Consider the following 72,089-nt stretch of genomic DNA (forward strand, 5'->3'; position numbering starts at 1 on the left):
GTACACAATTTGGTACCGAGGCCACAATATACTTAAAAAATTGGGCATCAACTGTCACCGTTGTTTAATATCTGATACACCTAAATATGGACTGCACAGTGGAGTGGCTCCGGTAGTAAATTTGGTGCCGGGGCCACAATACCTCCTCCAACTTCCAAGTGTAGTGTTTATAAAGACAGACAGCGTCGAAGTGTTATTAGTTGACTTTCTTAACCCTAAAATTGTCCCTGTTGCAAATATTCGTGCAATGGACAGTTACTTTTCTATTGAAAGACTCAAGCTTTCAAGTGTAGTGTTTATAAAATATAAACAACAATACAGTAGTTTTAGAGCACGTCAATACCTCTTGTTTTAAATTATGACACGGCATTTTACTTTTGGTTTAATTTCTTGAATTTTTTTACATTTGGTTTTACTTTTTGAACATGGCAAACGACTGTTGATTGGTCATATAATGCAAAAAAAAAAGTTCCAAGATGGAATTGTCCTTGGGCCCTCACACCCACCCTTATGTTGTTGAAATAGGACATGCACACTTTAACAAACCAATCATTTCAGCGACAGGGCCTACCAAACAACTTTGGCTGAAATGATTGGTTTTTTTGGGCCCCCACACCAAAAAAACTATTCATCTCTCCCTGTACAGACTAAACAGGCTCTACTGAGGCAAGATGTCGTCCTCATCCTCAACCTCTGATTCCTCTCCCCCTACAGTGTGTACTTCCTCCTCATCACACATTATCAATTCGTCCCCGCTGGACTCCACAACCACAGGTCCCTCTGTAGTATCTGGAGGGCAGTGCTGTACTTCATTGAGGAATTGATTATTCATTTTTATAAACATCATTTTTTCAACGTTATGAGGAAGCAACCTCCTTCGCCGCTCACTGACCAGGTTCCCCGCTGCACTAAAAACTCTTTCCGAGTACACACTGGAGGGGGGACAACTCAGGTAAAATAGAGCCAGTTTGTACAGGGGCTTCCAAACTGCCTTTTTTTCCTGCCAGTAACAATATGGACTGTCTGACATGTCTACTTGGATGGTGTCAGCAAAGTAATCATCCACAATTTTTTCTATTGTGACAGCATCCAATGCAGCGTGAGTAGACATGTCTGCAATGGTTGGCAGGTCCTTCAGTCCGGACCAGATGTTATCAGCATCCCCGCCAGTGCCTCTTTTGGGAAAACTGAGCTTTTTCCTCGCAGCCATAGATGTGGAAGAAAATGAGGGTGGAGCTGTTGGCATGTCACGGTCCTCTTCAGAGGACAATCTTCTGACCAGCAGGTCTTTGCACCGCTGTAGACTTGTGTCCGCCGGAAACAGAGACACAACATACGCTTTAAACCGAGGATCGAGCACGGTGGCCAGAATGTATTCCTCTGACTTTAAAAGAGTGACCACCCTCGGATCCTGGCAAAGCGTACGAAGGGCTACATCCACAAGAGCTACATGCTTGGTGTAATCGCAATGGCTTACCAGCTCCTCCCTCACTTTCTCCAGCTGCTTCTGCAACAGCCTGATCAGGGGAATGACCTGACTCAAGCTGGCAGTGTCGGAACTGACTTCTCGTGTGGCAAGTTCAAATGGCTGCAGAACCTTGCACAACACGGAAATCAGTCTCCACTGCGCTTGACTGAGGCGCATCCCCACTCCTTTGCCTATGTCGTAGGTGGCTGTGTAGGCCTGAATGGCCTTTTGCTGCTCCTCCATCCTCTGCAGCATATAGAGGGTGGAGTTCCAGCGCGTCACAACCTCTTGTTTGAGGTGATGGCAGGGCAGGTTCATGCTTTTTTGATGTGCCTCTAGTCTGCGGTAGGCACTGGCTGAATGCCGAAAGTGTCCAGCAATTTTGCGCGCCACCGCAAGCATCTCCTGCACACCCCTGTCACTCTTGAGGTAATGCTGCACCACCAAATTAATGGTGTGGGCAAAACATGGGACGTGCTGGAAATTGCCCATATTTAATGCCCGCACAATGTTACTGGCATTGTCTGACACCACAAATCCCCATGAGAGTCTAAGTGGGGTAAGCCACTGGGAGATAATTTCCCTCATTTTCTCTAATATGTTGTCAGCGTTGTGCCTCTTATTAAAGCCTGTAATGCACAATGTTGCCTGCCTTTGCATGAGCAGCCATTTTGTAGATGCTGCTACTGATGCAGCTGTTGCTGTTGCTGCGGAAGGGGATGCATCTACCCAGTGGGCTGTCACAGTCATATAGTCCTTCGTTTGCCCAGAACCACTTGTCCACATGTCCGTGGTTAAGTGGACAGTGGGTACAACCGCATTTTTAAGAGCACTGAGGACACTTGATCGTACTTCTCTGTACATTTTTGGTATCGCCTGCCTAGTGAAGTGGAATCTCGAGGGGATTTGGTACCGGGGACACAATACCTCCATCAACCCTCTAAATCCCACTCCACTGATGGCGGACACCGGGCGCACGTCTAACACCAACATTGCAGTTACAGCCGCAGTTATACGCTTTGCAATAGGGTGACTACTATCGTATTTTGTGGTCATGGCAAACGACTGTTGGACGGTCAATTGTTTTGTGAAAGACTTAGCGGTCTTACGACTTCCCCTCTGGGAAGATGACCGACTAACAGCAGCAACAGCAGCAGTGGCAGTAGTAGGCGTACCGCTGCAGGATTCCTCGGATGAATCCCGTATTGAGGAGGACTCAGTCTGGCTGCTGACTTGGGCTGCAGGACTGAATCTGATGGAGATTGTGGAGGAAGTTGACGAGGAGGGTGTTGCTGGTGTGTATCCAACTGGACCACGGGATTTAGGTGTCCCTGTACCGATGAGGGTCCTAGCCCCAGTTCCTGAACTAACCACTGAACTATGAAGGTTATTCAGGTGACGTATAAGGGAGGATGTTCCTAGGTGGGCAAGATCCTTACCCCTGCTTATTTGAGCTTTACATAAGCTACATATGGCCATACATTGGTTGTCTGGATTTGGATAAAAATAACTCCAGACCGAAGAGGTGCATTTTTTGGTCTTCTGACCAGGCATGACGATGGGCTTTTTCATCCCATGGACATCAGCTGTTTCCCCCCCTGGTGCCTCATTTACAATAACCACATCACCATCCTCATCATCAAGTTCCTCCACAGCGCCAGCTACATCATCAATAGCCTCCTCCCGAGCCACCTCTTCCCGTACAGTGATGGGAAGGTCAGGCTTGACAACCACCAACACCCTTGGACTCGCCTTGGGGATTTGTGATAATTTCTCTTTAGAAGGCAGAGTTGTTTGCTGTTTTGTTGCTGACAGCATAACTCTCTTCAATTTTTTGTAGGGGGGGGGAGGAGGAGGAGGGCTAAGATCCGTGGGTGAAGCTGAACCACTAGTCATGAACACGGGCCAGGGCCTAAGCCGTTCCTTGCCACTCCGTGTCGTAAATGGCATATTGGCAACTTTACGTTTCTCCTCAGATGATTTAAAGTTTCTCTTTTTGCTACTTTTTCTTAACTTGGGCTTTTTGGATTTTACATGCCCGGTACTACGAGATTGGGCATCGGGCTTGGAAGACGACGTTGATGGAATTTCATCGTCTATGTCATGACTAGTGGCAGCAGCTTCAGCATTAGGAGGAAGTGGGTCTTGATCTTTCCCTACTTTATCCTCCAAATTTTTGGTCTCCATTATATGTAGCACAAGATACTGCAGAATGTGTGAACTTGGTAATATTGCAGTACCAATGGACTTATACTGCTGGATTGGTTTTGCAAATTTGGTTATAATTATTATATATTTTTTTTTTTTTTTTAAATTTTTTATTTTTTTTTACTTTTTTTTAATTTTTAAAAAACTTGGGAATAGTGGGGAAATAACTATGCCCTTAGAAGCACAGAGCACAGGACACAGCACCACTGGACTGAACAGGACACGGCACAGGACCCAGCAGCACTACGGAACTCAGCAGGACAGAGCACAGGACACAGCACCACTGGACTGATACTGCAGAATGTGTGAACTTGGTAATATTGCAGTACCAATGGACTTATACTGCTGGATTGGTTTTGCACATTTGGTTATAATTATTATATTTTTTTTTTTTTTTTAAATTTTTTATTTTTTTTTACTTTTTTTTTATTTTTTAAAAACTTGGGAATAATGGGGAAATAACTATGCCCTTAGAAGCACAGAGCACAGGACACAGCACCACTGGACTGAACAGGACACGGCACAGGACCCAGCAGCACTACGGAACTCAGCAGGACAGAGCACAGGACACAGCACCACTGGACTGATACTGCAGAATGTGTGAACTTGGTAATATTGCAGTACCAATGGACTTATACTGCTGGATTGGTTTTGCACATTTGGTTATAATTATATATATTTTTTTTAATTTCTAATTTTTTATTTTTTTTTACTTTTTTTTTATTTTTTAAAAACTTGGGAATAATGGGGAAATAACTATGCCCTTAGAAGCACAGAGCACAGGACACAGCACCACTGGACTGAACAGGACACAGCACAGGACCCAGCAGCACCACTGACCTCAGAAGGACAGAGCACAGCACACAGCACCACTGGACTGATACTGCAGAGCACAGCACAGCACAGCACAGCACAGCACAGCACAGCACAGAACTAAACAGCACAGAACTAAACAGCACAGAACTAAACAGCACAGAACTAAACAGCACAGAACTAAACAGCACAGAGGACCACCTAACACACCCTCCCTCTACCCTGATCAATGCCCGAGTGAAGATGGCGGCGACTAGCGGAGAATTTGTAGGATCCGAGTATCACGAGATCCGACAACGGGATTATGAGTCAGAGCCTCAGTTTCACTTTTGAATTTGGCGCCAATACCCGGATCTGTCTCGGATCCGACTCGGATCCGCAACGTTCGGGTGGGCTCGGATTTCATAAATCCGAGTGCGCTCATCCCTAATTTTATGCAATAAAAATGCGATTGCATCTAATTGTATAAGAACCCAAAATGTCTAATTTCAGCACCTGCGTGTAAGCAGCCTACATTTATTTTAAAGAAAGAACTTATATATTAGGAATTGTCTTTCTTGGTATATTATAGTGAAAGTCTTTCCTGTTGTCTTCAGGATTAATAAAAGCCTTGCATATAGTATGGATGACATTGAATTTATGGCCAGGTAAATAGCATTTTAAAAAATGTCTTCATTTGTTTTCATAAAGTTTCTTATTTGTGCTGCAAATAATCAGCCCTGTAGACAAAGGATTCTGTATATTGCAAAAATATCTAGAATAATTGGTAATAAAGAAGTATGCTAACGCAGATTTATAAATAATTGATAGCAGTTTGAAAATTTGAGAGAAAGCTATTATTGGAATTAAAGTGAATAGTGGGAGGAAAAATTATTTTAATTTATTCGCACGGTAACAACAGAAATAATTTAAGGTTTCCAAAATTCTGCTACAAGTTGCCTGTTTAGATATAGATATCTTCAGTAGAGAGGACTGTCTACTCTACAAAACACATTTCAACCTTACAGAAACAGTAGGAATAATGTTATTTTACCCTTCCAAAAATAAATGGTTATGAAATATCCCATACGGACCCCTGAGGAGAGTAAAGAAAAATTATAACAGTGGAGATTGATTAAAAAAAGACTAATATGCTCGCTCATTAATTGATTTATTAAATGAATTGATTTAAAACTAAGAATTATGGGGAGTATATTCATTTAAATTAAAAGTTGATCATTTAAATAAAATTGTGACACTGAAGTGAATGTTTTATTTTCACTTAAAACTAGGCTTGGCTATACAGTCATGAAATATTAACACAGAGAAGGAATGATAATGGACATGGAGGTAATTATTAAAGAGAGAAATTGTTTACTTAGCTTCAATTACACGTTATCAAACAGGTACAAGTTCCCAGAACCTTTGCAAGAATCCCAAATATGTTCCTTATTCCTTCCTGTCATTGGGAAAATGGGTATAATAGGTGGACTTGGAGCTAGGGCACTCTAATTCTTAAACTGTTCAGTGGAGAGCTTCCAGTCTTATACCCCTTCCAGCTGAAGCTAACCTCAGCTTTTTTTTAGTGCCTCTTTTCTATAGCACTGACCTCCTGTGCAATTTAACTTTTTTTTTTTTTTTGGGCATAGCTAAATGATGCCTCTCAAGGAGTAGATAGCCTGTGGGCATCTTCCACTCTGGGTCCTTCAGGTGAGGTGAGCAGTCTTCTGGCTTACATCATCTTAGTCGGTGCTGCCATCCTCTTCTCCCTGTTTCAGAACACCATGCATTCATAGATGTGGCACTAGAGTTAGAAGAGCATGTGAGCGCATGTAGCAACAACTCCTCCATTGAACAGTTCTTCATTTGAATAGTACAACTCACAGGGGAGATGCAGCCTCAGCAGATGTCAGTGATGGAGAGAACAGCTTAGACTGATGGAGCACAGAGTACTGGTGCCTGTTAGGGAGGAACACAAAGTACATAGGTACATCCTGGAAAGTGCTATCGGGGTAGGAGAGTTTAGTCTGTGGCCATGCTCCTCCTCCCTTGTTATTTGATGGACTTTCTCTGTGGAAGCGCCATCTTCCATGCTCCAAAAAGGCTTGCTGCTCTCATCTGCCATTTGTATAGGAAAAATATAGGCTGTAACACTTTATTTATTTTCTGTTTTCGCACCGTCCTGGTTGCATTTTTTCAAAAAGTTCATTACTTAAAAAAAAAAATTAAAATTACCTGTCTGTCTGTATTATATACTGCACTCAGTATTTACTGTAATAAATTTGGGTTAGGTACGATCTGTCAGTGCTGAAGTTGTCAACAGTCACAATCACCCTATCGTCAGGGATAAAATGTTGACACCCGGACTGTTGACAGGTAGTAAAGTCGACAGTCACAATGTCGACATTCAAACAGTAATGTCAGTGACCAATGTCAGACTGGGGCATGAAAGACTCACTGGGGGAATGCAATGGTAGGGGCCCATTAAAGGGTGTGTGCATGCCGCCACTGAAGAGGCATGCACCCACTTAGGCAGAAACCTAAGCAGGTATTATACTTTTATGCATAATAACTTGCCCACGAATTACAGAGCTGCCACTTGCCACTTCTGAGACCTCCATCCTCTGATGCTCAACCTCACTAGAACCTGTTTGTTATACTATTCTAAGATGGCTGGCCAGTACATCCAGGTATAACCAAGCGAAGAATCTGACCGGACCTGCTGATTGCCGGAGTCACGCTCATACCGAGAAGGTAAATCCTTTGTGTATGTTACTAAAAACGCCACACGCTGATGATAAGTTCTATCAAGTCACTGAAGAGCGTTACTGGACCTGCTGTTTGCTGGAGCCATGTTTATACCTAGAAGGTAAATCCTTTATGTATACTATGATCACCGCTATACGCTGACGCTAAGTTCTATCTAGCGATTTCTGGAGCCATACATTGCTGCGTACACCATTGGCAGAAGTGTGCAATGCCCGCTCGCCGGAGCGTGACATATCTCCCAGCAGTCCTTACTTTCAGGACAGCTGGACATTATCCTAAAAGCAGCATTTTTAGTGGAAGTAATTTCAATTATTTAATGTTTTTGGCAAATATTTGTTTTTTGCTGTAACTAAATCTTGTAGAAGATCCTGCTGTTGTATTACTATTATCTGTATTTGTAAGTTTGTCATACTTCCAAGTGAAATTACAATACTAATGTCTTGGACCTTGCATAAATCATTTAAAGGAGAGCTCCACTCTCCCCTAAAGAAGTTCCTACCCAGAATATAGGATTCAAATACCATGTACATCACACTGCGTCCCTTCATTACTGTCCCTCTCATCACACTGTGCTCTGCTTTATCATTACACTGCATCACACTGCGGCCCCTGCAGTTAAAAAAATAATGACCATGAACCCCATATTTTGTCAAAGGATCTAGCAGAATTCGAGCAGAATTAAAATATCAAGTCCAGTACAGGACCATAGAGAGTGAATAGGGTAAGACCCCTTCTGTCTCCATTGGATTGCTGTTGTTTATTTAAATGGTAAAATCATACTTTCTGAACGCTTCCTTCCTCAGACAAAAGAGTTATAATCACTTTAAGCAGCATTGCTGCGTTCAGGGCATGTACTTTTGTTTCAACTACGTGTTTGTATTACCATTGATTCCCAATAAAACGGCAAAATACACACACTAATTTTGTGCATACATCAATCCCATTCTATTTTAACCACTCTGGGCAGTAGTACTGCAGTCAGAGTATTTACTTTATTCGTACCATTGGTTTACACTATTTCTAACACATTACCTAGCACATTACTCTCACACATTAAATTTATGTATATATCATTCAATATTTTATTTATTTTCCTACTTACTATTCATGTAATTTATTTTTAAATTTTTATTATATTTTTTTATTTCACTATTTAAATTTAATTAATTATGCCATTTGTTTATAGTACACATTCAGGTTATTTTGCATATATTCTTTTTTGCGCTCTTTTTATTGTGGTCTTGAACAAGGGAATATCATAACCCTGACCCAAAGTCTCACACTGTGCCCTCCATAATTTATCATAGTGTACCATTGTTAGTTTACTTACATTTCTTTTGCTTTCATCTGTTCTGTATTCTTTCTTTCCCGTCATGCACGCTGTTCCTCTCCGCTCCCCAGTGAGTTTTCACTGAAAATGCCGTCTTGCCCCACCACCACACCCCCCCCCCCCCCAACCCGTGTCTTGCTGCTGGGCCCCCTGGGAACCACTGGGCCCTAGACAGGTGCATAGGTTGCCTAGCAGTAAATCCGGCCCTGGATGAGGTGCTCATATGCTGCTCTGATACGATTGCGCCAACATGTTTTGTAATACTTAAACATATTAAACAAAGTAAGATATGTTTCTATGAAGAGAATATTGGGAGGATGTGTTAGTAGGCAACTAAACAAGTTTGAGCACAGAGGCATAAACCAGTCGTGAATTATGCAAAAGGATTTGTGTATTTTTATAACACAGGACTGGCAGCCTTTTCCTGCATTGCTTTAGAAATGACTCACTGTGTATTAAGTCATCACATCTAAGTTTTCCTAAATCTAACTATAAGCAAGTTCCAGTAGTCCTAAATCCCGCCTACGTTTGTATTGGTCCCACCTCCAGTTCATTTGATCCCGCCCACATGAGGCCACTTACAAGAATTTTTCCAGGGCCACTTATAAGTTCACAATCAGTTGCTGCCCCTAGGCAAACGTAACATTGCTATACAGGTGTAATTGTTCTAAATTATGGCTATGCATATCAAGGACAAAATATATTGCACACAGTTTTCAATTAGTATACAGTAGTACAGTATTTCGAATTAGTTAACAGTATAATGAAATATCATTGGGATATTGTAATCACATAGCATATTAAATAAGCCACATATTGCATGTTAATATAAAAAAGTAGCAATATATTACAAACATATGACACTAAATGCACTTACTTATAGTTTCAGGCAATTAATAACAGTTCTATGTATCTGCTCTCAGGGATGGCAGCATGTTTATTGTTGATTACAATGAGCAGCATCTTAATATAATAACATAGCACTACATCTGTTTACTCACATAATCCAGTTGAAGTTTGAAATTAGTAGTAGCTGCTCTCAGTAATGTTACAATGTGATAAATGGGATTGTGTAATATGCACACCTGACGTCTGTGTCTGTGTTCCACAGAGTAAGGAAGTCTGCATGGACCAAACAACACCAAGTCCTACCTATAAACAATTATAATGTGTTATGTGAGCTTGTGTATGTTGAGCTCCGATCGTAGAAGCTCAGCACATGTAGTTAGTGAATGCCAGCACAGAGCCTGTACTGCCCCAGAGACACAGATGATGGCGCAGGGTTCGGCGGTGGGTTGTGTGGCCCGAGTGGTAGTTCCCCCTACCCCACAGTAAGGAGTGAAGCACGCTGGTGGTAGGACCCACCAGGGTATCGATGAAATCCAGTCTGACCCTGTCAGTAACAGTCGGCGGACCTGCTGCCAAAATTACTGTCAAATTAAATATTTGTACATTAACACATAGATAACAATAAAAAACACAGATGCCCCCCCCCCCCCCTCAATTTTGCTGGTACAAACACTAGGCTGTGCTTCCAGGGCTGTTGGCACTATTGCAGGGGAACCCATAGCATGGAGTCTCCATGCCATAATGACAATCAAACCCAGGCTAGTCATCACAGGGCTGGATTCCTTAGGGAGATGGGGTCAAACAAAAAAGTTGACCTCCGTCCTCTAGAGTTACCCAGCCCCGTGCTGATAGCACTAAGCCTCTTCCCAAACCCCTGGCCAGTGGGTGTGGGGTAAGCTGGGTCTATTTATAACATGGCGCTTTCCCATGCTATCAGAGGTGAGTCGTTATAAATAGGCCTAGCAGCTGTAATTCTTTTATTATGCTCTGGGAGCTCTTGCTGCAAGAGCTAGTTTGTGCCGTTTTTAAAGGGTTTATTATCTTTCCGAACATGTTCCTGTTGATTGTTTGGCATTTTTATTAAGCTGCAGGTCCAGAAATTTATGTTTTTTTTCTTTTAATAGACATGGCTTTTCTTTTATGTGCAAGCTGCTAGATCAAGGGTTATTGTTTTATTTTAGGAACAAGCATGGAACACAAATGAAGATGTTGGTGAGTAATACTGGATTATTTTTTTTAATTTCAAATAAAGATAATTTTCAAACAAAGTGTGTGGCTTATTTACATTTTAAATGGGTGCCAGGGCATTCTGGCATTTGTGCTACTACAAGCACCAGCATGCCTAAATTGTTCTTTCAGCATGGGGCTTGGTATCCCTTAGGGGTGGCTTTTTTTTTTTTTTTTTTTTGAGGAACCATTTCACTAAGAAATCCAACCCTGTACTGACCAGCCTGGGGTTGGTTTTCATTATGGCAGGGGGACACCACAATGCGAGTTCTTCTGTTATAGTGCCACCAGTCCTGACACAATAGTAAAGGCTTCTTCCCTACCCTTTAATCTCATTTAAATAATTTCATCCTGGAAAATTAAATCTCATTCTCATATGTTTCAAGTTTAGAGCAACTCCCTCTCCTATATATTACCACTATACCATTAATAATTTGGGGTAAATCTAGTATATTCGAGAAAATAATAACTAGAATTTGATTGATTGTTATGGGCAATACCTCCAATTTTCTTTTTTTTAAAATATTAGGAAATAGCTGAGCACACAATTAACGTAATGACAGGAGAACATTGCAAAAGCCTGAAATTCCAGAGACCAAATGACCAGGCAGAGATATGTCAGTGCCTCATATGTGCGTCCCAAGAAACAGACAGTCCTCTGGTGGGCTCAGGAGACAAGGGAGCGAAGCCTCAATAATACGGCCATTTGAAGTAAGCTAAGGCCCAAATGGAAGGGAAGGCAGATCAAGCCATCTGGAAGTCATAAAGAAGGGGTCTGCAGGAAAGGATGAGGATGTAGATCAAGTTTTGCTGTCTTGATCAATCACTCCGGAAATGGACACGAGGTTTAGTGGTAGTGGGTGCTGAAAGGAGATTTCATTCCTTCAGAAGTTTAATACCATTTTCCACTGTAGAGATTACATGCAATTAATTAATCTTTTGGATTAGAAGCTTGACTGGGAAGCCCCAATGGTACATGATGTCATTCTCACTGAGAACTCTCGTAACAGGCTGAAAGAATGGTCTCTTAGCCACAGTACCTGGAGAAATGTCAGGGAATAATTGGAGGTCCATGAGGGTCTCCAAGTTTTCAGTCTCCTTGGCTGCCTGCAGAATCTATTCCTTAATGTGAAAGAAGTGTAGCCTCATAAGCTTGTCTCTAGGAGAGGTGTCAAGACTAGACCGCAGCCTGGGAAGTCTATGAATATGGTCAATAAGCAATTCTTGATCTGTGACCACAGGCAGAAGCTTAAGGAATAAGTCAGTTACAAAGCAGAGGTTGTCCACATTGGAAACTTGTCCTGTGATCCCCTGGATCTTGATATTATTTTGCCGGGTCTATCTCCAGGTCCGCAAGCTTATCTTTCAATAACCCCACTTCGGATTGCAGCTGGCTATGCGCTGTAATGTGGTCATTATGAGATGATACCAGCTCCTCCATTTCGTACTCGATATGCCCAATTCTGTAACCCAAATCAGCCATTTACACTTGCATTTCTTTGCATGAAGAATGCATATCAAAGAGCAAATCTGTTTTTAGAGTAGAGAGTAGCTGTTTTAACATTGACCGGAACATTAAGGTCCAAGGCTGCATGAGAGTCCGTAGAAGAGGAGGGCACCTATTAATCTAAGGATAAAGCAGATTGGACCTCCATAGGTGAGGCACGTCTCTTGTGGTTTAAGGAATTGAACCTGTTTAGTGTGCTTGTTTGATTTAGGCTTCTTAGGACCCATTGTTGGAATGACAAACTGTATAAACTTGACAAGACAAAGAGCAACAGAGGGGCTGAGCTCCGCAGGGAGAGATTGATGAAAAGTAATAGTCATTTATCTTAACAAAATGTCCGAGTCATCACGAATCTCACATGGCAAAGTACAGTAGTACAGCAGGCATGATGTCAATACATGGGTGGTGGACAAGGCAAGAGACTCCGTATTGAATCATTGTCTGCGAACGGGATGTTGTTTGCTCCTTCAAACGGGCACTTAAAACTCACCTCTTCTTTAAAGCCTACTAGTCATCTACCTAACCCTCTCTCTCCATGCTCATCTCTTCCGCTCTCTCTACATAGCCCCTTACTTGCTCCTACTGCACTTGATCCCCTGACCCCCCCCCCCCCCCCTTTGTGCCTGCTGACTGTTTTCCGGCCCTTTAGGATGTAAGCTCTCACGAGTAGGGCCGTCTTCCTTCCTGTCTCTTTACCATTTCTTCTGTTCCAACTCCACTATAATTGCTATGCCTGAAGTCTCCTGAGTCTTGGTATAACTCGTTTATTGTTCTGTACTGTTTACCCTGTATGGTCCATTGTTTGAATGGTGTACGGTGCCACAGAAACCTTGCAGTGCCTTATAAATAATAATAATAATAATAATTGTGATGCCAGTCTAGAGGGCGTTTCAAGCACAGGGAGGTTTAAAGCACTCAATACGGAGTAAGGGACCTCCCATGATATACAGGAAAAACAGTCAAATGTTGCCACCCAAAAGAGCAAGTGCGAGGTGGAAAAGGCTAATTGTGGGTGTAGATTTTAAGTGACACTAATAGTATAATAATATATAGGACTAAATATCACACCACTTGGAAGAACCTCATGAGCTGTCAGGCTGTGTCAACCCTACAGGGGAACTGGTTACAAGATATGCATTCTTGACAAAGTCACACTAAGGATTTCAGGTGTTGCAGATCCAGAATCACTGCCACCGATGTGTATGTTGGCATGGGATATGGGCTGGTATCGACGCATGAGTTGAGGTCACCACCCATTAGTAGTTTAGAAAAGTAGGTCTTCCCCCACTGCAGAAAGGGTCCCAAACTATGAAGACTGCTGGACAGGTACAGTATGAAAGTGCAGGAATAACTGGCTTGTTGCTGGGAATGCTCCACCACCAGGCAGATAGCGGTGCTCACCAGCACAACTACTGGGGAGCAGGGCTGCCATCAGAAATCGTGGGGCCCAGTACAATAAAGCAGGCAGGGCCCCCCTTTGCATTCCAAAAGCCGAACTTCCTGTTAGTGGAACGCACTTACGTTCCACTGCGGAAGTTAAGGCTGAAGGTACAATCACGGCTCTGCCCGCTGTCCTTCAGTTCCGGCGTCTACGCTGCTGTGTTCAGCCTGGCTGTCACAGTGAGAGCCAGGCTGAGAATAGCGGGCCCCCTGGTAAGTGTGTGCCGCTGGGCCCCCTGGTGAGCCCGGGCCCGGTACAAATGTGCCCCCTGGTGAGCCCGGGCCCGGTACAAATGTGCCCCCTGTACCCCCCTGATGGCGGCCCTGCTGGGGAGTACTGATGTGGGGAGGGAGGCAGTCTGAGCCTGCACCACAAACCACACTCAATGGACAAAGGCAAGCTATTCTGGACCCACTTTTCCTTTTTAGAAATATGAAAAATCTACCCCTTTGAGTTATTCACAAGATAAGTGCAGAAGCCTCAATCACCATGGTTTCCAAAGCCAGGAAGAATGTCAGTCAAGCCTTTCCCAGGAGGGAAAACTTGCTACCTTGAGAATCTCTGTTTTACAAAGATACTAAGATTCTGATAACTGTATGGAAACTGAAAGAAGATTTGTTTTCACATACTCCAAATACTTCTCCATAGCAGAAAGGTTTCAATATATGTTAAAATCTGGAAAATTGTGCCAGATAATGCAAACTTGTTTTGAGACATGAGCAGCAAATATGCTTAATTTTGTCCAAGATTTGCACAAGTCATGTGCTCTTCTGCTCCACGGGAGGTTTATGTCCTCCGTGAGCATGCCTTAGGTGCACCTAAAAAAGTGCATAAGGAACCTGTGGGCTAACTTAGTGCTTCCCTTGGCTAATGATATATTATATCATATATAGTATGAAAAACAGACATTGTGATTGCTGACAGTGAAAATGCAGACAGTCACAATGCTGGCATTAAAACAGCAATACCAGCAGGTCCAGCAGCTATACAGGCGCTAGTCCCGCTCACAGTAAACAGTGCAGGGAAAGAAAAAAAGCATTGCGCTGCATTCCCTAGGGAGTTGGGGTCCACACAAAAATGCGAGACCTCTCCCTAGCAGTACCCAGCCCTGTGATGACAACCCCAGGGCTTTTCCTACACCCCTGAGCAGTGGGTGTGGGGCAAGAAAAAAAAATGAATGATGCACTATTTTACATTGGTGAACTACAGGTCTCAGCAAGCCTGGGCTGCCATGAACAGTCTGGGTATTCTGGTGTAGTACTACAAGCACCAGCATACACATGGCGTCTAGGGCATTGACATCAACCTGTCTGGCTGCAAGGCAAATTATGCAAATTTATCAAAAACTTTGCATGAAAAATCCAAAGAGTCACCAAGAACAACTTTAGCATGAACACCTATATAGTTAGGAAAACAGGCAGAACAGTAAAAACAATGATAGCAACATGAAAAGCAGCAACAATAACAACAAAGGGTGTCCGCAGGTCTAGACCATCAGGGAGGGTCTCACCATAGAGGGTGAAAGTGGAGTCCAACCAACGTCCCCAAATATTTTCTGCTAGTATATTCAAAATGTTTGTGTCCCAATGTAGTATTGTCTAGTATGTTAATTCAGTCATGGATATGGGGGCCAGTGGGAGCCATCCATAATCTAGCTATACAGACCTTTGCCAGCATAAACACATTAACAATATCTTGTCTCATCACATTTACCATATCCTGCAAATTCAAGCCAAATAGACAAGTGCCCAGAGAATATCATGGGACTGTTACCCCAGTTTTATTGAGTAGATACAGAGTAGAACTAGGATGTCTAAGCCGCCATACATCCATGAGGCCCAATTCAATGATTAAACTTTTAAAGGCCGATGTACCAGTTGCTACAGTGGTTCAACACTCCCACCAGTTGTCGAGAGCTGTGTCCAATGTATTATTGAAGTCACCAATACAAATAATGGGGAAGTTGGGAAAGACTGCCCTAAATTCCCCACGTTTCAAGACCTACTATAAGGTGGTCGGTATATACACCGCTAAAAATGAAAGCGGGACAGAATTAACGGTAGCCTTTCAGAGTACAAATCTCCCCTGAGGGTCAATTTGGACCTTGTCTAATACAAAAGGGAGTTGTTTATTAATTAGAACAGATACACCTCTGGAATTGGATGTATGAGTAGCATGATAGGCCTGGCCAATCCAGGGCTTTTTAAGTGAGAGACCCTTACTTTCCTCCACATGTGTTTCCAGAAAACATACAATAGCAGGATCATAATATTTAAAACAACCTAAACACCAAAGAGTGCTTTATTTTATTGTTTGACCCCTAACATTCCACAAAACGACCCAAAGGTCTCTGGTTACATTTTGTGCAAATCCAAGCTGAGCAGAAAAAAAACACACAAAGATATAGGAGCACAGTGAGCAGCTCCCACAAAATGACCTATAAGAAGATGGAGCTGGCTTAGAACTGGTGCGGACCAGGTGAATCCGACTGTTTAACTGTTTAACACTGTGACACAATAATAATGCAAAGAAATGTTATGCACTAACATACAGAAAAAACTTAAACATCTAAACCATCCCACCCCCATGCTGTACACACAAACCCAACTGTGGCATACCTGGATCCCAAACATTCCAACAGAGCACCTTCCCAAAAGGACACTTTAGTGGCCAGAGTCAATACAAAAAAGCAACCAGAAACAAGGGAACTAGAAAAGAGTAATTCACGGATCAACGGTGTAGTGGGACCCTCAGGGCCTGCTTGGCTTGCTATCTACAGGGAGGCAGAGAGTCTATCCGAACAGAAGGTGTTCACCAGTGACAACTGCAAGGAAGTGTGGGCTTAGCGGCTTCTGTCCGCAGGTCGCAGTTCTGCAGGCAATATGCGGGGCCCTGTGGAGCGTGCCTACTAAATGGATTTCAAATAGGTAGTACTAATCGGAAGGCAGGAATTCTGGAGTCCAAGTACACCAGGCAGCAGAATGTCTGAATAGACGGAGAGGTGAATGTGAAGATAGCAATGCACAATGGTCCAGGTAATGCTGGGAAACACGATAGCTGGAACTGGAAGGTGCAGAGTTCTGCAACAAGGATACACAGAGGTCCAGGTTTTCTGGGCAGCAGGGTGGTTGGATCAATGGTGATGTGAGAGATAGCAGCAAAGATACATGGTGGTCCAGGTGATGCTAGGAAGCACAGTAACGGGAAAGGATAAGTGTAAATTTCTGCAACAAGGATTCACACCAGGTCCAGGGAAGCTTGGCAGAAGGATGGCAGGATCAGCAACGAAGGTAAGGAGCCAGGTGTAGACTCAACCTTTCAGGCAGAGAGACTTAAAAATCTGGCACAGGATGAATGATCCAGGTGCTTTAAGTAGTCTGGCTATTAGAGGGCAGTGTCCAATGGGCAGCAAGAGAACTCTTTAAAAAATGGGTCTGCACATGAGCAGATCTGATTTTAAACATGATGCCTTCCAGAGGCAACAGCTGAATTCCCCCACCAAGGAGGAGTGGAGGAGGGAGCCGCAGGTAAGGGATCTGAAGCCCGACCAAGCGATCGGTGGGTCCTGTATGAGATAGAGAAGTAGTAGGCTCTGACAAAATGGTCCACCGGGTCAAATGGAAAAAACAGAGAAGTGAAAAATTATTTGAAGTGCTGTGTTGTCCCCACCAGGGTGAGGCAGCTGACAGCAGACAGTATACACCAACAGGTAGACTCAGAGAAAATCAGGTACATGAGAAACATAATAAGAGAAATTCCCATATGTTCAAGCATGAAACATGAAACAAGAGCATATAATACCACTAACGTCCAGCTGTATAAAGAGCAGAGATTAAATATCCATATACAGTAGAGTTGAGAGTTGATATTACAGTCCCGAAAAGGATCAGCGAGAAGTGTTACGATCCAACCAGACACCAGCTTTCAGAGAATCAAAAAAGTGAATGTCATCCAACACCAACTACAGCTGGTCCGGAAAAAGAGAATGGTATAGGGTAATTTAAGTTCCCATAATAGTCTCTTGACTTGTAGGAATTGAGCTCTATTCTTCTAAACATCAATATAGTAATCCAGAAAAGACAGACACCCTTTGGTTTTGGTACAACAGTGGACCCTTGGCCCGGGCAAGATGGAAAACAGTATCCGTTCCTTGAAATTAATAATTTTTGCAATAAAGTTTCACGGCGAAGCACCTGGCGGTGGTCTCTGATTAGAAATGCAATGAACTCTTTCAATAGCAATCTGAGTAGTGAAGCCATTTCTCCCAAATAATTGGATTAGCCAATCCTCCAGGAAGGTCTCCGGGTGATTGCCCTCCACCCCTTCAGGAAAGCCTACAAACCTAACATTATTCAGGTGGAAGCGCCCTTCAATGTCTGACGTTTATTGTTTACAGCTAACTATTTGCACCTCCAAATTGGCAAGTTGCTGCTTCATAGGTACAGTAGTATCATCCAGGGTGAAAATGCGAGCCTCTGCTACACCCACTCATTCCTGTACTTATTTGCATATATTGGTGCACTTAGAATAAGTCGACTTGTACTTCCCCTATTTTGTCCGTCACCCTCTTTTCAGAGGAATTAATGGCAAGCAGCACCTCTTCAAAGGTAATTGCAGTAGTATCAAAAGACGAAGGCTACGCCACAGATTGATGCCACTGAGGGGCAGGTTGCAGCAGAAGTAGAAACAGTAGACTACCTGGGAAATCAATCCAACCTGCTAGAGGCAATATTATTGGAATTCTTTCCCATATTGCTGTTATGGCCACCAGTGCGGTATAAACTCATAGAACAGGTAGAAGAGGTCTTCTTCACCTTTAGCAGCCACCTTTCCCGTAGAGACTGGTTGTGCTCACAGGTACTCAGATGCCCCGAGGTCTTATGCTCACAGTAGTATGAGTTTATGCTTACACAGTAGCGCACAGATATAGGAGGTTGCACACGGAGTAGCGGCAGTCCAGATGTCAGCGGACTGGGCAGGGCACCAGAGGATATGTCAGGTATAGGCAGAAAGGTCAAGGTCACAGGTTCAGGATCCAGGGACAGGCGTAAGATCCAGGTCACTAGCAGAGGTTCAGAATGTGCGGGTTCAGGCAATAGATCAGGGTCAGAAGCACAGGTTCAGAAACCAGGAACAGGCAAGGGTCATACACGGGTAATCAATCACAGGTTTTCAACACCAAAGATAGGAACAGGAGCAGGCAGCAGTACTGGAACAGAACGCTATAACCGGCAGTGAAGCTCAGTCCTCACTGCCTTAAATAGTACAAAGGGCCAATCAGAACAGAGCCCAAAAAGCCTCCACAGGAGTAGCCTAATTGATTAGGTTAAACTAAAGGTGCCCAGCAGTAGTAATCAGCCCAGTGGCTGCATAATAAATTACTGGCATACAGACAGTAAAGGTCACAAGCTCCCCCTAAATCAGCCACTATTGGCTGAGCTCTTCCAAACCCTGTGCGCACGCGTCCAGGTATCTGACAGCTGACCGGTTGCTGCGACAGGTGACTGCAGGGGTCCCGGTTGTTGCCTAGGCAACCGGGACCGGAAGTGACGTCCCAGTCGTCATAGAAACGGCTGGGACGCTCACCAGGGATAGGTAGGAGTCGCAGCGGTGCCCGCTGTGGCTAACAATTGTGTGCTGGTCACAGAAAGCGTCAGGAACAAGAGGTGAAGGTTAACGCACTTGTAACTGGTAAGACTTAGGGGAGGGGAGGTACTGTGGGTATGGAGACCAGTTGGCGTAGTGCACAGGCATTATATTAAATGAACTGGTGCACTCAGAGATAAGAGGGAAGGTGGGAACTATACAGTCTATATCAGGCAGCTGTAAATCTCCCCACATGCAACAGTAGACTGCCACTGGAAAACCTGATTAATGTAGCATTCAGCAATCAGTGCTGCCTGGACTAAAAAGAGAGAGTTGAGGGCGCACTCACAAGTGGGTCTATGAGGCGGACAGAGATAGTCTCCGCTGAGTACTCCAGGATCGCAACCGGGACCTCCAAAGATAGGAAGGAGACCCGCAGAGCCCAAGGCCAATGTCCAAACAATGGATTTAGCAATCTATTATCGCCTCCCCTTGAAGGGTGACAGCAAATAAATTGTGCCAGCAACTGGAGACAGTCCACCTTTGAGTCGGCAAGAGAGGAAGTGGAGCCCACAAGACCTTCAGAGCCAAGGGAGACATGCCGCATACAGAGATCCGCCAGGGAGAGACATTGCAGGGGTACGTAAGGTGCTAGCAGAAGACCCACACAGCACAACTGAATAAGTTCAGGTGAGTAATTCAGTTTCAGGAGGTAAAAATGGATATCTAAACCGGAGAGAAAGTAGCTGTACGTGCTTCGCCATGAGCTCCCAGTCCACAACCTTCCCACAAGTACTTACATAGTTATTGCAATGTCATAATTTGTTGTAAAATGTAAGTAATTAGTCCTTTTAACTATATTGAAAAAAATGCACTTGGGCTACTATATATATCTCAGAATTATTTGATGATATGTAATAGCAACTTGATGATGGCATACATGTCAGCTATCATTGTTGATCTCAACTGGACCAGATCTCCAATGCTCCAATATGACCACTCATCACTGGGGTAATTTCCAGCAAGATCAAAGACAACTAGGTTTAGTGGCAGCAGTGGAAGCGGGGTGCATTGTTGCCTCACAGTGCTGGGGCTGTTAGTTTGATTTCAAGCAGGACACTATGTGTATGGAGTTTGTATGTTCTCCCAACTGTTTGTCTTTGGAGTGTGGGAGGGAACCTTAGTATACTGGTAGGTTAATTGGCTTCTGATGAAGTTAACCCACATGTGTGGTAGGGAAAATGGATTATATGCTCCACTGAAGCAGGGTTTGATATCAAAGATAAAAAAATATTCTCTGTAAACCACTGCGTAATATAAGGCCCTATATAAAGGATATTATGTATTTGTCCACACCTTCCCTTGTTTTCACACTTAATAGAAGCATCATTAGTTGCAATTATACCGGATTAGTAGATCGTCTTGATTGGACTGAGGTCTTGGCTTTGACTGGACCACTCCAGATTTCACACAAGTTTTTTCAACTATAAATTTATCTATTTTTTGCAATCCTCCCATAAAGCACATATTTGTTTAGTTACTTCCATACCAGCCATGAAAGATTGAAATGGTCAGAGATGTCATAGACTGCATAGATTTGCAAACTTTTTTTTTTTTTTTTTAGAGTTTTAGACAAGTAGACAGTTGTGCTATATTTTATTATAATGAACTTGGCAGTGGTCTGGTAGATACTAAACAAAATTTAAGCTTATAGCCTTTCCATAATTGGTGCTTTTTTTTGATAACTTTTTCTCGGCTTTGCTTTGAATCATCTTTGATGTTTATAGTGAAGCTCTTGTTCGGAAATGCGCTAAACCAAGAACTTCTCAGGCAGGTGTATTTTACTTTAAATCTATTGCAACGCTTGTATTGACTGGAGTCCACCTTTGTACAATTAATTTGTGACCTATACCTATGAAAACAAATAAATGATCCAAGGCGTATTTAGGTGCATCTTCACAAAAGTAGTAAATATCATGTAATCAGTATGTATGGAATATATATATATATATATATATATATATATATATATATATATATATATATATATATATATATATATATATATATACACACATATATACACATATATATATATACACACACACATATATATATATATACACACACACACACACACACAAAGTTAACCCGTGCATGATACTCATGCATTTTTTTGTCAAATAATGTCAGTATACCAAATTTCAGGTCATTCGGATGAGCCCTTTCTGAGAAAATAGTTTTTTCCACAGACACACACACACACACTAACACACGCCGCTAAACATGCAGGGGCAGATCTAGAAAATGTTTGTTCCCTGGGGCGATGTTAGGGCGGGGCGATTTAGGCCCCACCCCCTTTCCGACTTCTGAGGCTGCCGGGGGCTGCCTCAGCAGTGACAGGCAGGGACAGTGTGCTGCCCGGCTGCTCTGATTGTGTTTAAAACACAATCAGAGCAGCCGGGCAGCACACTGTCACTGCCAAACGGCAGTAAACCCCTGTTGGGGGGGGGGGGCGCGATTGCCCCATTCGCACCCCACTGGATCCGCCACTGTACACATGTGTGTTCATGAGGTAAAATTACCTCACGAAAATGAGTTTGACCCATCAACTCGTCAATAATGTCAGTATACCAAATTTCAGCCCTTTTTGAGGGTTTTTTTTCCACACACACTAAGAATTTAGTAGGTCAGTTAACCCGTGCATGATACTCATGCATTCTAGTCAAATCAAGCTACTTAAGGTGTTAAAAACTCCCCACTGTCACCCCCGGCAACCACCAACCACTCCCAACTGTCACTTCTCCTACAAGAAATATATAGGTCAGTGTATAACTCCGCCCAGCAGGTGGCGATGCAGCTTGTTTTTTTTTTTTCCACACACGCCACTAGGCATTTATATAGTAGATATATATATACACACACACACACACACACACATACAAACAAACACGGCAATCAGTCACAACCTTAAAACCACTAACAAGTGAAGTGAATAACATTGATAACATTGAATGTGTTGGAAACAAGAAAAATGGGGATCGGAGCGAAATTGTGATGTCTAGGTTGAAACATCTCGAAAACCACAGATCTTGTGGGGGGTGTTCCCAGTCTACAGTGGTTAGTACCTACAAAAAGTGGCACAAGGAAGGACAACTAGTGAACCAGCTACTGGGACATGGGCGACAAGGTCATTGATGCACGCGGGGAGTGAAGGCTAGGCCGTCTGGTTCAATCCCACAGAAGAACTAGAAACTTGTGGTTTAAGCTCGGTGGCTAAGTGTTTAGCACTTCTGCCTCAAAGCGCTGGGGTCATGAGTTCAATTCCCGACCATGGCCTTTATTTGTGTGGAGTTTGTATGTTCTCCCCGTGCTCCGGTTTCCTCCCACACTCCAAAAACATACTAGTAGGTTAATTGTCTGCCATCAAAATTGACCCGTGTGTGTGTGTGTGTGTATATATATGTTAGGGAATTTTGACTGTAAGCTCCAATGGGGCAGGGACTGATGTGAATGAGTTCTCTGTACAGCGCTGCGGAATCAGTGGCGCTATATAAATAAATGGTGAGGATGATGGTGATGAAGCTAGGTTGATTGGAGGAGAATCGGAAACCCATGCAAAATGTAGATATTACTTATCTCCACTGGTAAATGTGTTGGAACGCCATCTGGCCTAGAAGTCTTATCAATAAATTATTGTTTCCTTTTTTTTAATTCTAAACCTTTAAAAATAAATTGTTCACACACCCTGGAGGTCTACAATTGAAAGTTTATTTGTTCAAATACACCATAAGAGCTGCAAGCACTTTCTTGACAAATATACAGAAAAAGGTACATTAATGTTATGGCAAACACTTAAGTCAAATTTATCCAATGTATCTGTACTTTGAAAAAAAAAAAAAAAAAAAATATACAGTGGATGGTTAGCTTATGTTTTTTCTTAAAAATTACTCCAAATGGGAACTGTCATGCCAGCTGATCACTACAACTAAAATTTACAAAGTAAGTGCAAAGGGAGATAAAGGCCTTGCAAGTTACCTTTTACTGATTGAGCAGTTCAGTAGGAAACATGACTTACAAATACAGCAGGCAAACTGACTAATGGACTGGCTATGTGTTTCAAATTCTGAACCGCAGTCTCAAATTGTGCTAAATGCTTCATCAACAGTATGGCACATTTTGGTCCGTGATGGTTTCTTAGCCTATTTGGGAATATAAATTGGGGAAATGAAAAGAATATTTCAGGAACAGACAATACAGGGTGATGTAAAAGCAGATTCCAATTTTTAAATTAATTTGTTTTGGTTTTCTTTTGTTGTTTTGCATGTCTATATATAGACACATGTTTATGTCATTGTTTAAATGCCAAGTATAATTGCACAGATGAAGGCAATATGTAAAGGTTGCTTATAGGAAATAGTCAGGAGTGCGTCGGGTAACATGCGGCTCTCCACGGCGAGGAGCAGGGTCAAATTGAAGGCTGCAAATAAATAAAGAGATTGTGATTTAACATAAAATGAAAATGTAATAGTTTTTCCATAATATTTTTATACGAAGTATAGTTTTAGAATGTCTTACTCAAGTGTTACTTATGGCAGGGTCTCTTTTTTTTTTTTTAGGCCATACGTTCAACACTGACAACACAAAATGTTGCTTACCTTGAAATTCCCTAATTCCTTAATTTTACAGAAGCAGTACACTTGAGCAATAGCTCTGCTCAACTAGAATCAGAATGAATCCCCCACCCCACACAAACAATTGAAATAAAATATACTAGGTGACCAAGGTATCAGTTTAAATAAAAAGACAAACTGAAATAAATGCTCCGCATATCTGGTCTACCGAAGCCCCTAATATCTCCCTAAATCTAGCAATGTGGTGCAAAATCTACTACTTTGAAGATTGTGCTTCTAGAACCCTACAACGCAACAATCATCTTGCACGAAAATCTTGGAAACTGACTTGTTCATGCCCACAAGCAGTACAATTTTGTAAATTCTGATACTGTTACGACCTCTCAATGTACATTAGTAAAGCTCATGAAAGCCAATTGCATGAAGCCTCTGCCTTCCATTCTTGGCAAAAGTTTGGTAACAAAATTTGAGTGATGACAGAAATGTAATACTGGAAAGGCTTTCTTGGAACTGCCATGTCATACTAAACCATGATAACTTTGGATTACTCCAATTCTCCTAGACAATATCACTGCAAGGAAGAACGCCATCTTCAAGGATAAGAACTTTGCAGAGAAATTCCCACAATGCTGCAATACAGACTTGGACTGTACTATGGCCCTTTGTTAATATTTCTAGTAGACAATTTAACTTTTGATGCTAGGAATAAGTGGCGACACATTTCTCACTTTACACCATTTAAAGAAAGGTATATGGAGTGAATGGAAAGACCAATATATAGAATCACAATGGCATTGTGCCACCATGTACTAACAATACTACCTACATGCACCATGTCATTGAGTCTACCAATATCTGGAATTGTAGGAGGGATGCAGCACCATTCTTCAAGAAGACAGTCAGTCAATAGTTGGTTTATGGTAGTAGAAAATACCATCTGAAACACCTGTTTCAGATGGTGTTCCAGAATATCTCATAACTGGACGATTGGGTTCAGATCTGGTAACTGAGAAGGCCATCACATGTGGATAATAGTGACATGTGCATTACATGTGCTCTTAAATAAGGGCATTGTCATCCTGAAAAATACCCCTACCATAAAGAAAGAAATTTTGCAACATGAAGATTATCGTTAGGTACCATTAAGCAGTGATTAGCATTGACCTTGCCTTTTCAGGTGATGACTGCCCCCAAACTAAATCAGGAAAATGCTCACCACAACATTGCAGAACCACCAGAGGCATTAATTGTTGGGAACAAGCACGGCTACGGAGTTCTGGAGATTGGCCCCCTTGAGTGCATTTGTCAGTTTGTCTAGAACATGGTGAAGGATGATTCATCTGACCATATTAGCTTCCTTCACTGTATTGTTTGTCCATTGCCAGATGTGAGGGCATGCTTGCCTGGGGGTCCTGCCGCATAGTTTTTGATTAAACTACTGCATGCACCACAGGTTAAAGTTTGTAGTCAATTGATTTACAGTTGCTTGCCTTGGACTTTGCATTATTGCACAGACATCATAATCATGAAGTGTGCTTTCTCTCACTGTTGCCCTTTGTAGATTATATTTCTCCATGCTAACATTAGCTTAGAAACAATTGCTTTTGAAACATTACCAAAGCTGGGCTGTCTTGGTCACTAAAGCTTCGGTCATACGCTCTTCGACAACAGTCATTGAGGTCTGCTCTTTCAGCTAGGCTAGCCATAATTATAGGTAACCAGGGCAGCCTCAGAATCTCCCCCTCAAAAATAGGAGAGATGCTATGTCTCAGTCCAATGCAGTAGCCCCTTTCTCTGAGGCAACACCATAGAATCCTGGGAAGATTTGCCTACCAGGCCCACTTGTGCCAAAAAGAGCAATCAGAATTGCTCCTATTTTCTCACAACATATCACCTTCTATAACACTGGAAGAGGCAGAAATATATGTGCTAAAGGTAAGTCCCACATCTAGCATCAGCGGCTGACCTCTGAGGGAGAGGTTGGTGGGACAGCCTCTTTTAGATTGGTTTTTTACTCCATCAAGTTCTTGGTCTGCACATTTTGTTTTCTCTGATTTTTTTTTTTTTTTAAGAGATCCAGAAGCTGCTACGCTGCATAAAAGTGAGCTGTGATAGATTCAGTTAACTTGGCCACCATTTGTTGTTCAATCACATCAACAGTGGAATGGTCACAATGAATACAAACATACCATCCTTTAATGTCATGTTAAAAAAGCAATGCCACCCATGTTGTCTTTAGTTTAAAAAAAAAAAGTAGAATAGACTTTGACCATTATCTCTTACAAACATTGGGAAAAAGAAGTGGGATGGAATACCCACAGTCCTCTTGTGATGCAAGTTTTTCTTTTTTTCTCTTTTCAATAGCTTTCAGTGAGAATCGGGTTGAAACTTGATTATAACCCTGCTGCTTCCAGAGAGGGTTCTAGATAAGGTACAATAGCGTATCCTCTGACTCAGACTTGCCTATAGAACGCTCATAACTTTTGAAAAATGATACTGAAGCAGAGCTTAGTCCACAAAGTATTGTCTATAATTACACGTTTACCCCATGGGGCATGTTTATTGATGCTCTCAAAAATGTTCTACTCTGAAGCATAGGCACATGTAGCTATGGCTCCTTTAGGAGGTAATGTTATCATGGAAACACTTGGTGGTCTTAAACTCCATTTTTAAACAGACTGACATAATTTGTCAATTCTGTAAAACAATCATCAGTATGCGTTCTATGGACGTTTTTTGAACAGCATAAAATGTTTTCCCTGGCCCTAAAGCTCTTCTGGTACAACTTCAAATACTTGCTAAACCAGAAATGTTTCAATTTTTTCCTGCAGAGCAAAGTGCTTTCGGACTTGAAGGCTGCAGTGCATTTTTAATACCTGGGAGAGAGGTAAACAGCATTTTGTAACACTACTTGATCATATCTAGCAACAGTCTGTGGTCCAACTCTTCCACTATGTGAAAATGTTTCTTAGTCTTCCTCCTACTTTCTAGCTCTCCTGCATACTTGCTATTTGCTGGACTGCCCATAGATCTGGTTTTACTTAGTGAAGAAGCTTTTTTGCTAAGCAATTTTTTTTAGCTAATAGAGTTCTGGTTCAAACAATGAAAAGTCCTCAAAATGTATAGTCCATATGTCAGGACATAGCCTAATCTCTTAACAAAACTCATTTACACGCATGGTCCTGTAGATGAAGAAAGAACATAAATTCGGTATGGGTGCTGTATCCTTTTGGTGAAATCTTTTCAGGTGCTTGTGCTGATTACACCTAACTGGGCAAAGCCATCTCTTGGGTGTCCCGTTGAAGGAGAAATAAAGGAGAAACAAAGCAACAAATCCGTGTGTAGTTTAAGAAAACCGCTAGATTCAAGAAAATAAATTCTGCCTTTTCCACATTCACAAAGGAGAATTTCTTGAGTATGTACACAAATCTGAGAGAACATATGCATATGGGGATGTTCAAGTGTTTTAATGACCCATCTGTTGATAGATAAAATAAGCTTTCCCTCTAATACAATGTAAGCTAGCTGCAGAATTATACCAATTTCCAAAATATTTGGTTTCACAGAGTCTTTTCTTTCCAGTTTGCAAGATACTTACAAGGAGTATTTTAGGGTGTCATCCAGTTCCATTATAGCTGCCTGATTTCCACAACGATAACAATAATTAGGTGCACTGAAAATGGTAACCACATTCCTGTCATGACACCAGTTGTAACCCTACAGTTGAAAGGAAAATGAGAAAAGTTAAACTGAAATTTATAATTGATGCCACATGCATGTTCTCATAAAAATTAAGCCAGAACATAACTAGATGATACTAACCAAAGCACTTATTAGATTTACAGCCAATCAGGATCTAGCATGTTCCCACAAAAACTACACATAATAATTTGTCCTAGGAAGGCATGTCAAGCTTGATTCTTTTCTACTCCATATTATCCCCCCTCCCCTAAATTGTTTTGCAAGGAGTTTCTTGTCTACTGAAACCATCTGACTGCTGAGGCTCAGGGTGATAAGTACCTCTTCCCCAGAGCAAAATCTCACATCACTAAGTTTAGGTAAAAGGCATGTGGCTTTTTTTTGTAATCCATCTGTTCTCCATTCCCGTTTCTGACCAATGAACTGAGAGATACTGAGAACACTGATCTCTATGGAGAGACAGAAATGCAGTGCTTACGGGTACAAAAGCGTATAACGGGGTGGAGGAAGGTAGAGCATATTCTATATTTGATTCTTGATCTCTGCACAGTCATTCCATCGCTCTACAGGAAGCAGTATCTGCTATGCAAGACGACATGTCAAAAACTGGGGTGGGGAGAAAGACTTTTGTAGAAATGGATGTGTGAACATGGCCTTAGGCTTTTTAGGTTATCAGTAAATGGTCTATTGAAAGATTAGTCTAATGTGGACTTGATTGAGAGAAAACACTTAGGGAACAGGCATAGGAAAGTAAGGACAGGACTTCCTCTAACCTCTACAAGATGCCCAATAGTCAGTCAGGTGGCTCTTGTGAGTTAAAACTCCTGAAAGATGCTTTTAGGAATAATTAAAAACACACACCTTGGCAGAGGAAGGAAACAAACACTATATGCCTTGGCAAGGTAAAATATTTAAATATTTCAGGTGAGCAAGGTATATTATAAGAGCTTCTGGATTATGACTGCCTTTACATTGTTCTTACTCCTTTGTGGTCTGTCATTCTCCAGTTGAAGGGAAATCAATTATAATTACATGGTGTGCTTTGACAAACCATAAGAATTTAGACACTAAGGGGCATATTCAATTTTCGGCGGAAACGCCGAAAATCTCGCGCTCCGCGCACTATTATCGTTGTTACGAGCCGCAAGCTGAAATCCAGCTAACGGTAGTAGTTTTAACGCGACAATTGAATATGTCCCAATGTATAGTTTTCATACCACTGCATTGTTTGCAAATTGGCATTTATTTTAAGAGTTTTTTTTCTATTCCTCCTTAATATTCATTGTTTATAAGCCAGATCTAAAATCATAGAACAGTGAATACATGTTTATCATGTAGGGTAGCCTCAAGCTTGACAGCCCATTGCTACTTGTGAGTCAGTTCTAGTATAACCTCCAAATAGGCTAGGGTTCATTGCAGCATAAGCATTATAATACCAGTGTTCTTATGTACACTATATTTTCCACATGCTAATGTCAAGCTCACAGAGGAGAGGCACTGACAAATGGTACTGGTCGGAAACAAGCTCACAGAGGAGAGGCACTGACAAATGGTACTGGTCGGAAACAAGCTCACAGAGGAGAGGCACTGACAAATGGTACTGGTCGGAAACAAGCTCACAGAGGAGAGGCACTGACAAATGGTACTGGTCGGAAACAGACAAGAGGCAACATCATGAAGGATAGCATTGCCAGACTTGTAAGTGGCATCAGATACACTGGTCTGGTGGAATGCTACACCCGAGTAATAACATGTGCAGTTTATTTTAAATCCACCAAACAAAATAATTATTGTGGATGGAGTTCTTTTTTTAAGATCTCAAATAACTTGTGACAAATAACTTTTCTCTAAATACCTTTCATCCTGTATAGTGCAAGTTAATTTTATTCCGCAACTCACCTCCATTACCAGCTGATGAGCACGTGACACCAAAGTGAGTCCATTGGCATGGTTGAAAGTTTCTGAAATATCTTGTCCAAAAGTGTAACCAGCACCTCGTGGGGAAATACCCCAACCACCACGATCATCTGGATCAGACCACAAAAGGTCACACATTGGCCCCTAGAATAAAAAAAAAAAAATATCTAAAAAGGTTCTAATTTCTCCATAATTTATTTTGTGGAAGTAAAAGACAGTAAAACCATGGAGAACATCAATTGGTAAGGATTTCATGGGCCATTAATGAACTGTTTCAAACTTATGTTTCCCAAATTTAAAATAAAAAATAAAAACACAAACATAAGAAACTTAATCCAAAATATGGTATTCTTGTTAACAGTTAGACTCCCATTATAATCAAGAGCAAACATTACTTAATACACATCCAGATACCTCATGGGGAACTTCCTGTAGGCGATCCAAAGCACGGATGTGATCCAGCGTATCGATAGATGGTGAGAGACCCCCATGAAGACAGAAAATCTAAAAGACAACAAAAATGCCATTTAACTTTGTGGTGCATATTTTAACTTAAAACACAAAAAACTATAAAAGCAGAGTTAGACAAAATAATGTAGAATTCAGCAGTCTATCAGTCAAATCAAGGAGCTAGGGAAGATGTGCATCCATTGGCATCAATAGAAATGACACTCAAAAGTTAGATAGCAACATTGGCCAGCAAGTCAGATGGCATATTATATTCCTTGATTTATATAGCAGCAACATGTTACACAGCACGCAAACAAAGAATGTTAAAATGATTCACATAAGCTCCTGCCCCAGTGGAGCTTACAATTTAAATTCCATACAATTCAAAACACAAGTTAATTATCTCAGAAGACAATTAACCTGTTTGTTTTTAGACTATTGGAAGAAACCCACACAAACAAGAGTTAGCACACACAAACCACTACACAGATAAAGTGCTTTTTTAGAGGGATGGTATCCATTGCTAGCAGACGCTACTTTTTGTCAGCAATGCTAAAGTTAACTAGCTAGGTGCCAACTCCCGAGCTCCCCTCCACAACCCCATGGTAAGCAGTGTCCCCCAGACGGAATCAGAGAAACGGATTTAACGCAAGTACAAAAATCCGCTCTACAATCCCCCTGCCCTTTCCTCTTCCTGTCAGTTAATTAAAAATCCCCAAGGAGAAAAGGCCAATCAACCAAAAGCACACAGAAGAAAAGCAGAAGGGAGGGATCGCAGTGTCCCCCAGACGGAATCAGAGAAACGGATTTAACGTAAGTACAAAAATCCTCTTTTCTCTTTCATTCAGTCTGGGGGACACTGCTTACCATGGAGACGTTTTAAAGCAGCCCCCTAAGGGTGGGACCACTCTGAAAGCCCGGCCCGTAGGGCAGTACGGACAAAATTTGCATCGAAGACGCATAGACATTAAACTGATAGAATCTGTTAAAGAATGGACAGAAGACCAAGTGGCTCTGTACACAGTTGGTCCGCAGAAGCCCCACTTCTCACTGCCCAAGACGCCCCCACCACCCGGGTGGAATGGGCCTTAATCTCTCTGACACAGGATGGTTAGCCTTGATGTAACCGGAGTAATTGTTGCCCTAAACCTTCTCGCAATTCACTGCTTAGAGGCTGGCCAGTCCCTATGAGAATCAATAAGGACAAACAGAAACACGTTACACCGAATTTGAGAAGCTCTCTAACATATAAGCGGAGAGCCCTAACCACATATAATATATTCGTATACACCTGATCAGACAGGTGTATACAGAAGCTGTCCGAAATACCGGAACCACAGTTTTCTGGCTCAAAAGAAAAGCTGAAACACCCTTCGGAACAAAGGAAGGGAGAGTTCTGAATACTGCTCTGTCCTCATGTAGCATCAATTATGTTGTCGACAGGACAGAGTTCCCAAATCTGAACTTTTACAAGCAGAAGCAAAGGCTAAGAGTAAACATAACCTTGCAGGCTAGAGATCTAATCTGCCGAAGGAAGGATATGAAGCACCAGGAAAAGATCCAATAGTGCTGTAAGAGAAGTGAAAGGAGGCTAGATATGCAAGTCCTCCTGAAGAAACGTTCTGATGTCTGGCATATCTACTAACTTCAGGTGAGAGAAACTGAAAGGCAGAAACCTATACCTTTAAAGAGCCTAAGCAGAGATATGCCTCAAGACAATCCTGAAGAAAAGGCCAGAATTCTGATAAGACGAATAGAGGACGAATGACAAGACCTATTGTCACACCCTGTGACATAGGCTCGCCCAATGCGACGATATATGTGAGCCGAACAGGCTTACAAGCTCATAGCAGAGTGTTCACTACACTGGGAGAAAAACCTCTGGCCTTCCAAAGCCTGGCTACTACAGCCATGCGGTTAAATTTAGCCAAGGTAAATCCTGGTGATGAAAAGGACCCCGAAGGAGAAGATCTTGTCAGTGCGGAAGACGAAGTTCTTGCCCTACTGCCATAAAGATTATGTACGCGTACCACACTCGCCACGGCCGTGCAGGTGCTATCAGAATTACTGACAGACCGCCTTGCCTCACTCGTCTGAATACTCAAGGAAATATGGACGTTGCGCAAAACCTGGGAAACTTCCTGATGAGTATGGATAAAGGCCATGATCTCTATATCCGGTAGCCCCAACCTCTGAACCAGAGACTGAAAAGCTTCCGGATGGAGGGACTACTCCCCTGGCATCATCGCATTGCGACTGAAAAATCGGCCTCCCAGTTCTTTATTTCTGAAATGCACACAGCCGAGATTGCTGGAACACATTGTTCCGCCTAACCGAATATCTGAGCCGATACCCGCATTGCCGTTGCTCTTCTCGTTCCTCCTTGTCTGTTGACCTATGTCACAGCCCTGGCATGACAGACTGAACTCTGAGAAGATGACCCTGGAGAAAGGTTCGGGCCCCCGAAGGGCCAAACGGATTGCCTTCAACTCTAATAAGTTGATGGATAGAGAGGACTCCTAGATTGATCCTGGAGCCGGAGATGAAGGCATACCGCCCCAACCCTTCAGGCTGGTGTCTGTGAATTTCTCGCATCCGGAGACAGAGAACTTCTTGCGCTCCAATTGTAGGTGGGATCCCGAACCTCCTGTGAAGAGGTCCCACTACAAGCACCGGGAATAAGCACGACCGAAGGGGACCGTTTCGAAGGAGACCAACATCTTCCCTTGGAGACGCATGCACAAGTGTATTGAAGGACTGGGAGAGGACAGGACCTGCTATGTTCTCCTCTGAACCGACCCGATCTCTTCTGGCAGAAACACTTTCTGCTGTTTGGTGTCCATGCCGAGTCCCAGGAAGATCCTGCGTTGGCGCGGAATCACCTGGGATTTCCTTGAGTGTATTAAACACCCATGGCTCTTGAGGAAAGCTATGTGAAGGACATGTGCTGTTGCAAGCAAAACTCTGAGGCTGATCTTATGAGAAGATCGTCTAAGTAAGGCACGCCCTGAACTCCCCTTGAATGAAGACAAGCTGCCATTACCGACATTCTCGTTCCTCCTTGTGAAAAACCCCTGGAGCCAATGAGAGGCCGAAGGGAAGAGCCCTAAACTGATAGTGAAAGGCCCCCACTCTGAATCTCAGGAGAGATTGGGGACCGTTCCATACAGGAGTGTGGAGGTATGCGTTCTTTATGTCTATGGAGGCCATAAACTGATTCCTTTCCAATCCGTTTATTACTGACCTCAGGGACTCCTTCCGAATTTTACCCACTTTTAAGTGGATATTTAGGTTCTTTAGATTTAAAATGGGTCGAAAGGAACCGTCCAGCTTCATGACAAGAAAAAGGGTTTGAATAAAGCTTTTCCCTTTCTGGCTTACTGGGACCCTGCAAATAACTCATGCTGAAAGAAGAGAGGCAATCCAATTTTGTATTACCCGCCTACTTTGTGGAACTCGAGCTAGCAGGGTTACAAAGTAACCATGCGGAACAGGACCCAAGAGATCTATCCTGTATCTCCTAGATATACTGCCCCGAACCCAGGGATCCTGAGAAGACGCTGTCCACTGTTCTAGAAAAGAGACAGGCGCGCCCCCCCTCTCGCTACCTCCTGGTGGGCAGAATGGCAGTCAGGGTGCAGGCTTCTTCTGAACCTTGGAGGCCTGACATGAAACTGAGAAAGAGGGTCTACCTCTGACTGAGAAGCTTCTAGAATTTGAGTGGTCTGACGCAGGATGACTGGCCCCTGGGAAAGGAGGTACCCCGAAAGGACTGCCTAAAGGAGCTGAAACGTGGGAGGCGGGCTCTACCCACATTCACTGGCAAAAAGGTGTTCTCCTGGCACCTATTTACTGAGAAATCAAACCCTGTAATTCCGGCCCAAACCAACCTGATGTTGAAAAAGGAATGGTTTCTAGGGATTTCTTAGATTCTGAATCAGGCTTCCAGGATCTCAGCCATAAGATTCATTTTGCTGAACTTTTCGAGGCCTGAATAGAGGAAGACACAGACGCTGTACTCTGTGAGCTGCCTCTTCCAAAATGTAAAGGCCGAGGAAGCAATTATGAGTTCTGCAAGGCCTCAGCCAGCTGCTCTGCCCATGCTTCTAGGGACCCTAGCCGAAGCAAATGTGGGTCTAAAGGAAGAACCCGCTGTTACAATATAGATTTTTTTCTGAGCTTCAATTCTGCGGTTAGTCTATTCTGCAGTGTTGCAGTGTCCAGGACCAGCAAGGTAGCATGGGGGGCTATACGAGCTACAGGAGTATCCACCCTAGGGATTCCTTCCCCGTGAGCCAGATACTCTTCCTGTAATGGATATAAGGAAGAGAATATTCTGGAATAGAAACCTTTAAGTCAATGTTGTCTCTATATTCCCTCAGCAACATTGTGCCATTCCACCAACAGAGGTAAACGAATAACATTTCTTCTGGCCTTCTTAACGGGACTTCTGTTTATAGGACTAGGATCCTCTGACTCTGGGAGGTCCAAGGCCTGCTTTACCGTTAATAGCAATCATCAATGGCCTGATATCTGGCAGTTTCTTCCTGATTAGACACATGAACCTGATCAGGATTAAATTTTGTTTCCTTTTCTCAGAAAAGGATTTGCGGATCTACCAGATTTCCTTTTAGTAGGGGCCAAATATGGGGATTCAGAAACTGGTTTAGCTTGTCGAGACATGCGTCTGATCCGTTATGAAAAAGAGAAGGGCCTGCTACAGCCGTTCCCGGCAGCAGGACCCCCCACCTTATCCAATATAGTAGAAAGTGTTGCTGAGCTTGTCAATAACTGAGTAGATTTAGTGAGAAGCTGAGCTAAAGAGTAAACTGACTGTGTAAGTAAACCTTGCATTTATAACAGGTAAAATATTTTTCCCATAGGACCTTTTCCTTTATCTAACATTTTACAAAGGAAAGCGTCACAAGCACTCCATTGACTTGGAGACAGAGAGAAAAAAACAAGTAATCAACTAATCTACAGCAAAAGTTGCACTTGTTCCTTGAAATAAACAATATTATTTACGTTTTGGCAAGTAAGAGTACTATATTACCCATACTAGCCCCACTTTTCTTTTTTTTTTTAAGAAAAATAAATAAATAGCAGAGTAATGGAGACCTCGAAAAGATTGAGGTCTCCTGCAGCGGTTCTGACCCCGATGCCCCCTCCTATTATTGAGGGGGGTAGTATTTTATTTTTCGTATAGAAAATTAAACAATAAATAGCTCAGTAATGGAGACCTCAAAAGATTGAAGTCTCCTGCAGCGGTTCTGACCCCGATACCGCCTATTACTGAGGGGGGATCTTGGTAGAGACCCCATCTTGCCGCCTGTCTTACTCCGGAGGTCCGATTCAAGATGGCCACCGGAATTTCTTTTTATCCGATAACCGGCGCTCTATGCCTGCAGTGGCAGCGCCGGTTATCGGGGAGGCTTTGAGAGTGACAGCGGTCCGGTGAGACCGCTTGTCACTCTGTTCCAGACACCCAAGGCTGTGCCAGTGAGAGCCCTCGGCTCTCCTCTGACAGAGCCGTGTCTGCGCTGCGGGCTGGGAGTGTGCTCTCTATGGTAGAACACACTCCCAGGTCTGCCTTCAAAATAAAAGTCTCTGTAGTTAAAAAATTAAAAGTTTAAGAAAATAAAAATTAAATATAAATTAATAAATGATCACTAGCACTAAAATAGCAGCCCAACTCCTTTGGGCACCTAAACAAAAAACTGACAGGAAGAGGAAGAGGCAGGGGGATTGTAGAGGGGAGGGGTCTGTCAGCAATGCTAAAGTTAACTAGCTAGGTGCCAACTCCCGAGCTCCCCTCCACAACCCCATGGTAAGCAGTGTCCCCCAGACTGGATGAAAGAGAAATTGGAAATAAAAGAACCTGTGCTATCCTTTCAGACTTACAGAATTTTTATGAAGTTTTTTACAAAGATAGACAAATTGATGGCAACATATTTGAATTTGATAAACCAAGCTGATCTCTAAGAGTACATACAACATGAATTTCCAGACAAAAAAAACCAAAATACAAAACCATTACTGCATGCGAGCCAATGCTAATCCCTCCTTCCCTCCACTTCTTACCTGTTATACAAGCAGCAGACAGAGAAAGGAATGTGCCCGCTATCACATCATACTGCTGCTTGGTATCACATTGGCTGTGAGCAGAGTGCTTCAGTGACCAACACAATGTGTCTGTGCACAGCCTATCACTAACTGGAGAAGCAGTGGACATCCTTCTCTTACCTGCCGCTTGTACATGAAGAAATGTCAGGAAATGGGAGAGTAACTTAGAGAGTAGTTATTAACTTTTGTTTATAAAGAGCCAACAAATACTACATGGCCAAAAGTATGTGGCCTCCCAAACATCACATCCATATGTGCTTGTTGAAGATCTCATTTCAAAACCATGGGCATTAATATGGAGAAACTACAGGCATTACTATGGAGTTGGTCCTCCTTTGCTGCCATACCCAGCCTCCACTTCTCTAGGAAGGCTGTTTACTAGATTTTGGAACATGGCTGCAGGAATTTGCATCCATTCAACCACAAGAGCATTAGTGAGGTTGAGAATTAATGCTGAGAAATAAGGCCTGACTCGCAGTTAGCATTCCAATTCTTCCCCAAGGCACTCAATAAGGTGGAGGTAAGAAAGTTGGAAGCACACAATTCTCTAAAAAGTCACTGTGTGCTGTAGCATTATGATTGACCTTCAGTGGAATTAAGGGGCCCAGGAAAAAAACATGCAAAACAACCCCAGAGCATTATTCCTTCTCCATCCAAACTTTACAGTTGGCATTGCGCAATCGAGTAGAAGGCAGTTCTCCTGGTATCCAACAAACCCAGATGCATCCATCAGACTGCCAGATGGTGACGCGCGATTTACACTCCAGGGCAAGCAATTCCACAATCCAATGTACTTTACACCACTCCCGTCAACGTTTGGCACCATGCATGGTGATCTGTGGCTTGTGTGCAACTGCTCAGCCATGAAAACCCAAACCATGAAGCTCCCAACAAACAGTTCTGACATTGTGTGCTGACATTGCTTCCAAAAGCAGCAGCAAGCAGCAGCAAATGAGGGCAGGTGATTTACATGCGCTAACTTAGCAGTCCCGTTCTCTGAGCTTGCTTGGTATACCACTTCATTTCCACATCATCATTTTTGGCCATGTAGTGTAGTACTCTGAGCTGAACATTGAGTGGATCATAAATAAACGAGTACCTTAAAATGGAAGGTAAACAGTGATACGCAAGATAGCGGAATAACATTTGTGGCAGTTAGCAGAGAATTATGTTCATGGATACAGCAATTGTGCTAATTCTTGTTACCAGGCAGTTGGAGAATACATTGTATTGTGGTAATTCCTGGCTCCAGGCAGTCGATAACCACAGACAGAAAACCAGTTCCCGACAGTTGGTAATTACAGGCACAGAACTATGAAAGTTACTGATGGTTAGCATTTTTTACCAATACATTATTGTGCTACAACAATGGGGGGTATTCAATTGTTCGGAAATCCCGCAGCGTAAAAACTATTACCGTTATTACGGTAGTAGTTAGCTGGATTTCAGCTCGCGGCTCAGGGAGCTGCGAGCTGAAATCCAGCGAGAAAATTACCGTAATAATGGTTTTTCCGCGCACTATTACCGTAATAATGGTAATGGTGCGAGGACCACGAGATTTTCAGCGTTTCCACCGACAATTGAATACCCCTAAATGTGTGTTAAGAACTGAAACTCAAACCAGCAACAGCAATTAAAAAGGTAAGGGATTGTAAGCAAAAGAATTAGAATCCTATACATCTGCAGCCCCCACAGCAACTTCATGCTTTAATGTCAAATTTGTTTGTTGTGGTTTGCAATACATGCCTGCTAATAGGTTACTTTCAGATGGCTGTAACATATTAGTTACTAACAATAGAAATTGGCTATTAGATGGCTCTATATTTGATCGAATGTGTTTCTCAACTTTTAACCAAGTATAAGGGTAATGTGACTTCATCAGAAGATTAGAAGGCCGATCATACGGCCCCCGACGCATATCAAGTTGTCTATCACTGGTATGTAACCTCAAACACAATTTATGAATAGGTAAGAGAACCCACCAGCACTCTATATTCCAGTGCTGCTTAGTAAACTTCTGTCAACCATACACCAGTTGTGAAAAGATTATAAAAAAGATAAAAAGGGAATCCAGATCTCTCCCAAAGAGACCAGACAGAACCCGTAGTCAGGGTAATGGAAAACAAATACTTATATTGGCGGAGGATGAGACTAGCACCATACTCTCACCAAGATCATCATCCTGGATGTGACTGATTACTGCAGCAACCCTTCACCCAGGGATCATCTTTAAGATCTATGACTGCTGAATCTCAGTTCCTCTGGTATGAGTGTACTTAGTACTAGCATTTTTTAGGCTTTATTTTATTGTGTGTGTGTTTTTTAACTATATTAAATAGATATGTGCAAAAACATACTGCACTAGATCCCTATTGTTTTCTTTGCCATATCTCTGCATATGAGCAGGTGTAAAGAAGACTCATCTACAACTTTGAATTCAGAACCAACTATAACACACATTCTGAAGGCCTTTATTACTTCTACTGTTGGTGAGCTTGATACCAAAGGGAACCCAGAAGAAAGATTACCATATAGGATTTTAAATAATCTGACAGTTTTATGCTATTTTGGTCATTTTTAATCTTTTTACATGTACAACTTGATGAAGATTTGAACACACACAGAACTCCAATATAAGTGTTCGTTTTACATTACCCTGACTAAAGGTTCTGTCTGGTCTCTTTGGGAGATATCTGGAGTGCTGGATTCACTTCTGCCTTTGTTTTATAACCTCAAACACAAAGTGTGTGTGTGTGGGGAAGGGGGGGGGGGGGGGGGGGGGGTATTTAAGTCACATCAAATATATTGAAGGACCCCTCAGCAGATTGTTTATTTGTAGCCAATACCTTAATATATGGGTAAAGTACAATATGTGTGTTCCCATCACAGTGCTAAATTGCTTTTGTACAGGTGACTGCACCAACTGTTACACAACATCCTGAAAATGAAGCAGGCACCAGAAAACTGATACAGATGCCAGCACACACGGTGCATGAAAAATGTTGATACCTGCTCAATTTTAAGTGTTCAAACTGTGCCTTTCAGAGCTGTAGTGTCAACAAGGCCTTGAAACGCTCACCAATAATTAATTTTTCAAGCTGATTATCAAATACCTCACAAAGAGGACAAATCTATTTTCATATTCAAACAGGAAAAGTTCTTAGAGATGTTAGAGAGCATATTATAATATATACATACCTGGCCATCAACTAAAGCTGTTAATGGTAAGTAGTCAAAGAGATCTGTGAAATACTTCCATACATTTGCATTTCCATACTTTCGTAGGCACTCATCGTAGAAACCATAGACTTGAGTGATTTGTCGACTCTCATGATTCCCCCTCAGAATTGTGATGCGCTCTGGGTAACGGACCTTAAATGGAGGAAGAAGAAGAAAAAACAAAAAATAGAATTACACATATATGTACACACACACACAGTGGTCAGGTATACGGTGGTATTGCATACCGTCAGTTCTCCTACTGCTTTGATTGTAAAACCATTCACACATATTTCCCATACCGCTGCGTGCGTGTGTGTGTGTGTGTGTGTGTGTCTATATCTCTCATTTGTGTTTACTTTCAGTTAACCATCTCTGGTGCAGTGCTCTGGATTTTCCCAAAACATTTTAAAAATATTTTTGTAAAAGTGAGCTTTGTAAAGTCTTTCAATTGAAGAAATGTGAAAAATAGGTTATGGGTGGAGATGTCTGAAAATGAGGACAGTGTCGGGGTGTCAAAGGCACGACAGGACAAATGACAGATAGGGAATAATCCGCTAGCTTCAATCCCACGTCTCTATAAACTCAAAGTGAAAATCCTCTAGGCTGTTATAGTTATGGCAGGTAATTGGGGGGGGAGATGGCAATAGGTCACAACTGTAAATAACACCAAACTGATTTTTACCTTTAAAGCTACAAGAAGAGTCACGGTCTCCACGGAGTAATAGCCTCTATCCACATAGTCTCCCATGAACAGGTAGTTAGTGTCTGGGGATTTCCCCCCAATTCTGAAGAGTTCCATGAGATCGTGAAATTGGCCGTGGACATCCCCGCATACAGTGACAGGGCATCGTACATCCTGCACATTCGACTCTTTAGTAAGGATTTCTTTTGCCTGTAGATTATAAATTAGTTTCATTGTAAATAAATGCACTTGCTTTTAAAAAAAAAAAAAAAAAAAAAAAGGTGATAAAGATTACTATTAAAAACAATTTTATCAATGGAATATGAATAATAAAGCAAAACATTGTCATCATGATTACCAACTTTTGAAGGCCCCCTCCAGGAGATGCTGGTCTTGAGATCCAGGGGGTAAAGCGTGCAGGCGGGACGGCATGACACAATTACGCCGACACAACCACACAATGCTTAATTCATTGCACTGAGAAATGGGCGGTGGGGGTATAAATGACTAAATGTCAAGGCCCCACCTTTTACTAGGGAAGTGGGCAGGCTCTGGCAGGATGAACTATTCTCCAGGGACAAAACCCAGAAACTCCTAAGTCTCTCGGACATTCCGAAAGAGTATGTAAGTATTATAATCATATATACATGTTATCGATTACATAGCATGGCCACAGGTGGCTTTAACAGTGATACAGTATTGTGAAGTTAAATGTATTGACAGCATTGAAGACACATAAAAAAAGCTGTTCCTGACCAAAAAAAGCTTACAGTCTAACTACATTTCTGAAAAACAAACCTAGACCAGAAGCTAAAATGTCCCTGTAACAGTCACTGTATAGTATATATTGAAATTGGCTGATATTTGTTAGAACACGGGAAGACATTGCTACCCTCTACTCCCATGTGAGTTACAGTACACACATTACTATAGCATATTATGTGGTCTGTGGATGAGCAGGTTGTGCAGTATAAACTGCTTTACTATATATTGTGTACATAAATGCAGAGAACAAATGTTAAGAAAAGGAGTATCACTAAGCAATGCTTGGCATAACTTTAATTAGGTCAAATTATTTTTTTGTGTAGCGTTGTCCTAATAATGCGTTTTTCAAGCCCTGTGTTATAACTGTTGCCATGATACTGCATTTGCAGCAGAATTTTGAAGTGGATGTAAATGGGTGGTCCAGCAGCTAACCAAACATTTGGGTGAAAAGCAAACCAAGACTATGGATACTTTCTATAACTAATGTATTTACATAATTAAAGCACTAAATTTAACAAAGCTTTTATTCAATTGTGTGCTCTGTACCCTTCCTGCATAGAGAAAACTGATTGCCAAAATAAAATGTCTAACTTTTCATGGAGCTTTAAATAATCTAAGAAAGCTAGAAACAGATGTATAGAACTCTGGATCCTCTCCATTTTAAACTAGGCTGCCTCAACTGCTCATCTCACTTTAGTAAATGCTGTGGGAGTAAAACTTCTTTGGTTTCATAGAATAGTACAACTGATTGCTACATAATCAATACAGTCACCTTTATCTTACAACGGATATACGCACACATTGTCTTTTAAAATACCAATTGTACACCCCTCTCCAATTCTAGTGTCAACTTCTTCACCTCTTAATGGCAATTCATACCAATTCATTTTCCATTGCGAACGAATAGCTCCCCATTCTTCTGTGGTGGTCCAAGCAAGGCCTGACCGTCTAACAATTTCTGCCGTTCAACACGTTAACAACGCCTTAATAAATGCTTTGTGGAGACATATTCTAAATAAGTGAATAACTAATTATTTAAAAGTTTTGCACATGGAATAAGTACTTCTAGTTAAGTTATAGCTTTTATTTCTGTCACCTGCATGAGCGTGCTTCAGGGGGATGCATTTAGCTACATCACTTTTGGACAAAAGTTGCTAAACAGTAGAGGACTTACTCCAGATTTTTCTCTTCAGCCAGCTTAAAACCAGCTGGTTTTAGCATCTGTTATCTATATGTCATGTATTTATTATTCTGCCTGTCTGCGCCCATGTATTCTTACTGTTCTGATTTATACCTATTTTTTGGATAATTTGTTATGTACTCAACTCATAGCTATTTGTGCATTGTATATTTATTTATCATGTATTGTTTCATTTTGTAAATGTGCAAGGTACTCTGTACACTTAGTTGTGCTTTATAATATATTAATAACCTACCCACAGAAACTCAACTCATATAAATGGCAGCTCCAGTCCCCTCTATATGCCCCACCAAGTTTCACCCATTACACTAGCTCTTATAAAATAAGTGAGTGGGGAAGCCACTGGGATTTGAACGGGTATATTGGGGGGGGGGGGGGGGGGGGGATTAAGAGAATGGGCATTGTGCTCCCTAGTGGTGTTTAGGTTTGAGTGGCCTATGGGGTCTATATATCTATATTTCTATTTTCCTCAACATAAAAGGTGAAGTTACAGAAAAGAAATGGGAAGCAGGTAATACAGAATAACAGATTCGAGCAGGGCCTTCTAACCTCTTTGTCCATATTACCAAGTATTGTATATTATTGTGTTTATCCCCAATTGTAAAGGGCTATGGAATTTGCTGGCACTATATAAATAATGTTGATGATTCACAGAGAGCCTTAGACCTGAACAAGAATGGGCAATCCAAGTTCTATGGGGTCTATTTTAAGGACATGTGGTACCTCTTTCTTTGACTAAATGTTTTGTTTTAACTTATTTCTGAGATTGAGAGTAATGTGCAATGCTTTTGAGGGCTAGATAGCTGCACGTGCGGCTCTTAAGTATATCAGGTTGCTGATCACTCTTCTAGATGGATATCGCCCTCACTGTATATTTTGGTTAAATCTACAGTAAACTTTACAATGGTTTCTGAAAAACAAATAATGAAGAATTCAGTGATTTTTGGCAAACTTGGTGGGACCATTATGGATGGGCAGAATTTACACAAATATGTAAAACCCTGCAACAAATATGTAGTTATGACTATACTTTCTTATTTCTCATCCATTTGCATGTATGTTAACAGCAAGGGGTAGTAAAGTCTGGTGTGGATAAAATCACATAGAACTAAAGAGGGATCAATAACCAGTTCCCCGCTCAAACTGGCTCTAGGGGCTGATCGATGTAGCCATTTTTCTTAGGGATTTCTCATTCCTCCTCACAGCCCTGGAACGAAAAACTTGGGGTTGTGTAATGCTGTCATTGAAGTCGAATAATTGGATGAAGTTGTTCCAAATGAATAAAATATTTATTGTAATAGTTTTTCATGCAATTGCAATTAGTACGCCATGTCATACCAGGGTAAATGTGCATTCGCACAGGAAAACAAAGCAAATACACTTACATTCACATCTACATTTGTTGATAGTTCACATTTAATAGAGTTCATTCTTTTATTATTAAGAATTAGAGATTTATACAAAAATAAATTTACATTAAAGGTTCCTAAGAAATGTATGGTGTTTGGTCTTACATTAATCCTCATTTTACCAGCAGGAATCCAGTGTCAGAGAAGTGATTGCTAGTTATGATTAGTATAAGAATAGTTCCCAAAAGTACTCTGTTAATGGTTTAGTTTAAACCATATTTTTGTCAGGAAGACACGTATGCAGCTGTTGTCGCTCCCACCTTTGGAGAACAATCTTTTGAACTGACCTATGGCCTTCATTGTACTGGACTTTCTCAAACCCTGAACCAATGAAGAACTTTCTTAGTGTTATCCTTGTATACATTGTGACATCATTACTGTTTTTTTCAAACCAAACTATATATAAACTGATTACTGGGACAGCAACAGTCTCTTTGCCAACACAGACTTCAGAATTGAAGGCTGTTCCTGGATCCAGTGCGCTGTGTATGTATCAGTTATACTTGGCAATACCTGATTATACTTTTTGCTATTAAATCTCTTGTGTTTTGGAACCACGCTGATCGCATTGAATAATATTTATTGATGACAATAGTAACGGCCACAATACTGCAAAGTAAAGGGATAGCAGATTCTTATAGGTCTTCCTACTTGCTCACCACTCCACACCCATTTTAAAGTGGTTATCAAGAAAGATTTATGGGGTCCAATATTACAGGAATGGAGTAGTCCTGGAAAATCTGTTTCAGCATGCAGTCCCCAGGACTCCACTACGAGAAAGCACTTGGTCAGTGAACGCTGCTTTAAGTGAAAATATAAAAAAATTATTAAACACAAATGTTTTAAAACAAATACAAAAATGATGATTTTGAGAACATGCTCATACTTTTTAAACAGAATTGTTCAGATATGTACATTTAAAAATAAGTACATCTTAAAGTCTCAATATAAATGCTAGGCATTGTGGTTACTGACAGTCTTCACAAAAAAATATAAATTTAAACAGACATGAGCAAATATCTAAAGTATGCTGAGAAACTTATTTAAAGTGGCTAAGACTAACAAGAAAGTAATCCTCTTTTCAGAATGAATATAATATAACTACATGCCACAAGCCCAAATAAATGTAATCATCAAGTCTAGGCAAAGCAAATCAGACTTATTAGGTCAATCTGATTAACTTTTTGAGCAATTATTTTGGAGGGGTGCCTTGAAAAAATTATGGAGACTCTAAGGGTGCCGCGAACTTCAAAAGTTTGGGAACCACTGGTGTGAGCAAATGTCAGTGGCTACAGAAAGTGGACTGACCCCGAACGGAAATGTTCTCTTACAGGAGTCTATTTTAGCATGTGGTATGAAGGAACGGCGACAAGCTTATTTTTGTAAACATAATATACTTATTAATAACTTATATTTCAAGATCATATTGTAAATTTGAACACAAAGTAAAGAAGCACTTCAATATATATATATATATATATATATATATATATATATATATATATATATATATATATATATATATTTGAATATATATTCAATATATAGTCATGGGAGTGTGCTGCTCTATTGCCATTCTAATATGGCAGCTGAAATTTGGCCTGCATGGTCACACCCCCTTAGTTGTGCGCTGAATGCCGGGTGAAAGAAACAGCTCAAACGTTAACGTATTTCACGAAGTACAATAGTTACTAAACCAAAGCAGGAGTTGCAAACCCAACTGTAACACAGAAATCATTAAAATTAGAATTATATCCTACCACTAGCGTTGAAATTAAAAAAAAAAAAAAAAAAGATTGCGTACGCATAGCATTAGCACTTTGGGGGCATGCCATCGCATCAGTTACATATCAAGTATCTCAATTGAATGAAACAAGTAAAATCACAGAAAATAGAAGAGCGAAACAAAGCTAAATAGGGGAAAATGCACATCCCATTTGTGCCCGATTTCATGCAATGCAACAGATTTTGAATGTGGAAAATAGTAATGTCTACAGGCATGCAAAATCTTACATCTTCTGATACGAGGAGCTCGGTGGATCAAGCATTTTTTATTTTTTTTTCAGGCTAGGTGCATGAGCACGTCTATATATAAAGGAGATTTTGTATTGCGGGATCAGATTTAAATTCCAGGGGTACATAAGGTGGACTGGGGCTTCTCAGTTTAGCCAGAGGATTACCCTTTCTGTAAAAGGACTTATTTTTCTACATGCTCATCGATGCTGGAAACCAATTGTCTACCTAAACTTTCAACAGATGTCTTTTGCACCATTCAGTTTTACTTCGCACTAGAAAACACATTCCTAGGTGGATTTCAACCAACAAAAAATAAAACAGACAAAAGGACAATACCCCCCAGTTAGGATAAACAGAGTATTTTATGATAAAATGGAAATGGAGATAAATTGGGGTAGAGCTTTTATTTGTGTCTCCATTTTGCACTTTCATGAGCAACCATCAACTTAGTAGGGCGTTCCCTAGCAGTAGAATACTATGCAACGGTGCAAAATATTTAAATTGATAAATCTAACTCTATAGTAGGAAGTCATCCCACTTTCAGAGAGCAACAAAACAAGTACCAATGGAATCTCAATAAGGAAACACCATCACACACCTGTGGCAGAAGCCTACATGGCTTTTCATTTTATTTTTCTTCTTCAACTTCAGGTTTCCGTATTTCATTACTTGGATGGCAGAGCCAAGTAAAAAGAGAAAAAAAAAAAAGGGGGGGGGCGTTTTGTTTCCTTATGTGGTTGCATAATGCCCACAAGATCCCAAGCACCTTATTTATAGGTTTATAGAAAAACATTTATTGGTTTATTGTTGGTGCATTATAATTGCAAAGTTTAATCTGTTTTATAACCCGTGTTAAACGTCCAGTGGATGAGAACAGAGAAGTGGGTCAGGGTTCTGCCCTTAAAAGTAAACATTACACTGAATGCATTGATTTGTCACCTTTTTAAAGTTTCTTGTATTGTTGTGAAAGTTTGTTCAAATTTACTCTGCAAAATATTTTGGTCCTGCATATTTAAAGAATGACAATGAATCAAAGGAACTTTAGCCAACAATTTTCTTTCCTTAATTATGCCTAGCACAGAGCTATGCATATGCTAGATATAGTTATCCTTCTGTGCAGGCCATAAGAAAGTTGAGTCAGCCAGGTTTGTAAAGAACTGGAAATACTACAAAGTAGGTATTAAGGAGACAGTGGCCCTAGTAACATCTTGCCACAACTCAAAATATTGTATCACAAGACAATTATCACACCCCAGTAAAGCCTCTGGGAGGAAATATATGGATTATTGGATTAAGGAAGAAAAAAACAAAGGTAACTCACAAGCAAACTCTGCTAGCAGGCTTACATGCACCATCAAAAGAAAAAAGGAGTTAAAGTCCTAAAAATATGTTTTTTGATTTTTTTAAATAAGGTCATCCATTGACACCTTCACTTCTATACATACTCTATTACTGTGAAGGCCAAATCCCCCCTCAGCTGTACATAGGATTTAAAAGAGAATGAAAATGCTAACCAAACCACTGGATCATTGAGTATTTTCTTTGTCCGCTGGAGCCCAGCAATGAGGTGGGAAGATAGACTCTAAAACATCTCCCTCATCCTGACTCCTACAGACATGGGGGTACTCATTTAAAAGAGGCGAATGCTTGCCCTCAGCATATTCAGAGGCAGTATAAATGAAAATGTTTATTTTACAAATTAAACACTTTGGAAGGTTGTAGTTTATTTTTCCCCATCCATAAGCCCTTGAGGTGTTCAACAAGAAACGTTATCTATTTTGTAGATGTATGAAAAACATGACTTTTCCACAATTTTACCACCATGCCGTGTTATAAAGAAACCAATGGCATTTTTGAAAAACAACAAGTTCTGAGCTATGCGTGTAGAATGTAAGCAGAACAAAAATTGACTCAGCACAGGGGTGAAAAAAATCTCAGCAGCAGTGGGGTTAATACTTATATTAGACAAATAAAACTATAAGAGCAGAACCCTTTTAAACAAACACAGTGGTAAATGTTAAAAGAGCAACTTGATAAATAAAAAATAAAAATTTTAAAATATTATTGAATTCTGATCTGGGTCCTATCTGTGTGGTGTTTGATGTTCTCCCCTATGGTGCTGATTGTAAGCTCCACAGGGAGCAGGGACTTTTATGAATGACAAATATTCATGTGTAATATATATGCGATATAAATGACATAATAAATAATTTCCTCTGCTGGATGTTGTACTTTGTTGTAAATGGTTACAAATACCAAAGTACATGCACAAATATGTATCAGTACATCTCATGATAATTAAGATAATCTATTGTTACAGATTATAGGCCCAAATCAGTTATCATTCCATAAAAAAAAAAAAAAAAAGGATATTTGCTAACAAAATTTTAATTTCCATGGACACATTGCTGCAGGATCAGGTAAATTTTAGAAAATTTCCACAAGGTCTATGCTGAAGGATAATAGCGTATTTACACACCATCATAACACGTGAATATAATCCCTGTGGTCGAAGTGGACATTTAGAAGTGGCTGTATGGAAATGTTGAAGCGGCAGTATGAAAAATGGCATTTGATAGCTTTACAGTGAAGGCAGTAGTAGTAGCAGCATGGCATCCCACCATATAGACCCCCACATACCACGTATAGACCCCCACTTCGACCACTGAATCTATTACATTTGACATTATCACTATATACAGCAGTGACGAGCAACAGGCAGCCAGGCAAGCCTTCAGGAATTTCTAAAGGATAAAAAAAATAGACAAACAACATTTTTCAATAATTATTCACTTTTGTAACCTAGTAAGAGATCAATGTTTAAACTTGCCTAAAAATGCAGCTTTTGGCTCTCAGCTGTAGTGTACTGGCTGATAGTATTCACACATAAGGAACCGAAAACCCCATTACTGGCTAACATTATTTTGCTTTGATGATTTAACCCCATCATTGGGCAAGTAAAACACCCCCTTTCCTTATCATAACTCACATTTTGTAGATTGGGGAGGTTTTCCTTTATCATCTTAGTTCAGCCTGGTGCTAATAGATATGTATATAACACATTCTGGGATGTGAATCTGTGGCGAGTTTCGTGTATAAAAACAAAATAGGCTATGTGACAACCAGTGACCTAGTAAACAAGATTTTGAATATTGTGACAGTTACTTTAGCAAACAAATACTGGGTTGTTATACTATTACTTACTTCTAAAGAAAACAAAACTGTCATCAACAAAATAAAAGAATACCTATACATTACATTGTAATACAGTCATCACCTATGTGTTAAACTGAGACTCCTCAAGATTTCCTTGCATCAGCATCACCAAGTATCCGCCCTTGGTGCTTCAATTGTCAAACAGTGGTGTGAAATCACAGTACCTGTACATGTGAACTAATAGTTACCCTAGTCATGGATGATACCAATATACTAACAGACCATGGGCACAGGCCTGCTATCAGATGTAATGCTCCAGGCCACCATTATTCACCATAATTGTGCTTTCTAAGCAAATCACATATCTGCTGTCACAAAGTTCCAAGCAGAAGTAATGTGCAACAGTATGTCTCCAGCTGTGCTAGTGACTAAAAATGCAAACAAGTAGTCAACTCATTGCGGTTGCGTTCTTCTACTCTAAGCCAGTTGGTTGCCCCTCTCAATAGAGTTGAGTGAAATTTTCAAAACTGTTCAACAAACCTTTTTTGCTGTTTTCTCAGTCCTACTCCAATCACACGGCAGAATAAATTGACTAATTCTGCTTTATCGATGCAAAAGCCAGTGTTCTCCCCAGCACCTATTTCCCGGTGCTCCACCTGGCTCTTGGAGCTCAACAGAGTCCTATTATAATAAAAAAAAAAAAAAACACTGTTTCTCCTATTAGAACAGGCATTATAGCCAGCAGTGTGTGTTACACCACTGTCCACCAGTATGCCCAGTTCTGGCAGGTGTGTGCAATAACATCGAACATTTTTCAACATTACTGCAAAGTATTACATTTGCCCCCAGCTGGCAACATTATATGGGGAGAACACTAAAAAGCGAAACTCAAAAGATTGCATCACTGAAATTTTTAAGTCCTCTTGCTGCAATTTTATTCATGCCTATGAGGGAGAAGGAAAAATTATCTCCAAAGGAAATGGGACAAGGGACAGCAGTTCAGGAAAAGTAAGGTCCTGAACGACTGTTGTACCACTGCTCCAGCACAAAGTTACCAAGTCAAATGGGAATGTTGTGCAGCCAGCTTATAATTGGTCACTGCAATGAGTACACACTCAATGTCATGGGGCCTTAATACATATTACATTTAAACAAAATTTTTAAAAATAATAATAATAAAAAAAAGGTTCCACTATCTTAACGGTCTCAAGTCCTAGAAGGCAGAACAAAAGGACACAAACCGACAATAGTGATGTAATTATAGGTTATAAAAGAATCACCATCATTAGCTTTTAAATCTGACAAGAAACCCCCCACAAAATTATCCTGAGAATTAAGCTTTAAAATGTTTGTTCAGTTGTACAGATTCCCGATTGTTGTTACACTTCTCTTTACTGCATGCATATGCATCTGGCAAATGGGTTGTCATGGAGCTCACTGAACTGCCTAAATCTATAAATACTTTGGAAACAACACAGTATATTTTAAGTAAAGAATATTTCAAGCAAGATAAATCCCCTATTAGCCGATTAGTAAAACACATTGAAGGAAGAGAAATATTTTGTATATCAATAACCACATTTTCTGATTTGTTCTCAAATAAGCATTAATGAGATCCTTATACGATATAATTTGTTAAATATATCGAAAGAGACCTGGGGGTAAATGTATCAAGCTGAGAGTAAAAAAAAATCTCTCTCTCTCTCTTTATATATTATATATATTTATTAGGGCTAAACACAATCTACTCATTAATCTCACATTATACCATAGCATAATTTCTAGCAACAACATTATATTTATCAAGTGCCCACTATCCTGTGTATAATTTGCCCTTCTTCCATTCCAGTACATCTGGTTGCTACACGTTATACTCCTGGCCCAGTGCTCTACCCAAAGGCAATACACAAATAAGGAACCAATGAGGCTTCTACGGAATACAGAAGTAACCAGTAATAGTAACTTTGCTATAAACAGATAAATCCCTCTTAAAGTATTTCAAAAGCCATATTTTTAAACACCTCCAATACTATTACGTTATCAGATTTTTATTTTTTTTTTCAATTTTTTGTAATCACCCAAATGTGTCAAAACACAAAAGCACTATCAATTGTTAATGATCATATTTTCAGATGAAAGTAGTAATTTTCAATTGGTTGCACTATGAAATTTTTATTTTTTTATTTTTATGTACACATTTAATGGGAGATATAGTGAGGAAGAATTTACATCATTTACAAAAAAACAACAAAACAAAGAATCAATGTTTGAACTTTAGCAATACAAGTCTTTTTCACGTCTGAACCATGAGATAAAATAATTTTATATTGGATCTAATATTTGTTGTTTTAACATGTTTTTCTGAATTAGGGAAACCTTATTTGTTTCAGATCACTAGTGCAATTTTCTTCTCAATACTGCATTGATGTGAAAACATTAAAACCACCTGCTTAATATTGTATAGGTCCCCTTGTGCCACCAAAACAGCTCTGACCCGTCGAGGCATGGACTTTACAAGACCTCTTAAGGTGTCTTGTGGTATCATCTGGCACCATGACGTTAGCAGCATATCCTTTAAGTCCTGTAAAATACGAGGTGGGGCCTCCATGGCTTGGGCTTGTTTTTCCAGCACATCCCACAGATGCTCGATCGGATTGAGATCTGGGGAATTTGGAGGCCAAGTCAACACTTTGAACTCTTTGTCATGTTCCGCAAGCTGTTCCTGAACATTTTTAGCGGTGTGGCAGGCCACATTATCCTGCTGAATGAGGCCACTACCATCAGGGAATATCATTGCCATGAAGGTGTGTACTTGGTCTGCAACATTTACTTAGGTGGTAGGCGTCAAAGTAAAATCCACATGAATGCCAGGACCCAAGCTTTCCCAGAAGAATATTACCCAGAGCATCACAATGCTTCCGTCAGCTTGCCTTCATCTCATAGTGCATCCTGGTGCTCTCTCTTCCATAGGTAAATGACACACGCATGATGTAAAATAAAACGTGAATCATCAGATCGGGCCACTTTCTTCCATTGCACCATGGTCCAGTTCTGGCCGCTACATGCCCATTGTACTTGCTTTCAGTGGTGGACAGGGGTCAACATGGGCACTGACTGTTCTGCAGCTATGCAGCAAGCTGCAATGAACTGTATGTTCCAACACCTTTCTATCACAAACCGCATTAACTTTTTCAGCAACCGTAGTTTTTCTGCAAGTTTGGATCAGGCAGGCTAGCCTTTGCTCCCCAATGAGCCTTAGTAGTGCATAACCCTGTTGCCGGTTCTCCTTCCATGGACCATTTTCGGTTATAACTAACCAACCACTGCATATCAGGAACACCCCCACAAGATCTGCTGTTTTGGAGATACAGCGACAAAGTCGTCTGGTAATCACAATTTCGCCCTTGTGAATGTTGCTCAGATTCTTACACTTGCCCATTTTTCCTGCTTCCAACACATCAACTTGAATAACTGACTTATATATCCCACCTGCTGCCCAATATATCCCACCCCTTGACAGGTGCCATTGTAGCAGGATAATCAATATTATTCACTTTGCTTGTCAGTTGTTTCAATTTTGTGACAGATCGTTGTACATGTTACTCTCCTCACTTCTCAAACCTTATTTTTCAGGATGATCTTCCTTTATTCACCTGCATATTGTGTTGTGATCATTAGATGTGCCAAGGGCATTGCAAGGCGCCAGCGATGCCTGTACATATGTTAGCTTTATCTCTGCCTCCACCAATCCTCAGAAACTATATACAAGAAATGGAAAAGCTGTACACAAAGAATGAAGAAAACTCCCTCAGGACATGTACTTCCCTGCAGTCCTGAGGGAGCTTTCTGCACTCTACCTGTGTGCGTAGACTTTGTATTTCTTCAATACAACGCAGGATTTTTCAGGTTCGTTCACACCTATAGCCTTTTTATATGGTAACACATGAAAAGCACATTAAAAACAGATCAGGAGTCAATTGCGCCATTCCCATCACTGAATTCTTAAATTGCGACAGTGCATTTAAAGTTTTCAGAATGCAGCACAACCTTTTTATCATGTGCCATTATGTGCAATACCATAGTAATATTGGTAAAATCACATGGAAAAAGTGTTAAAAATAAATCACTAAAAGACGCATTAGTTTTTATGTATTTTTACCCATTTTCCCAAAAGAGACATCAAAGAACTAGCCAAGATGTGCATATATTAACATTAATAGTAGGAATGACTCACAAAAGTTAGGCCCCAGCAGTAATTGTTTTAGATGCATCAGCTAGCCGATTCCTGAGATTTGCCCAGCCAAAGCCTTAAGCTGGGTACACACCACAAAAAATTAGTGCAAATGTGATTTCTGTAACGATTTACCAAAGTAGCAATCAGCATACAGATATGTACACACTTAAACAATTGACCTTCAGATCTGTGCTCTTCATCACTCATAACCATCTGCTGAAAAGATCATGACTGCATACTCTACAGAGATCTGCCTACACTGCTGGTCACGAGTGCATATGTACTTCCACATTTGCCCAACATGGTCCCATTGCCGATCGTGATTTTTAGTAAATTTATCAAATCAAACTGTGACGATTATGTATTATTGTTATTTTCCCTTAATATTCAGGTATCACAATGTATATTGTATGTAACCTTGTAATGTAATCTCAATGTGTGCTTTGCTAGGTGACATGAGTCTGAACCTATGCAAGCGTCAATGTATTTTGAAACCAGCCAGGCACGGGATAGATAAGGATCTCGGAGGAATTTGAAGCCCCAATGTTGTAAACCATATAGCCACTCAGCAGAGCAGAGATGAGAGATTCCCTGAGGTGCCCAAACATATTGTAATGACAGATTATTTACTTAGGAAAGCTTTGTGTCATTTTGGGAATCAATCTTACTTAATTGAAAATGTAATAACCAAGGTGGGGGTGAAGAGCCTGCAAGAAGGGTTTAAAATCTTCTGCTTTAGACATTACATTGTGCATTTTCATGAGGGGTTCTATCAAGACTGAAATGTCCCATATTTGTTAATTGTGTTCACACACACACACATACACACCAAGTCTTAACTAGTAGTGACATTTTGTAACTAAGCCTTGGAAACATTTTTCGGATTAAAATAAATTTAAACTAGCATATTCTCTGTGAACTTACGAAGCCCAGGGAGGCTCATGCTATTTAAATCATGTGATTTAAGTGTGAAACATTAATAAGTGGTTTTGGTGAACATAAGGACAACATAATAAATCCTCTGTGGTGGTGGAAAAGGTGTATTCATTGCTAAGTAACTAAGGTGACGCCAGTCACGGCCAGCTGTACAGATTGCTGTATCCGAGACAGGCTGGGCGTTCATGACAAACGATACGATGTGCTTTGGTACGTTTAAACATGATCATGGGAGCGTACATACTAAAGCGACATCTTACCAAATGGTCGTTTATCTTGTGATTGGCATCATCATTGGATGAAAAATCTGTAGTACGTATCTAGCTTCAGTAAACTGCCAACTGTACCAGTTTCCTATCCACTAGACACTTTACAATCGTTGACCTTGAGATTCATACTAAGGGGCATATTTAAGACACACCGCAAAATATGAAAGCTAGTTTTCAATCCTTCTTGTATTGGTAAGGATTGAACTAACTTTCATAATTATCAAAAAACTTCAACAGGGATAGCAGTCACATTAAACGGCTGGCCCTGTGAAGTTTATCACTTACCTTTTATCAGCCTCTGCACTGTGCGAACCAAACTGAAGTGTCTTCACAGCGTCTTGTTGAAATTCATAGTGCGCATGTGCCGACCGAAAATATCTGGCATGAGCACTGATAACCTCTTATCTTTAGCTGCTGCAGTGCAAACACCATTGATCGACGACGACAATCATGTGACGGGGAGGGATCACATGATCCCATCACACATGCGCTGTGCAGCTCTGCTCTTCGGAGCAGAGCTGTCAGCAGTGAAAGTTTTCAATTATATTAATGTACGCCAGCTTCAGCTGGCATACATTAACTTGAAAAATATTCGGCTATTGTTAAATAGCGTTAGTGAGCACTCACCATACACTGTTATGGGGACGGCTCAGTAAAATGAAAAGAGATGCAAAGCAGCGATGCAGTGATTCATAAATCCAATTTTTACTGTAAATCCCCGAAAACCTCATTACCAGAGATTTTATGTATGATAAATAGGCCCCTAAATAGTGTAGGTTTGCAAAGGAACGGAGGTGGGTCTGGGCAAATATTCCAAGAATTTAGAAGCCGACAATTTCCAAACAAAATTTATGATTCACACGAACAATGTTTAGGGATGGGCTGATCTATGTTGACAGGTAATCTAGGTATCATACCCAACTATACCCAGCATACAATCACCCCAAATATTATATTTTCCTAGGTGGTAATTCAGCTTTAAGAAAGTAAATAACAAAATGTTAAATAGCTAAGAATGGAAAATATGTAAGTAATCAAACTGCAGACAATAGACTCTCCTAAACCAAGAATTATTTTTTCTAATCAATTACAGTGCTATCGTAAAACATAGTATTTTTACAGAGAATACTGAATCATTCCCATCAGTCCCTGCTCAATTGGAGCTTACACTCTAAATTCCCTACCACACAAACAAACTAGGGTTCATTTTTGTCAGTAGAAAGCCAGTCAGCATTGCTACTAACAAAGTGGCTGACCTTTTTTGATGTCACAAGCCTCGCAATGGTTCTCTTAGAGCCATGAGCTACACATGTTGAAGTGTAGGTGGCAATCTTCCATACCCTACTTGGCAAACAAAATATGCATTTGTCCATTCTTATTTGTGGGACAATATAAAGGGACTTTCTCGCACAATTCAGGTACAGGGATGGGAGAATGATTTCAAACATTTCACAAACTTTTTGGGTTATACTCTTAGAACAAATTGCTTTATATATATATATTGCTATGCACCAGTCAATGCTACCATCACACTGGTGCTTTTAGAATTCTTCACTATTCTGGATAAAGCTGCAGAAGTGACATACACAAACTAGTAATTCTACAAATTACAGTTAAAGGTGAACATCCTGTAGCTTGGGACGCAAAGTGGGGTTTGAGAAAACTTCTTGGGTTCAGATTTGCTAAACCTGGGGGTCAAGAACCAGCTGAGCATCACTGGTGCAGGTCAGTTTCTTAACTTTGATTTTATTTTTAAGGCAACCCCTTGTGGGGTCTAAAATAATGGTTCATTAGCACTAGGGATGCCAGAACAATGGCATACTGGCAGTACTTTATCTGTTTTTTTCGCAAATAAAAGTATATCTGAGTCAGAATTTCAACTCATTGCTAAATTTTTAATTAATATTTACGGTTGTCAAATTAAGTGTATTAATAAAAAAAATTAGAACCTGCACAAAACATTAAAATCATTTTATCAGTTAATAGTACACAACCAGTTAGCAAAAAATGATCAAGTTAATCCATGAATTGGGTCACATCCCATAGATTATAAGAACCCATATGTGCTTTACTGTTATAAAAAAAAAAAAGTTATTGAACTTTCTTTCATGTTTGTTGGTACACACAATCAGTGATACTCAATAAACTACAACAGACAATTACAGAGATTGCAGCAATAATAAAATGAACACACTGTACCTATCATGAAGCTGACAAAATTGTATACTGTTATGGTATGTTAAAAATGTCATATTGCTACATATCCTTGAACAGCAATAAACAGGTGTAACAAAATAAAATATGGTAATTAACTCTGTCACAGTGTATTAGGGAACTGTTCTGCTTTATATTGCACCTATGAATGTGGGCAAAATAAATGCCATCATTCAAACATAATAAAATGATAATCTAACAATTCACATCACACAGAACAAAATGTAACATAAAACATTAAAAAAAAAATACATTTGTTAATTAAAATCACACATCCATCCACTTCACCTGACCTGCACATGATGTTGCAGTATTTTAAACGTAGTATGTATATCCAACACCAATCAACCTACAATCAGTGAATGACATGTGAGAATATATATTGCATGGAATATTCCCTTTACTGTACTTGCCCAGGCCCCTGCAACGTTTGTGTGTGAAATTATATATATATATATATATATATATATATAAATCAGTCAATGTAGATATCAAGCATACGATTCACCTTCTCGCAGAGGGTGCGCACTTGGTTCTCGTTTAGTTGTTTGCAATCGTTGAGCTGCTCGATCCATTGGTCCAGCTCTTTCGTGAACGTCTTGTCCTCCATGTCCAGCACCTTCCCGAGCACCCCGGGGACACACACAATACGGCAGACTCACAGCGCTACCCCCCTCCTCCCGTCACACCCTCCTCCCCTACTGCCGGGCTCTGCGCCTAGCACACTCTATGCCGATACGCCCGGTGTGTATCAGAGGAGGAGGCCGCCGCGCCGCTGTGTCGCTGTTTCTCTCCAACTCCTCATTCAATCTCGACTTCACCCCCAGAGCAGGGAGCGCGCACCGAGGAGGGGGCAGCGACGGGAGCGCGCACATAGACGCCAAACGGAACCAGGGAAGACGTGCGCGTTCACATGCACACACGATGATAAACATCAGGGAAAGACGCAGGAGAGTCGGGAGCGCGCTCGCAACCGTCAATATGGTATATGAAAGGAGAGTCGTGCTTTACGTACCGCGTTACTAGGGAGTGTTGGCACATGCGTATAGATGATGAATAGTGAGGCAGTAGTTTTTTTCAATGTGCTTTATTAACAGTCATAAAAAATATTACAGTAAACATGCAACCTCATTGTTTCAAGATATTTTCTATACGTATAAAAACAGCTAGGTAACAGACAATGTTAGAAAAACATAATAATCCTGTTGCATCAGCGCTAAATTTGCAGAGCACTTCTACAGTCAGTGACTTTCAATTTAGAAAATGTGCTTTATTGCATTTCTTGGTTTTAGCTACTGTCGCTTAGTTTCAGGGCTATTACTATTAATAATAGTATAGCTATGAGCTACACATGTTGTAGTGTAAGTGGTAATCTGCCATACCCCACTTGGCAAACAAAATATGCAGAAACAAAACATGGGAGAATCAATTACTGGTGATGTGGTGCACATGCATCACTGCGATGTCTGGCTGCACACATTGCCAGCCATTACGGTAGGAATTTACGGCCATAAAATCGGCACATACCGCCACGTTATAGATATTACCGTTATTAAGGTAATATTAACCCGGCCTCTGAGCTGCGAGCCAAAAGCCGGTGTTAGAACTTCCGTAATAACGGTTACTACGCGCACTATTACTCATACTTGCCAACTCTCCCGGAATGTCCGGGAGACTCCCGCATTTTGCGAGAGTCTCCCGGACTCCCGGGCGAGTGTGACAATCTCCCGAATTCTGCCCACTTCACTAGGAAGTGCCCCACTTCCTAGTAAAGTGGGCAGAATTAGATCCCAAACGCCACGATAACCGGTGAATCGCGGCATTTAGCCCTATGACGCGATTTCGGCGCCCCGCCCCCCGCATGCCCACCTGCTACAGAGAGTCTCCCAGACACCAACTTAAAAAAGTTGGTAAGTATGCTATTACTTTAATAACCGTAATAGTTTTAGCGCGGCGGTACTTCGGGGGGAATTTAATTTCCCCCCAATGTGTCTGTGGACATTCAAAAGACACATCATGCTGAATTGAATCTCCCCCATAGGGGAAGATTCAAAGCAGCACATGTTGCCACTAAACATCATCTCTGTACACCTTTATGGGACATGACGGAAAATGAGCGGAGATATCTGTAAAAACTCCCAAAAGGGCTGATTCTATTAGGTGTAAGGTTCCGTAGTAACCTTATGCGTATGTTCCAGCAGCCAGGGCTAGCTGGGACATGTAGTTCCACAATAGTACTTCAGGGAGGAAAAAACACTTTTAAAAGTTCTTTAATTAATTTAATTTAATTTCTGTGGGGCTGAAGAATAGAGAATTTCTGAGTTCTCACTCGCAATAACTTAGAGCAGGTATCCACACTCTCCACAGTAGAGGCAAAATTTTAATCTCAGTGTTCCTGAATCAGAGAGGGACAAATAAATCTAATTTGCATTGGTTCAGAAGAGTTCAGAATTTAGAGACATGGGGGTGTATTTTTTAGCTGTGGTTCCAGCAAACCATTTGCCATCATTTTTTAAAATTACAATTTTATTAAAAGCAACACCCATCGGGGTTTTGTTTTTAATAAAATTGCCATTTTAAGAAAATGATCACAAATCACAGAGAATCAGCAATTTGTCGGAACTGACAATATATCCCATAGTCTTTCACAGAACAGCGAAACTGTTACAAAGGCACTTCGGAGGTGTGCAGACGTGTCTGCTGAGCGCTCCCGCTGGAGCCCTGCTGGGATCACCCATCTGGCCCGAATCTCTTACCTGGGATGCCTCCTCACGCTGCCTCTTCACTGACCTCGCTTGACGCCATCCATTACTTTATCCTCTCGTGACTCCCGGCTGCCGCCGCCGCCGCCTCTTCCATCCACTGCTGGCCCGGCTTCGGCCTTCCATCGAGCTGGTCTCCAATTACTCTGAGGGCCATCCAACATCTGCGTGAACCTCCTCCACTCTGGTCCTCCGCCGAAATGTGCCTGATGAGAGTGTCGCTGCCTCAACCCGGGTCTTCCCGTCCTGACTTCCGTTGGAGTGTGACTTCCGGCCGCCGCTACTTCCACCTACTATAGGCCGCGGTCTCGGCCTACCTTCTGCTGGTCTCCGTTCTGGTCCTCCTGCGATCTGCGCTCTCTGGTCCTGCCGCCTCCAGCTGTCCCTGCTCTGGATGCCTTGCTGCTGCCCGACTGGTTCCAGTTACATCGCCGCTGCCTGCCTGTGTCTCCTGCACGCTGCACATAGCCGAGTCTCCGGCCTGTCGCCTCCTGTTCCATCCTTATCTTGTCGTCTGGTCTCCGGTCTGACGGTCCTCCACGTTTTCCCCCCCTGCATTTGGTCTCCTCGTCCGGTCTCCTGCTCCAGCCTCCTGCTCCTCCGGTCCTCCATGTTTTTCTCCCTGCATTTGGTCTCCTGGTCCGGTCTCCTGCTCCTCCGGTCCGACGGTCCTCCACGTCTCTCTCCCTGCATTTGGTCTCTGTTACTGCCCGGCGCACACCTGGGATTCGTCCATCTACCCACCACCGGCCTCCTCAGCTCCTATGGACTTGCTTCCCAGTCCTGCTCACGTGGACACCCTTCCTGGACATCCTGCTGCCGTGATCACTCTGCCTTCTCCTGATTGAAATCTACGTTGAATGTATTGTATTGCACTATATCTAGCTTTACTGACTGTTTTTGCTCTCCTCTTACCACTTCACTCTCTGGTTATCCTTTCTGTTGTGTCCTGCGCTACACTCACTATTGATGTACCTGATGGTTTAATTGGTCACTTGCTTTTATTGTCCCCCATCTACTGTTTTATCCTCGCTTCTTTGTAATTGCCACACCCTTTCCTCTCCTTTTTACCTGTGTTGCTCCCGTTTCCCTGTCTCTCACCATGCCGCCCCGCTCGGCTCCCATACCCATCCTCTCCCTTCGCCACCCTCTTGGCGCCAACTCTCACTGCCCCATCTCACACCCTCCGCCTCGCTCCATCAACCATGACAATCTTATCCAAATCTCCCCTCTTCCCTCCCTCCCCTTCTCATGTGCCCTCTGGAACTCCAGGTCCATCTGTAACAAACTCCCCTCCATCCACGACCTCTTCATCTCCAACTCTCTTAACCTCCTCGCCATCACTGAAACCTGGCTTTCCTCTTCTGACACCGTCTCTCCTGCTGCTCTCTCCTACGGGGGTCTCTCCTTCACCCACTCCACCAGACCTGATGGACGCCAAGGAGGCGGAGTGGGCCTCCTCCTATCCCCTAGCTGCACCTTTCGGGTCATTCCCACTATACCTTCCCTCTCTTTCTCCTCCTTTGAAGTTCACTCTATCCATCTCTTCTCCACCATCCACCTCTGTGTCTCTGTCATCTACCGTCCCCCTGGCCCTACCTCCCTCTTCCTTGACAACTTCGCTGCCTGGCTCCCTCACTACCTTTCCTCTGACCTTCCCTCCATCATACTTGGCGACTTTAACATCCCCATTGACAACTGCCCTGACCCCGCCACCACTAAACTTCTCACCCTTTCCACCTCACTTGGCCTCACCCAGTGGACCTCTTCTCCCACTCACAGTCTTGGCCACGCCTTAGACCTCGTCTTCTCTCATCACTGCGACCTCTCCGACTTCTCTATCTCTCCCTTCCCACTCACTGACCACCATCTCCTCTCCTTTACTCTGTCTTCCTCCCAGGCTCCTACCTAAATCTACCCTCACTAGGCGCAACCTTGATGCTATTGACACTACAGCTTTCTCCTCCTCTCTCGAAACTCTCCTCTCACCTATTCCCTCCTTGGCCTGCACTGACCAGGCGTCCTCTCTCTACAACCTCTCCCTCACTACTGCCCTTGATGCTGTTGCCCCGGCCTCCTCCATCCCCCAATGCCGCCTCATTCCCCAACCCTGGCACTCCAACTTCACCCGCTTCCTCCAAAAATGCTCTCGCACTGCAGAATGCCTCTGGAGAAAATCTCGTTCCCTGGCTGACTTCCTTCACTTTAAATTTATCCTCACCTCATTCTGCTCCACCCTCTCCCTTGCCAAACAATCCTTCTTTAAGTCCCTCATTTCTTCTCAGTCCTCCAATCCCCGCCGCCTCTTTGCCACCTTCAACTCCCTCTTCTCTCCACCCCCCCTCCCATCCCACCTTCCCTTTCCGCCTCTGACTTCGCCACCTTTTTCTCTTCCAAAATTGAGGCCATCAGACTTAACATCTCCTCCACCCTTCCCTCTCTTTCCCCCCTTTTCCCTTCACCTCCCCCCACCAACCAACTCTGGTGCTCCTTTTGCCTCACCTCGGGTGATGAAGTTCGCTCACTTATTCTATCCTCTCCACCCTCCACCTCCCCTCTCGATCCTATCCCCTTTCGCCTCCTTCGCTCTCTCTCCTCCACGGCCTGCTCTTACCTCGCTCACCTCTTCAACCTCTCACTCTCCTCTGGCATGGTCCCCTCTTCTTTTAAACACGCTCTTATCTCTCCCATCCTCAAGAAATCTAATCTTGACCCTACCTCTCCTGCTAACTATCGCCCTATCTCTCTTCTCCCCTATGCTTCCAATTTACTTGAGAGGATTGTCTACAACCGCCTCACCAGACACCTCTCGGACTTCTCCTTCCTCCAATCAGGCTTCCGACCCCTCCACTCCACTGAAACTGCCCTGGCCAAAGTTACCAATGACCTCCTACTAGCCAAATCCAAGGGTCACTTCTCCCTACTATTCCTACTCGAACCCTCTGCGGCCTTTGATACCGTTGATCACCCCCTCCTGCTACAAACTCTTCTCTCTCTTGGCCTGTCGGGTTCTGTCCTCACCTGGTTCACCTCTTACCTCGCTAACCGCTCCTTCTCGGTATCCACCTCTGCCTCTTTCTCAACCCCCTCCCCTCTCCCTGTTGGAGTCCCTCAAGGCTCTGTTCTTGGCCCTCTACTCTTTTCACTCTATACCTCCTCCCTTGGCGCTCTCATCGCCTCCTTCGGTCTTCAGTATCACCTCTACGCTGACGACATTCAACTCTACATCTCCTCGCCTGACCTCTCCCCCTCCCTTCTCTCTCGTGTATCCGACTGCCTCTCTGCTCTCCTCCTGGATGTCCTCGCGATTTCTCAAGATCAACATTTACAAAACGGAGCTCATTGTCTTTCCTCCCCCCAGGCTCCCCTCCCACCACGACCTCTCTATCACTGTTAATAACACCTCCATCTCTTCTGTCACCCAACTTCGCTGCCTAGGCGTTACCTTCGACTCTTCTCTCTCCTTCACCCCCCACATTTAATCCCTTGCCTCAGCCTGTCGCTTTCAACTTCGCAACATTGCCCGCATCCGACCTTTCCTCTCTTAGGATGCCACCAAAACTATCATCCATGCACTCATTATCTCCCGCCTGGACTACTGCAACCTCCTCCTCTCCGGCCTCCCCCTCTCCCATCTCCCATCTCGCCCCCCTCCGCTCTATTCTTAACGCGGCTGCTAGACTCATCTTCCTATCTCGCCACTCCTCCTCCGCATCCCCCCCCTCTGCCTTGCCCTACACTGGCTCCCCATACCCTACAGAATCCTTTTCAAACTCCTGACCACAACGTACAAGGCCACTGCCCCCTATATCACTGATCTCCTCTCCATTCACACTCCTGCCCGCTCTCTGCGTTCGGCCAATGACCGTCACCTCTCCTCCACTCTGATTACCTCTTCCCACTCCAGAATCCAAGACTTCTCCCGCGCTGCCCCCCTTCACTGGAATGACCTGCCTCGCTCCATCCGTCTCTCTCCCACTCTTAGCTCCTTCAAACGGGCACTAAAAACCCACCTGTTCCTCAAAGCCTACCCACCTTCCACCTAACCTCGCCTCCCCTCCTTTATACGCCAACTCACTCCCTCTGTACTTGTGTTTTGTTCACCCTCCCTTAGGATGTAAGCTCGTTGAGCAGGGCCCTCCTCCCTCTTGTGTCCTTACCAGCTCTTCTGCTCCATCTCTACCGCATTAGCCTGCTTGGAGCTCCTGAAGTGTCAGTATTTTTTGTTTACTGTTCAGTAATTTAATACCCTGTACTGTCTACTGTTTGTGCATTGTACGGCGCTGCAGAACTCTTGTGGCGCCTAACAAATAAAGGATAATAATAATAAAGGATAATAACTGTTTGAAGGGCTAGTAAGGCAAATTCAGTGGTTACAGTGTGTATGGAATCATCATAGAGAATGGCCGTAGTTGAGAAAAATGTGTTAGCATCAGAAAGGAGTGGACTGTTGTTCAGGAAGTTGATGACCCCAAAACTGGCACTCTTCCTAGAACAGAGATATGGTACCTCCTGCTTGGCTTCTTTATTCAACATCTTTTTTCAGGATGCAAATAGAAGACTTGATGACACCTGTGATATAAAATATAAAAATATGTTTTTTGTAGTCTTTTGAGAACGTTCAGGGAGAGATATTTTAGATTTAGTGGTAGGAAGACAAGAAACAGTTTATGCAGCAGATTGTGATTCACATTCAGCCAAGACCACAAATCGCAGAGAAGGGAACAGGACTAGCAGTGCTGAGAGCTTAGAGCTGGGATTGCATCTGAAGATACTATCCTTGCAAGTATTGCACTGTAGTTCCAGTTCCACCAAGGGAGATATATGCCTTCCCACTCTCCATAATATCTGAAAGATGCTGTCGCATAAATGGTAACTATAGATGTTAGGAGAGAGCCTTCCCTTACATTTACCTGAAACACAAGGACAACTGAAAATGAAACCTGGATATGTGATGAGGAGAGTGGAAGGAGAGCCAAGAAAATATATCAGTACTATCCTTGTCAGGATAGGAAGCTCAGGGTCAACAATATATACCCAGGCCAGATGTCATGATAGAAACATCAGGTTCAACAGTAAGTACACAGGCCAGAGATCGGGACAGACCAACTTCAAAGTGTTTCTGGGCAGCCACTTATGCACCAGTGAACCTAAATGCATGATTCCTGCAAGAGGCCAGATGCATGCAGATGATCGGTCATACAGATGTGAATTCCCCTGCGACCATGAACTTGTGCATATTATGAGAAGAGGGACTGGATTTTTCTTCTGAGTTAACACTAAAAGAAATGAGTAAAGGCAGCATGGCAGAGAGTGAAGGGGGAGCACAGACAGCATGGCAGAGTGTGAAGGGGGTGCACAGACAGCATGGCAGAGTGTGAAGGGCGAGCACAGCATGGCAGAGTGTGAAGGGGGAGCACAGACAGCATGGCAGAGAGTGAAGGGGGAGCACAGACAGCATGGCAGAGAGTGAAGGGAGAGCACAGACAGCATGGCAGAGTGTGAAGAAGGAGCACAGACAGCATGGCAGATTGTGAAGGGGGAGCACAGACAGCATGGCAGAGTGTCAATGAGGCCCAAAGCAGTATGGCAGAGTGTGAAGGGGGGCCAAAGCAGCATGGCAGAGAGTGAAGTGGGGCCAAAGCAGCATGGCAGAGAGTGAAGGGGGGCCAAAGCAGCATGGCAGAGTGTGAAGGGTGGCCAATACAGCATGGCAGAGCAGAGCCGGATTTAGACCTCATAGGGCCCTAGGCAAGATACTGGTTTGCCCCCTCCAGTGAAACAATCCATAGGAATGCATTTTTTTATTTTTTTTTTAAAGCATGGATTATATTAACTGTTAATACCTACTAGAGAAGATAGTGCAGACAATGATATACCAATAAATATTAACTTTTAATTGAATCCTTACAAAAAACAGAGCACAAATAATGTTATACATAGCTTTAATTAATTACATTTAAATGATAGGAGTTTTTTCAATAATCTGTTAAAATGATTACTTTTCATTACTCACGTTTGCTGATGAAAAGAAAGGTTATTTCAGTCCCAGACAGTTGATATTATTGGTCCAACTCTGCGCACTGTACCTTGATCCTCTGTATGATGTCACTTCAGTCCCTGCACGCCTAGTCCAAGCACACTGGGCCTGTGTAAGCTCTCACAGCTCCCTCCTACAAAAAATGTATTTGGCCAAATAAGTTGAAGTACAGAAGAAAAAAATGTCCCCTACTTCACCACTTTGATCACTTTTGCTCCTCCTTCACACTTCCCCTTTAGTACACTGTACTCCCTTCATCATCACACTGTGCCCTCCATATTTTTGCTCCCCTTGTTTATTTCCAAATTTGTGTCATCATGCCCCTCTGCTACATATTTTTGCCATTATGCCCCCTCATGCCCCTCTGATACTTATTATTGCCATCATGCCCCCTCATGCCCCTCTGCTACTTATTATTATTGCCATCATGCCCCCCATATACATATTATTGCCATCATGCCCCCATATACATATTATTGCCATCATGCCCCCATATACATATTATTGCCATCATGCCCCCATATACATATTATTGCCATCATGCCCCCCATATACATATCATTGCCATCATGCCCCCCATATACATATTATTGCCATCATGCCCCCCATATACATATTATTGCCATCATGCCCCCCATATACATATTATTGCCATCATGCCCCTCATATACTCCCTTAATACCTCTGACATTGCCCCTCCTTTAGTTAACTTACCTTCTATTCTGCTTGTTCGATGGCGCACTGCCGCTACTCCTCCTTTCTGCTCAGTCAGTGCTCCTCGCCACTTCTTACTGAAAATCACGTCGGGAGTGACGTCATCACGCCCGACATCATTTTCAGTAAGAGAGGAGAGGAGACTCCCGACGAGCGGTCAGCTTCTTTTTTTTTTTTTTCACTTCTTTCTTTTCGGCATTATGCCGGCGGACAGAGGGGGATGGCAGGCGGAGGGGAGCGCCCCTCTGCCTTGCCTGCCCCGCTCACCGTCGGCTCTGACAGGGCCCTCTAGGTACCGCTGGGCCCTAGGCAGTCGCCTAGGGTGCCTAGCGGGAAATCCGGCCCTGTGGCAGAGTGTGAACGGGGGCAGGAGAAGGGGGAGCAAAAGCAGACTGGCACAGGGTGATGAAGGGGGGCCAGGAGAAGGGAGGGGCAAAAGCAGTATGGAGGGTGCAGTGTGATCATAAGGAGGCACAGCATGGTGATTAAAGGGCACAGTAATGTGTGTGTGATGGCACAGCAGGCTTGTGGAAATATAATGTGTTTGTGGTAGGTGGTGGCTAAATAATGGGTTCTATTGTGTAGGGTGAAGGTGGGGCAATTTCATTTTATAGTGGGGACTATTAATTTAAGATGGGGCGGTTTAGGGGCTATTAATTGAATGTGGGGCTGAGTATAAGAAACATGAGGTCTACGTATTAAATGTGAAAATGAGTTATTTAATGGCAGTGACGGTTGTGGGATATAGGTATATTTATTATACGTAAATGCAATTCATTTATTGCAGGGGCTGTGGACAAATGTCTCTCATCACTCTTCCCTCTGACACTGGGGTGTGTGCAATACACTGCAGGCTAATGTTTTACCTGGAGACGGTTCTGCAGTTAGTGGAGATTGTCTTTGGCGCCCCGCTGCGTGTCCCCAGCTGTTCTCCGTCCGCTTTGCTGGCAATGTCACAGTTCTGGCAGAAGCTTATCTTCTCTCTGCTCGGCTGCACATCCTCCCCCTTGTTCCTTCTACCATGCTGCTCTCTCTCCTCCTTCCTGCACAACCTCTTCCTGTTACTCCCCCAGCCAATCAGGGCCTTCATCCTCCTCCTGTCAATCACTCCTGGGCACAAGTTTTCAGGAGCACAATTAACCCCTTGTAGCCCTGCATTTTAAAAGCGTTTATGCACTCCTCTGTGCTGTTCAACAGGGCTTTGGGGTACCACACATTCTCTATTTGTCATCCTATGTTTGAACTATTGTTTACTCATCCCATGCAGTTGTCAAGAGTTACCAATTATGAAGTGGCATAACGTCAATTGCATCCTGCCTGTGTCCTAATTGCTGTGTATTTAATATCTGCCGTTATATATATATATATATATATATATATATATATATATATATATATATATATATATATATATTCTTCCATTTCCATTGTACCATCAATCAATATACTACTTTACAGCATTGCTACCATCTCCAGTGTTTTATTACTACTATTGCTGAAGCTTGTGAATCCTGAACTCGTTACTCTGTGTCTCCTCATCCACCGTATGATTGTGTATTGCCTCCACTATCCTCTGTCAGTCCTTGCCTGGGAGACCGCGACCTGCGTAATAGGAGCAGCGGAGTCCATATCCCCTTGCGGGGATCCCTGTTGAATACCTCCTATCCGTTAGACTCCGTACTCCTGGGCAAGTCCTATATGGCAGAGGTAAGGGATCTATAAAACCACTCGGAGTCGTGACAAAATGCCCAAAGCAGCATTTGTGTTTGGTTGTATATTACACCCAAACCTTATTAGTGCAAGTTAGGAAAAATACAGTTTAATCCCTGCTAGGCCATCCTTAATTCTACAGCTGATAAATGTCAACGAGCGCTGACCCCTCCCCCCCCACACCAATCCAGGGTGCCAGACAATGCACTAAAAAGAGCTATTGAAATTCAAAGTACAAAGCCAGTTGGGAGCCTAACTGTATATTACACCCTACACGTATAGTAAAATTGAAAAAAAAGCAGCCTGCAAAGACTGTATGATAAGTAGAAATGCCCCAAGCTCCTTATCTCTTTGGGGGTAGATTACACCCTACACTTATAGTGAAAGTGAAAAAAAAGCAGCCTGCACTGCAAAGTCTGTACGATAAATAGAATTGCCCTAAGCAGCTTTTGTGTTTGGGTGTATATTATTCCCATACACTAATAGTGAAATTAAAAAAAAAAGCAGCCTGCAAAGATTGTACGATAAATAGAAATGCCCCAAGCCCCTTTTCTCTTTGGGGATAGATTACACCCTACACTTATAGTGAAAGTTTCAGAAAGATGTTGTCATCATCATCTTCAGCATCATCCTCACCCTCATCAGTGTGTACATCATCATCACAGACTATTAATTCAACTCCGCTGGAATCCGCCGTTAGAGAAGTGTCAGTACTTGGATGTATTTGTCGGTAAAGGCCTTCCTCGTGGAAGATGTAGTTTATTTTGATGAACATCATCTTTTCCACATTTTTAGGAAAAAACCTCTTATGTCGATCACTGACAAGGTTCCCGGTTGTGCTGAATAGTCTTTCTGAGTACACACTGGAGGCTAAGCAGCTTAGGTATTGCAAAGCAAGTTTGTACATGGGTTTCCAAATAGCTTGTTTTTCCTCCCAGTTTGGAAAGGGACTGTCTGACATTTCCATGTCACTCACCGGACTGTAAGTGCCATTTCCCGTGTGTTCAGGAACCATGGCCGTCCGCCATCCCGAGGGTCTGCGCATGTGCAGCCCTTATCAAGCCTTCAATACCTGTTGCTTTTAATTGATTGGATGATCAGGCAACCCTCCCTATTTAAACCACCTGTGATCATTACCTGGTTGCCTGATCTTGGAGTCTCATTCCCCATGAGCCTCTGAAGGTGTTCCTGTGTTCCTCGTGTATTCAGCTTCTGCTGATACCTGTTTACTGCGATTGTGGTTGCCAGACCACTTCAACTCTCCTGTGTTCATTGTGCCTGCACTCAGCTGATTCCTATCCGCTGCCTCCGTTACTACTACAGAGTTCCTGCTCACTTCAACTCTCCTGTGTTCATTGTGCCTGCACTCAGCTGATTCCTATCCGCTGCCTCCGTTACTACTACAGAGTTCCTGCTCACTTCAACTCTCCTGTGTTCATCGTGCCTGCACTCAGCTGATTCCTATCCGCTGCCTCCGTTACTACTTCAGTGTTCCTGATTGTCTCAACTCTCCTGTGTTTATCGTGTCAGCTCTCCGCTGCCTCCGTTACCACTACTACTGGATACCAGACCGCCTCAACTCTCCCGTGTTCATCATGTTTCCAGTTTCACTTACTACTGCTTCCTGAGTATTGCTTCTTTGATTCTGGATTACCTGCCGTGCGCTGCACCAACCTGATTACCGCTTCCACCCTCCAGTGGTCTCTCCTCCTGCCGGCCTTCAGCCTTCAGGTATCCCTGCACGTCGCTCTGACAGCCTGCTCTCCTGAACCGCGGTATGCATACTTTCCATTGACTTTGCTTTTGTATTGCATATCCATCTGGACTGAGTTGTGTTCTTCTCCGGAGCCTCCTATCCACTGAAGCTATTGTTACCATTGACTTTGTTTTCTATTGCCTGGATTGCTATTGAGACTTTGTATACTTCAAGCAGCGCTGGTCAGTTATTGTTGTATTGTGGATATCATCGTGGGATCAAGTTCTGTGTGCCCCGTGTATACTCTGCTTTACATTCATCTCCTCGTGCCCTTCCTCACATATATATAGCAGTGGTACAACTTGCTCACGCAGACCACTGACTCCTGTTCCCTGTGACACCAGTTTCAAGTATCCTCTCACATAGCAGTGGTACAACTTGCTACACGCAGACCACTGACTTCCCCGTTACCTACCTTCACCTGGATTCCATTCCTTCACTATAGACAGCGGTACAACTTGCTATACGCAGACCGCTGACTCTCACTACCTCCTCGCTACTCCTGGACATTCCTCCTCACTATAGCAGTGGTACAACTTGCTATACGCAGACCACTGACTCTCCTCACGTTTCCTTGTCCATCTGGATCCTCGTGTACATTCATCTACTCATTACCAGTTGCTGCTAGTCATAGACTTTCCTTGAGCATTCTCTCACCATCTGCTGTTTCTCCTGTTCCGTTGTCACCCTGCTACCAGAGAACCATAATACCAGCTATATTACTCTGGTAAGTCCATCATCTGGTGATATCCTGGGCAAGGACTCCTACTGCCCGTGACATTCCATATCAATTAACTCTTGAAAATAATCCACCACGATCCTTTGCATGTTAATAGTAGGATTGGATGGAGTTATGGCCGAGGTCACACATTTTTTGGTAAAATTTTCAATCCAGCCCAGATGCAAACTGTTGTGGTCTGCCACCTGCGTCATCCCTGCTTCTCTTTGAAAAGTACAATTTTGAGCAGCAGCTGCCTGAGAAACTGAAGGAGGAGATGTCGTCAAGCCAAGGACCAGTTCAGGGAACAACTTGCTGACCAATAGCTCCTTGCAACTGTTCAGATCTCTGTCATTTGGAACCATAGAATCGATGTAGGTCTTAAACCTCGGATCAAGCACAGTTGCCAAAGCATAGTGATCCGACCTCAAGATTTTAATACCTCTTGGATCATAGGCTTTACCAGATGACGTACAGGGATAACTACCATCAGGACTCGTGGCAGCAGCTGCTTGCTGCTCCTGCTCATCAGTGTACTGCTGTGAATCCATTTTACTAAGACCTCAAACACTTTGTAGTGCCAATTCAGAAAAATACAGTGCTATATTACAATTTCAGAACGCAGCAAATACAAGTTTTTTTGACGGGGAATATGACACCCCAAACACTTGTAGTGCAAATTCAGAAATATATAGTGCTGATATATTATAATTTCAGCAGTCAGAAAATAGTTGTTTTAAAAGGGGGGAATATGTCACACCACAAACACTTGTAGTGCAAATTCAGAAATATATAGTGCTGGTATATTACAATTTCAGCAGGCAGAAAATAGTTTTTTTAGAAGAGGGGAAAATGTCATACCCCAAACACTTTGTAGTGTAAATTAGGAAAAATGCCTCCTCTCTACTCCTCTATACTCCTCTCTTCCTGCTCTATTACTGCTCTATTCCTGCTCTATTCCTTCCTGCAACCTAACCCTTCTCTGTCCTTCTCTCAAATGGCGCTGGATCGCTGTGGATGCGGCTATTCATTCTGAAAATCCCGAGATCCGACGATGTCCCAATGACCTTTTGCCTCGTTTTGGAATGCGGATAGGTGGGAGAGTACCGAGCCAACTCGGCCCAACCCAACAAGAAAATGGCGACACTTGCACTCTCCTCTATTGGTGTTAGACGCAGATCTTCAGGTGGACCCCCACCGTTTCACTGAGCATACCTCCTTCCGTCTGCAATTTTCTTCTTTAATTTTTGCTTATAGTCAACCCAGCTGCCGAAATGTAATTAAAATATTAGCCTTCAAATGGTTTGCTAGCCAAAAACATGGTACATAATAGTGTAAATTTACTATTTGCACACAGAAATCACACTACAACTACACTGTTAAATGTGTGTGGCTTTTCCTGGGTGGATAATGGACCGAAAGTGACCTGTAAATTTAGAAAGTATACTTTGAGCCCACCATGTGCATTTGCTATTAAAAAAAGGCTTGACAGACATATTTCTTACGCAGGTACAATATGTGTCAAGGTCACAGTCGTTAGACTTGTACTATGTTTTTGAGGCATCATCATCATCATCATTTATTTATATAGCACCAACATATTCTGTAGCGCTCTACAATTGGGGACAAACATAGTAAACTAATAAACAAACTGGGTAAAACAGACAAAGAGGTGAGAAGGACCTGCTCGCAAGTTTACAATCTATGGGGCAATGGGAGTTTGACATATGAGGCTAAGGCTAAGTATACATTTTCTATTTTGGCCCAGCCAGGCTGCAAAGGTAAAAGTGACTCGTAAGATAAATGATCCTGTCACATAACAATGTTGGTCAGGGGGTAGTTGTCTTGTGTGAAATTGTGTAACGGGTGGTAATAGGGTAATGTAGTAAGCTTAAGAGGGTGGTTGAGGAATATTATAATCTTGTCTGAAGAGGTGGGTTTTCAGAGAACGCTTGAAAGTTTGTAGACCAGAGGAGCCTTATTGTGCGAGGGAGAGAATTCCATAGAGTGGGTGCAGCCCAAAAAAAGTCCTGTAACCGGGAATGGGAGGGTGTAATGAGGGTGGATGAAAGACGCAGATCTTGTGCAGAACGGAGTTGCCGAGGTGGGAGATATTTTGAGACAAGAGAGGAGATGTATGTTAGTGCAGCTTTGTTGATGGTCTTGTAGGTTAGTAAAAGTATTGTATATTGGATTCGGTAGAAAACAGGCAACCAGTGTAGAGACATACAGAGTGATTCAACAGAGCAATAACGATTTGCAAGGAAAATCAATCTTGCCGCAGC

The 72,089-nt window shown here is 42.3% G+C and overlaps 1 protein-coding gene across 1 annotated transcript; it reads right to left on the reverse strand.

The window, feature by feature from the left end:
* Positions 1–22,926: 22,926 nt before the first annotated feature.
* PPP2CB (protein phosphatase 2 catalytic subunit beta) lies at positions 22,927–57,005 on the reverse strand. Its single transcript, XM_075204599.1, has 7 exons — positions 56,613–57,005; positions 39,905–40,114; positions 39,199–39,372; positions 29,842–29,931; positions 29,410–29,571; positions 27,410–27,528; positions 22,927–23,657 (listed from the first exon to the last, which is right to left on the reverse strand). The coding sequence occupies exons 1-7, from the start codon at positions 56,712–56,714 to the stop codon at positions 23,585–23,587; spliced, it is 930 nt and encodes a 309-aa protein (XP_075060700.1). The 5' UTR covers positions 56,715–57,005; the 3' UTR covers positions 22,927–23,584.
* Between the last annotated feature and the right edge of the window lie 15,084 nt (positions 57,006–72,089).

This window comes from Mixophyes fleayi, chromosome 1, assembly GCF_038048845.1.
Source record: "Mixophyes fleayi isolate aMixFle1 chromosome 1, aMixFle1.hap1, whole genome shotgun sequence".
NCBI classification, from domain to species: domain Eukaryota; kingdom Metazoa; phylum Chordata; class Amphibia; order Anura; family Limnodynastidae; genus Mixophyes; species Mixophyes fleayi.

What these genes read in the sequence shown, in the direction of transcription:
- PPP2CB (XM_075204599.1), bottom strand. Translation starts at nt 56,714, where the DNA reads ATGGAGGACAAGACGTTCACGAAAGAGCTGGACCAATGGATCGAGCAG. An exon ending in TACAGGAAGTTCCCCATGAG is followed by an intron (nt 29,572 to 29,841) that starts GTATCTGGATGT and finishes TTTTTATTCTAG; the next exon opens with GGGCCAATGTGTGACCTTTT. An exon ending in CTCATCAGCTGGTAATGGAG is followed by an intron (nt 27,529 to 29,409) that starts GTGAGTTGCGGA and finishes TTTCAACTGTAG; the next exon opens with GGTTACAACTGGTGTCATGA.